Source organism: Triturus cristatus, chromosome 6 (genome assembly GCF_964204655.1).
Source record: "Triturus cristatus chromosome 6, aTriCri1.1, whole genome shotgun sequence".
Lineage (NCBI taxonomy): Eukaryota > Metazoa > Chordata > Amphibia > Caudata > Salamandridae > Triturus > Triturus cristatus.
In genome coordinates, this window is record NC_140589.1 from 597,359,567 (window position 1) to 597,431,655 (window position 72,089).

Below are 72,089 nucleotides of genomic sequence, written 5' to 3' on the forward strand. Positions count from 1 at the left end.
TGGGGGCATCCCAATTGCTACACCCAGGGCTAGCCTTGGAGATGGGTGAGCTGGGCCCAGGCCCAGGCCCAGGGCACCAAGGGGCAGATTTACAAGCCCTGTGCGTCATCTCTACGACACCTCTGCATCACTTCTGTGACGCAGCAGCGTCGCAAACAATGCGCCACTATGCGACAGATTTACAATGTGACGCATCTAGTGAGATGCGTCACGTTGTAAAGCCCTGCGCTAAATTATACCTGCGGCAGGTATAATGTATGCAGTGTGGGCGTTCCGTCGCAAGGAAGCCCCGTAAAAGTGACGCAGTGAAATCAACAAGATTTCACAGTCATTTTTACGTCCATGCTGCGTCAAAACCTTACGCCTGCTTGAAGCAGACGTAAGGAGTGACGCAGCATGTTAGGTATTGGGCACCCCTGAGCATTGCTGGAGTTGCGTCACGCTTGCAACAGGACTCCAGCAATGCGCAGCCCTTACGCCAGAAGATGCGACATGCATCTGACTATCCTTGCGCTACGGTGCATCGCATTGTAAATGAAACGCATCCGTGATGACGCAAGGGTATTCCTGCTTGTCACATCTTTACTGGTGCTTCCCTGATAAGATGCAGGGATGCGCCAGTCCTTGTAAATCTGCCCCCAAATATTGAGAGGGGCGCAGCAGGGAACTACCTGACTTAATGTCATACAAACAGCAGCTGATCCATCCGACTTGGGCTCAATCGGTCCATTAAACACTTTGTAATCAGCCCTTAATGTACCTCAGCTTAATTGTTAGCTTCCCATCAATTCCCTGCCCTTCTCCCATCTTCATCACACATCTTGCCATCACACCACAACGACCGCCCCCCTCCTCCTCACAACAAGCACTACATTTTCTTTCCGCCTAGGGAGCTGTTCTGGTCAATCCGATTTAGGGCCGGCCCTGGCTACACCCTGCTCTGTGTGTGACCCCCCCCCCCCCCTTCCCCTGGTAACAGGAAGTGGATTTGCCCACATAAAGGGGACACTATATGCAAATTTGGACCCAGGAATTCCAGGTCCACATATTATTTCCCGTTCTGGCGGGAAAAGCTCATGATAGCCGGATGTATTTGTGGTGATACTAACCACAATTTGTCCTGCCCCATGGCATCCTTGTACCTCAACCCCAGCTGTCTTTTAATCAAGGCCTTAATGCCTTGAATGCAAATGATGTCTTCATAATTTCGATTCTGATGCACTCTTTTTACCTCCTGCCAGGCAATGGAACATTGCCAGGTTCAGAAATAAACCAATTACTGTACTGCTGTTGTCTAAAACATATGATCTGTACTGGAAAAGGAACGGGAATTGCAGGAATTCATATTTTACAATGCCAGAGGTGGCCAAGCATTTACTGCTGAATACAGTATATTCTTTATGTTGAGTTGCTCTAAGCCTCATGCCTGGATTTCATTTTGGGAGCTTTCGCATCCAATAAACTGCCCTAGACATACTGTGAGAATTGAAAGGAGACAGGAAATCGCTCTATTGCATGGATATTACACCCCGTTGCTTGTGGGCTGCCTTGATTTGAGTTCCAACTATGTAAATATGGCGTACATGACATCAGAATTTAATCTAAAGCCGCGCAGCGGGAGAGTAAGTGTGACTTTATTGTTGAGGCTGAAACAACCAGGCGTTCACAGGCCTCCAAATTCAGCGAGCATTAGGTTTAAAAAGAAAGTGTCAGATTGATTAACTGTTCCTTGATTGACAATACCAGTCTTGACTGGACATATTGAGAACAGTCGAGTATCCTGGAAAATGTTTTCATTTTTATTTTATAAGTAGCTTCATTGGGAAATACGGAGGGATTTACTGGCTGAAAAACTTGAGAACTAACAGGTGAGAAATTCATAAAACCTGCTTGGCAAACAGCAGCATTTGCCAATGATTTCAGCCATCACGATTTAACTAAACTTGTGGAAAAAAATACAAGGCCGGTACCTCTTGCGACTTTCGATTTTCAACACTTCAGTTGCCACCAGTTGCTGGCCGAAACAATCGCGCTGAGACAAAAATGGGGGCGAGTGGGCAGATTCAAAGTAATGGGTAATCCATTTCGCAGTGGAAAATACCTGCCTGTGAGGAAATAAAACACGTCTTTTGATTTAATATGAAGTACCTCGTGGGCCCCGTAAAAAACTTTACGCAATGGCAACAAAAAATGTGGATTAAAGTAAGCGGATTGAGTTGGTGTTAAACAACAATACGAGGACAAGGGCAGAGATAAGATGACAAGTCTTATCAAGCAGGGTACCACAGATATTTTGAAATAATAGCGTGTAAGTGGTCATGGCATGTGCCACTTAAATATTTACAGCCAGAGCAGTGGAATAGCGCAAAATACTATCCTCCCACCCAGGGTAGGAGTGGGATTCAAAATCGGCCCGGGCACGCTAGAAAAAAAAAAAATGGCCCACATTTGCATATTGCCTTTCCGCAAAACACTGCTGCGGCGGAGTTTTATAAAAAAGAAGGGCGGGGAGGAGCTCTGACAAAGGCATGTTTTCTTAACTTTACTTAGATAAAAAAAAAATGCACGATTAGTTCACACTGGTGAAACGCACCTGAAAACAAATTAGGCCACTTCTGCTCAGGTCCCCTCTCAATATGCATACTTTAATGGGCCGGCCCAGCGAGAGAAAGGGAGTGAGACCTCTACCTGTTGATAAAAGGAGGGTAATGGATGCCCATCTGCCTCCAGATAAGCCACTCAGGCAGCCACTGGGCTGCTGGCAGCATCCGAGCAACACAGACACCACCCAAATCTGCCCCCGAGCTGCCCATAAAAGCAGCCCACAGCTGGAACTCGAATACCGGCCCCGCGGCCATTGCCCGAGTGCCCACCTTATCAATCCGACCCTGCCCCACCCCACACAGAATGTGATGAGGGGCCCTCACGTCTCCCATAGCTCACACATATTAATTGGACTTAGGCTGAATGGGGCCCGTTTTCAATGGTATGGGACCCGTGGAGGGTTGGGGTCCCCCTGTGCCGCAGAGGCCTGCATTACGCTCCTGAGCCACAGTGGACTGCCACCTAGATGTTCATCCTCCATCTTTCGCGCATCATTGCTCTCAGCTGGAAAATGTGTTCTAATGTGGCAAAGTGTTAAGGAAATGTAATGCTCAGGGCTTGAAGGAAAATACTCTTGCTCATCTCCTGGATGAGGAAGGCAATATATAATCGCCTCCTTCATTTCCTACGGTGGACATGAGGTGAAAGCACATTTGGACGTTTAAGCAGAGTTTCTGGCCTGCAGCAGTTTCGGCAGTTCAGCTCATGTGCCTGACGTCTGATGGAACCTTGCTTGGCTCTCTCCTGTGACTACATCGCTCAATAATAGGGGTGTCGGAGACAATACATTTGGGGGGTTGTCCAGACTGTCGAAAGATCCATCACTGTGAAGCTTTAGTATTGCACTTTTTGCTACATTCAAAGACCGCTAGTAGTCCTGGTATGTTTCCTGGTGTCCTTGCATGCAATTTTCAAACATTCTAGAAGCTGCAGTACTTGGAGGCAATCTGAAGATCTAGGAAGGTTGTTTCTTTCTAAACTTGTGCCAGCAAACTGTGAGCACAAGCAGACACATTACTACTTATTTTGGAAGTTGTATTTTTGTTCTAGAGTTTCGAGACTAGGGTCATATTTATCCATTACTTTTTGTACAGCTTTTACACAGACCGTCCAGCGTGCTGGACACAATGACTTAATTTTTAACACATTTGCAGGGCCCTCAATACAATAACTTTAAACGTTTGTTCTCTAATCTATGGGAAGTGTTATTGCAGATGGATGACATGAGTGTAGAGTGTACTCAAACCGCATATCTTGCACACAGACATGAGAAGCCCTATGAGACACATTTGCAATAAGAATAAGCCTCATGTGTGAGATGCTTGCAAAAATGAGATTCAGTGTGTGCGTGTAAGAGAGAGGATTAAAATGTGAAAAAGCCTGCTGTGAGAGACACATAGGCAAGAAGTGTGGTAAATAATATGCTCGCAAAAATGTAAAATCAGGTGTGCATACAAGATGCTTATAAACGCAAGAAAAATGCAGTGTGAGATGCTCACTGAAGATAGGTATAGTGAGATATGCAGACTGAGATGTGTGTGGGTGAAGCCCAGGAGTGAGGTTTTAGTGATGAACACAAATACGAGGGGCTCAGTATGATACTTCTAAACACTGGAAAATAAAGTTTGTGTGTGAAGCTTACAAATGAATACAGCGGGTGGAAGGTCACAAATGATTGTATGGGATGCACAGAAAGCTAAAATGAGGGAGGCTCACAAAATGAACATCATGTTATATAAAAGGATCATTACAATGCATGATGCTCACTAATATGAGTAGCATGGCACATGAGATGCAGGCAAACACGAGAAGCGTAAGCTGTGAAGATTGCAGCCATACAGGTAGTCTATCCATGTGATACAAGACACAGCTAAGCTGATCAGATCCCACTCTCATCCCTGTCTGCTATTTCATGAGATGTGTATACAACAGAGCAAAAGGCATGTGGTTGGTGACAGCTTTAGGATGGTGTGGCTGGTATTGCTGCAACAGACACTAACCTCAGGATTGGGAGGTGCTGCATTTTAAAATATTTTAAGGGGTAAAAGGCACCTGCAGCAGTGTTCTTTGTGTGGCGAGCAATTTTCACATGATAAGAAAATGGCAAGATAACTCTGGTGATTAATGTACTTGCTGGAGAAATCTCAGCTGTGGCTAGTGCCAGTTCTGACTTATCACAAAGTAGCACAGACGGTTAATGTTCCTGCTGCAAAGGAACCTGCGGGTTCCAGTGTCCCCCAGAAAACAAATACCAGAAGGGACATAAAAGGATCGAAGAAAAAACGCCAGGTGGCTGATCCGTTCTATTGTTGTTTGGAAGGATCAGAAGGCTATACAGCCCGGACGTCACTCCCTTAAACTGGTCCCTGGTATCAAGGCACATGAGCACTGGGGATGGGGGGACAGATCAGGTTGCGAGCATAGTCTGCTCGCTAGACAGTGGTGCAGCTGTATATAGCGCCAGTGCAAGGCTGCAAAGGACTTGAGTTCACCTGTGAGAAAAGGTGTGACGAGGTGTGCATGCCCGCCGCACACCAGGGCGTCTAATCATGCATGTCCCCGCTGTGAGAAAGTGCCCTCTTTCTGCATGGTTGCCCCCACTTTTTGCTGAATTGCTGATGTGCTTTGACTGAGTGTGCCCTGGGCCCCTGCTAACCAGGTCCCAACTATTTTTACCTACCTGTAATGCCCTGAACCTTGCTTCTTCAGACCAGAACCAACTAAATGAAAAGAGGAAGAAGGACCTAAGAGCTGTGCCGAAGCTAACAAGAGGAAGACGCCTACTGACTTGGCCCTAGCCCTACCGGTCTGTCTACACCTCAAACCTTTTCCTACGAAGTCCCGGTGTGTCCTGAAGCCAGTAACCTCGAAAACCCTGAAGGACCTGCCTGCCTTCAACTACAAAGACTGTGTCTCCTGTGAACACTGGATTTGTTCATCTCCAACGTCTGGCCCCGGCCGGAAACCGCAAATCCGCCCTACTCTGCACCCACCGTCCACGACCCGAGCTCGAGTGGGCAAACACCATGATGAGGTCTCCCCGGCCTGCCGTGGTCCATGTAGGTAACAACGGTGGGGTTAAAGGGCCATGTAAGGGGGGATTTCGAGGGACGAAGCAGAGGGAAAATTAAATAAATAATTAATTTTCCCTCTGCATCGTCCCTCAAAACCCCCCTTACATGGCCCCACCGCCCCACTGCTGTTATCCTGACCCAAGATCCAGAGATCTCTGACATGCCTCAGCCCTCCAGCCAACGCCTGCAGCCTAAATCCAGAAGTTCCCCTAACCACGACCAGGAGTTGGTAAGAAGATCCGACCCTAAAAGGCACTTCTGCACCAGACGCCCCACAGCCTTGGGTGGCCCAACCAATGGTGCCTAGCCAACCCCCGGCATCCCAGCTTACCTCTCAAAGTGGTGGTCGCACCCAGAAGACCTTCGTCCCCAAGCTTGCAGTGCTTTTGCAAACCGGAGACTCCCCTTTGAAAGCTACAGAGCTTCCGATGCCAAAACAGTACTCTGCGCCCGGCAGCCGCAGTGCCGCTGAGGGTGCATCTTTTTTGCTGGCCTAAAACCCCATTTGCCCTGTACTTAAGTCCAGGAGCTTGGCTCCCAAAACCCAGTGGCCTGCTCGTTAGCAGCCACCAACCGGCGGCCCCCTATCCCCCATTGGATAACATTGTGCCTCAGCACTCTGCATCCGGCCACCCTAGTGCCGCTGAGGGTGTAAAGAGAGTGCATCCTTGACCCTGGGGGACCCCTGAGTTTAGCCCCAGAACCTCAACCCCCACTACCGAATACATATCATAAAACTGATAACACTATTTTCCTCCAAAGGATAAAATTGACTGATATTCTTGGAAAAGTTTCTACTTGTGGAGTTTGAAAACCTAAAGAAATTCTATAAAATTGTACTAGCTAACAAAACCGATTTTACTTACATGTTTACAGGAAGTGTTCCAGTGTAGTATCCAGGTATACTACACTGTGTAAGAAACGTAATCTTAAAAGTAACATACCTGTAATTTTACTAAAAAGCCCATTCAAAGTATATGTACTGTATTCTACAAAGCATTGCATTTCTCAGTGACAATACTGTAAGTCAAAACAAAGTGCATATACAAATTCAATTCAAACTGTTTACAAACTGCATTACTACTGTAAGGTATTTATTGCTTACCTGTGCCAGGCTTGCTTGGTTCTAGAAAATAAAATAACTAAAAGAATATTTTTATACAAAAACAATTGGTCTGAAGTTCAGTCTTTGAGTGTGTGAATTAATTTGCTGACTGAGTGTGTACAACAAATGTTTAACACTGTCCTCTGATAAAGCCTCACTGCTCGACCACACTACCACAAATAGAGAGTAAGGTGCTATCTAACTTTACCTCTGCCTGCCTTTGGGGTTCCACTGGACTCTATGCACACTATACCTCACTTTGGTGTAGTATATACAGAGCCTGCTTCCTACATTGGTGAATCAGCGGTGGGATATACAACTTTGCATTTGTTGGACTACTTGGTTACCCCCTGATCACACGAGAGAACTCTTAAATTGTCTTTAGAATTCAGATTTTTTCAAATTGACATTTTTTCAAAATTACTAAAAGTGGAACACTGACAGAATATCGACAGTTAGAATATCGAGCTACAAAAATATAAATGCAAGAATATTGATGTCTAGAATATCGAAGTCCTATCTATATAATGGTAAGTACAAAAATGTCGATAAAAAAATATCGTTGTTAAAAAAATCATTTTTTAATGTATTAGAAGTAATGTAAAATAAAGTAAATAATACATATAATTAAAAAACATAGTTAAAATTATAAAAAAAATGTTTTTATAAGTAATAGATATAATGTAAAAATCAATTACACATTTATATACATAAAATATAATATACACTTACTTAATAATATTGTTAATAACATAAATTGTTAAAAAACATTACAAATTATAAATACATATATATACACATACACCAATAATATAAATAAAAAAATATATATAACAAATTAAAATATTACAATATTTTTAATCTTTTTAAAATACATTTTACAGTACATTAACTAAAAAAGTAGAGAAAATATTGGCTAGCGAAGGGGATAACATTACTATTCCCACTCCAGAGAGTGCAACAGTAGGGAGAGTGTTGGATAGCGTAAATTAAAATTAGTATTCCCACTCCAGAGAGTGCAACAGTAGGGAAAGTGTTGGATAGCGTAGGGGTAAAAATTATTATTCCCACTCCAGAGAGTGCAACAGTTAGGAAAGTGTTGGATAGCGAAGGGGTAGACATTACTATTCCCACTCCAGAGAGTGCAACAGTGGGGAAAGTGTTGGATAGTGTACGGGTAACAATTACTATTCCCTCTCCAGAGAGTGCAAGAGTAGGGAAAGTGTTGGATAGCATAGGGGTGAAAATTACTATTCCCACTCCACAGAGTGCAAGAGTAGGGAAAGAGTTGGATAGCGTAGGGGTAAAAATTACTATTCCTACTCCACAGAGTGCAACAGTAGGGAAAGTGTTGGATAGCGTAAGGGTAAAAATTACTATTTCCACTCCAGAGAGTGCAACAGAAGGGAAAATGTTGGATAGCGGAGGGGTAAAAACTTACTATTCCCACTCCAGTGAGTGCAACAGTAGGGAAAGTGTTGTATAGAGGAGGGGTAAACATTATTATTCCCACTCCAGTGAGTGCAACAGTAGGAAAAGTGTTGGATAGCGTAGGGGTAAAAACTTACTATTCCCACTCCAGTGAGTGCAACAGTAGGGAAAGTGTTGAACAGCGGAAGGGTAAAAATTTCTATTCCCACTCCAGCTCCAGAGTGTGCAACAGTAGCGAAAGTGTTGGATAGCGTAGGGGTAAAAATTACTATTCCTACTCCAGAGAGTGCAACAGTAGGGAAAGTGTTGTATAGAAGAGGGTTAAAATTAACATACTTATCAATTAAATAATTAATGAAAATAAATAACCAATTAATAATTCATTAATAACAAACTAATTATAAATACTAATAAATAAATATTAGTACTTACTTTATTATAATTAAATTACTTCCCACCCTAGTCCCCTATAAACCCACAACCCGCTCCTAAACAACACAATTAATATAATTATCAACTATTTAGTTAACATTTAATAACCAATTTATAATTAATTATTAATACATTTATTATCAATACTAATACATAAATATTAATAATTACTTTATTATAATTAAATTACTTCCCACCCTATTCCCCTATAAACCCACAACCTGTTCCTAAAAAAGAACACAATTAATACAATTATCTATTAATTAATAGTAATTAATAACCAAGTAATAATTAATTAATAATAGATTAATTATAAATACTACTAAATAAATATTAATAATTACTTTATTGTAATTAAATTACTTCCCACCCTATTCCCCTATAAACTCACAACCCGCTCCTAAAGAAATAACACAATTTATATAATTATCTATTAATTAATTAATATTAATTAATAAGCAATTAATAATGAATTAATAATTAACTAATTAAACATACTAATAAATAACTATTGATAATTACCTTTTTTATAATTAAATTACTTCCCACCCTATTCCCCTATAAACCCACAACCTGCTGCAGAACTAAAATACGCAAAAATTAATTTACATAAAATTATTTGCTGCTAAAAATTTAACACATACATTAAAAAACTACACTTATACCAAAAAAATACATTACATACTTTTAACACACATACTAAAATACAGAACATTAATATAAACATTGATATTATTAACAACGATTTTTTTACAAACGATATTACTGACTTCGATATTAAAAAAACCAATATTTCTTACCTTACTGTCGATATTCTGTACCACGATATTCTTGCAGTCGATATTCTTGACCTATGATTTTTAAAACTCAATATTATGGTAGGTCGAAATTTAAAACTCGATATTCTGTCTGTGCACCACTAAAAGTCTTGTTAGGGCCTTGGTTAAGTCCCTTTAGAATGTTAGAAAAATAAAAAGTCACTTTAGCTAGGGTTAGAGGGGTTAGAAATCTTTTTTTAACAATGTCTCAAAACAAGAACCCAGCTATTAGTGAAGGTAACCACAATGGCATAGAGGACATGGTTGAGGAGCTCGACCTCACCCCTTATCTTCACTTGTCTTTCAAGGAGATAAGGTCCCTATCCAAACTTAAAAATATAACCATGGGGTCCCATCCCACCAAACAAAAGCTCCAAGAGCTGTAGGCTGGGTATGCTAAGGACCACCCATCTGAAAATGGTGAAGACCAATCAGATGAGGACGAAGAGGAAGGGGATGACCAGTTTGATCAACGCCCCCCCCCCCCACTTCATAGGGAGAAAAGGGCCCAATTGCCCTTGACTCCAAGAGTAAACCTCTTAGTACCTGGAAGCCACACAGGTGGATCAGGTACTACTGAGGACATCGAGGAGAGCCTCAATGAGGAGGACAACCTTCTGGCAAGGTTTAACAAAAGACTGGATTCGAGACCGGGTTGGTGGCTCTATAAAGAGAGATAGCAGAGATGGGCCTAGCACCCATCAATGGTGGAAGCAATTTACTTAATAAGGATGAAGAGCACTCTTATGATCCTAAAATCCCCAAAGGGATTGTACCTAAATATGAAGAGAGTGATGATATCAGAAAATGTTTCACAGCCTTTGAGAGGGCTTGTGAAATTAGAAAAGTGAAGAAGTCACACTGGGGGGCACTACTGTGGGAACTGTTCTCTGGTAACTGCAGAGACAGACTCCTGACACTTTCTGGGGCAGATGCTGGGTCTTATGACCTCATGAAGAGAACTCTGATTGAGGGATTTGGACTCACAACTGAGGAATATAGAATTAGATTCAGGGGGGCTCACAAAACCCAAAACCAATCCTGGATTGACTTCATAGACTACTCAGTTAAGACACCAGATGGTTGTTAGCTGGACACAATGTGCATGATTTCAGTGGACTTTACAATTTGTTTATGAAGGAACATATTTTAAGTAATTGCACTAATGAAAAGTTACATCAGCATTTGCTGGACCTAGGTCTAATTTCTCCCCAAGAATTGGTAAAGAAGGCAGACCACTGGGTCAAGACAAGGGTGACAATAACAACCACTGGGGATGACCAAAAGAAAAGGGTTACAAAACCTCCCCAGGGGAAAGGTGGTGAAAATCCCCAAGATAAAAAGCCTAAGTCTTCTAAAGGGCCCCAAAAACCTGCATCGAGGGGTGGGTCCCAAAACTCTTCCCAGTCCAATAATTGCTACAGGGGAAAGAACTTTGATCCTTTAAAGGCCTGGTGTAACAACTGTAAGAAGTTGGAACACTTAACTGAAAATGCTGCTTGCCCTAACAAGAAGCCCCCTAGTCTTACTACAGCTACTCATGGTGAAGCAAGTCTCCAGATGGGATTAACGGAGTGGCAAAAGCAAATCGGGTTGCACACTGAAGCAGTTCTGGATTCAGAAGGGGAAGTAGGATAGAAGCTCTGAGGGATACAGGTGCCAGTGTCACTATGGTGAGAGATACACTGGTTTTCCCTGAGCAATACTTGATTGGGAGAACTTACCCATTCACCACTGCTGACAGTGTTACCATTAACCATCCAATGGCTATGGTTCATTAGACTGGGGGGTGAGGTTTACTGGCCTGAAGCAGGTAGTGGTCTCTCCACAACTTCCAGCTGCTTGTCTGCTTGGCAATGACCTGGAAACCTCAGCATGGGCTGAGGTTGAACTGAAAACCCATGCAGCAATGCTGGATATCCCTGAGATGGTGTGTGTAAAAAAGAGAGCACAGAGCAGAAAGCTGGGTGAAAAAGAAGTGTTGGAGCCTGAAAGTATGGCCCAACCTTCTAAGAGGAAAGGTAAGAAGACTGGGAAATCAGCTTCTGTATAGCAACAGGATCAGGCCCCCTCTCCTCAGGGTGAGGACTGGGATACCCCGGAGGGAACTGAGCCCATGGAGCTTGACTCTTACCCGGTTAAACTCTTGGGCCCAGGGGGACCCTCTAGGGAAGAGCTGTTCCTTGGATAGCAGGACTGTCCTATTCTTGAAAGCCTGATGCAGCAAGCTGCTCCATTGGAAAAGGGAGGTGTCAGTGGTACCCACAGAGTTTATTGGGAAGAGAGACTACTGTACACTGAGGCCAGAGACCCCAACCCCGGAGCCACTGTGAGAGTGGTAGTGCCTCAGAAGTACAGGGAGTTCCTCCTAACTTTAGCTCATGACATCCCCCTAGCTGGGCATCCAGGCCAAACCAAAACCTGGGAAAGGCTAGTTAGCCACTGTTACTGGTCCCAGATGTCTCAGAAGGTGAAGGTGTTTGTCTGCTCCTGTGTCACCTGTCAAGCCAGTGGCAAGACAGGTGGCCAACCAAAAACCTCCTTGATACTGCTACCAGTGGTTGGGGTTTCCTTTGAAAGGGTAGGGGTGGACATAATGGGTCCCCTTGAACCTCCCACAACATCAGGAAACAAATTAATGCTAGTGGTAGTGGATCATGAGACTGGGTATCCTGAGACAATTCCCCTTAAGACTACTACAGCTCCTGCAGGAGCCAAGCCCCTCATTGGTGTCTTCACCAGGGTAGGGTTTCCTAAGGAGGTGGTTTCAGACAGAGGTTCCAACTTCATGTCTGCTTACCTCAAACACATTGGAGAGAGTGTGGAGTGCAGTACAAGTTTACTATACCCTATCACCCACAAACCAATGGCCTTGTTGAAAGATTCAACAAGACATTGAAAGGCATGATTATGTGGCTCCCTGAAAAACTCAAAAGGAGATGGGTTGTCCTCTTACCATGCTTGCTTTTGGCTTACAGAGAGGTGCTTCAGAAGGGAGTAGGGTTTTCCCCTTTGAACTTCTGTTTGGCCATCCTGTGAGGGGACCACTCTGTCTTGTAAAAGAGGGTTGGGACAAGCCTCTCCAAGAACCCAAACAAGATATTGTGGACTATGTGCTTGGCCTAAGGTCCAGAATGGCTGAGTACAGGGAAAAGGCATCCAAGAATCTTGAGGCCAGTTAGGAGCTTCAGAAGCACTAGCATGACCAAAAAGCTGCACTGGTAGAATTTCAACCAGGGCAACAGGTGTGGGGTTTGGAGCCAGTGGACCAAGGGCTCTCCAGGACAGATGGAGTGGCCCTTACCCCATCCTAGAGAAGAAGAGTGAGGTCACCTACTTGGTTGACCTGGGCACACGCAGGACACCCATAAGGGTTATCCATGTGAACCGCATTAAGCTCTTCCGTTACAGGGCTGACATCACCATGCTGATGGTGACTGATGAGGATCAGGAGACAGAGAGTGAACCTCTCTCTGACCTCCTCTCATACAGCTCAAAAGAAGGGTCAGTGGATGGAGTTGTCTTTTCAGACACCTTCGCTGCCCAAAACAGCAGACTGATTGCAAGCAAGTCTTGCAGCAGTATGCAAAGCTCTTTTCCTTGACCGCTGGTCAGCCAAACTGGTATACCCATGATGTGGACCCTGGTGACAGTTCACTTGTCAAAAACAAAATCTATCACCAGTCTTACCAAGCTGGAGTTAGGGGCTATTGAACCCTCTGAGAGCCCTTGACCAGCCCAGTGGTTCTAATCTCCAAACCTCATCCACAGGGTGGAAAGAGAGAAATGAGGTTCTGTGTGGACTATAGAGGGCTCAACTCTGTCACCAAGGCAGATGCTCACCCTATCCCAAGAGCAGATGCACTGATAGATACATTGGGTGCAGCCACATTTCTAAGTACCTTTGACTTAACTGCAGGGTACTGGCAAATTGGCATGGCCCCAGGAGCAAAAGAAAAGACAGCATTCTCCACACCTGTTGGGCATTATCAGTTTACTGTTATGCCCTTTATTTTAACAAATGCCCCTACAACCTTCTAGAGGTTGGTGAACCAAGTCCTTGCTGGGATGGAGTCCTTTAGTGCAGCTTATCTAGATGATAGCTCCACTTGGCAGGATCACCTGATCCACCTTGGGAAGGTTTTAAAAGCCCTGCAAACTGCAGGCTTAACTATCAAGGCATCCAAGTACCAGATAGGGCAGGAAACTGTGGTGTACCTGGGCCACCTTGTTGGTGGAGGCCAAGTACAACCCTTACAGACCAAGATCCAGGCTATCCTGGACTGGGCAGCTCCAATAACCAAGACTCAAGTCAGGGCATTACTTGACTTGACTGGGTACTACAGGAGGTTTGTGAAGGGATATAGGTCCATTGTGGCTCCCCTTACAGAACTCACCTCCAAGAAGATGCCCAAAAAGGTAAACTGGGCAGTTAGATGTCAAAAGGCTTTTGACACCCTGAAAGAGGCAATGTGCTCGGCATCAATTTTCAAAGCTCCAGACTCTGCCAAGTAGTTCATTGTGCAGACTGATGCCTCTGAGCTAGGGAAGGGATTTTGGACATTGGACTTAAAACAATGTGGCATCTACAACTATGGTTTCATTCACCATTACTGACTTTTTTCACTTTTCTGTTCCCCTGTTTATTTTTGCACAATGTTTCTTTTCTCCTTGTTCACGGCAATAAATTCACATAGTCTGAAACTCTTTGCCTACTGTAGTATATCTCACATCTAGCAATGTATATATGTACTCCCATTTGAATTTTACAATGCCAAAATTATCAACTTGTGTAAGCATGTTGCATGTAGACAATGTTTAGCTCAGGATCACAATGATGTCTCACTAACACATCTTGTACCATCTTTAATCCAGTGTACCATCAATAGGCTGTAATTATGTCAGAAACATAGGAAATCATACAATACTCAAATATTCTGTGCCAGTGATTACATTTTCAGTTGCAGACCATAACAATATGGAAGGAGGGGATACATCTGACAATTTCCTATTGAATAGGCAAAATCAATTTGGTAAATGTCATTAGCTGGAGCCATATCGCCTAGCTCACAAAAGGAACCCCACATCAATAACACCAATAGACAGACACATGGCAGTACTACAATGTTCTGATCACATGATCATTCCAATGCATTGTTGCAGTATCTGATGGAATCTCACAACCGCATTTCAGTGATATGCCACAAGCCCTTTGACCTACAATGAGGAGACACATCAACAGCATACACTTTACACACAATGAGGATTTAGCCAATGTGAAGGACGAATAGCATGATTTGACCCCAGAACAAAATTTAGTTGGAGTACACGATGGCACACATATTGCATTAGGACCACCACACAACAAGGGACAAGTCTTATGGATTCCTTCTAACTTCCATCCTATCACTGTGCAAGCGGTCTTGGTATAGGATTTGAACACCCACAGTCTGTGACAGTCATTCCCAGGAACAACCCAGGTCCCCTTGGTACTTCCAAACAGCATCATATACCTGCAAATGTCACAACTCTGAATTGTCCAAATTAAGATGCCATGGTGAAGGTACCTAACACAGAGCAAAACACAGATATTAGCTTTCAAACCATACCAAGAAGACAATTCTCATAGTCAACTTCTGGAGAACACAGTCCATGATAAAAAAGAGGAACACATACACAAACAACATGACCATGTGTCAAAACCTTCCCTAACAAACACCTTTCACCTGGATTTTCCTGAGCTTGACATTCCTAACTTTTTACCTTATCATACTCCTCACATCATCACAACAAGAGCTGCTATAACAGTCAAAGTCAAAATGCTTTCACTCATGAGAAGAAGTTGTCTGTGAGATTTTGACCCAAGTCAGCTCTTTCCTCTTCACCACTATCATCATCATTTGGCATTTCAGAATCCTCACCCGGTGGCACTTCATGGTCTCTGTCCTCTGCGATGTAAGGGCGATGCTGTGGAGCATGCATCAGGCCACGGTGATTTTACACACCTTCTCGGGTGAGTAGAGGAGGACTCCCCAGTCCTGCCCAGACATATAAATCTGGCCTTCAGGAGCCCAAGAGCCCGCTCCACTGGCTGCCGTGTCCTTTCATGGGCCTCATTGAAGCGGACTTCCCCTGGCATTGTTTGATCCCACAGTGGTGTCAACAACCAAGGACAGATGAGTCACTTTGATGGAAGAAAGACATAACTTCAACAGTAAGTTACACACTTTCTGATTCTACTACCTGACATTACCCACACAAAGTTAGGACAGATCATACAGATCATACTTACTAACAAGCCAGGCCCTCTCCGGTTGAAGCTGTGACATCAGCTGGGGTATGGTGCTGTTCCACAGTAAAAAGGAATCATGGGCTGATCCTGAGAAATGAGCACTTTGATAGAATGGAAGTGCTTCCTGTTATGGTAAACTTGTTCCCTGGCTTGCAGTGATACTAAGTCAATATGGGTGCCATCAATGGCTCCAACTACATGTATGAGGTGACCAAATCCATAGAAGTCAACGTTCACAGTGGCTAAATCCTCACATCTGGGGAACTGGATGTAGCTATCAATGTCTCATTGCTGAAAGCACGTCTTGTAGTACACCACTGAACATTGGGTGTGACATAGCACCAGATACAGTCACAGTGTATTGAAAGGAACCTGTGGTCATAAAATGGAAAACTGCCATACGTTTCACAATTGGTGGGACACATGTAGGATTTGTGTTTTGAGGTAGGAGATCAGGCTCCAACTGATGACAAAAATCCAGTATGATTTGCCTATTCAAACGAAACTTCTTGATGATATCCCTTTCTTCCATGGTCTGAAGGTCTGGGTCTGGGCGGTACACTGGAGACTGTCTTCTCCTCCTTCTCCCAGGGTACCTATGTGTGGAGTGAAAACAATATTGAACATTGGTCAGAGTGTCCAGAGTAGCATATATGAAGATTAAGCCATAAGTCATGTGACAAACCATAACTGGTTCAGAAAGCATTACACATTATTTACATAATAGTGGTCTACTGTCCAACATCCAACTATAATCCCCATTGTGGTCTTCAAATGTGTCTGTAAAATAAATGTGCACATTATACAACCAAAAATGTAATATGAGCACCTTAATGTTGTAATTTTCTAAATTTTCTGTCAAAATACTGTCACCGGTGGTGTACAGTGCACTGCGTATATATATCGTTTATGCAGAGTAACACACTACAGAGATGTATGTGTAATGGAAGTTACATGACAGTGGAGCAGGGCATATGTAAACCTATGTAAACATGTAACACCTCATTTGGAGTGGTGGTGATGCACTTAACAGTCACCAATACTGTACTTCCATTGCCAAAATGGCAGATGTCTGATGTTGCATATTGGACATGCAGAAACTGCCACTGGAAGTTGACCATGCGGTGGTCGTATTCATCCACAACGAACACAGCCATAGGCTAATGTTGGTGATTGCGACAGTTGTGGGCCAATGGCTATGTCCGTCTATGCTGATGATCATGCATTTGGCGTACATACAAGTCGCGGTTTAAAAAATAACTCACTTGCCTCTGACACTGCAGCTATCAACACCTCCTCCACTAGAGCTGCTGTTTGCCACCTCTAGGAGCAATCATGCCAGGCCACGCAGGTGGGAGGGTCTGTGCCTTCTTGCCAGAGGAACAGGATAAGCTGGCAGATGAGGTCCCTTCCCTGTGTGGCCAGCTCTGTGGCTCACCAGAGGAACAGGTAACTTGTCTGACATATGTCGGGTTTAGGGTCTTTCTTACCAGCCTTGAGGTGTTGGGACGGTTCCCGGGTTTGGTTCTTGTAAGTCCTGGTTTGGCCGAGATAGGGGAGACCCCTTCCGGTAGCCATGGTGCTGCCGACAATTAAAGCCTAAGCAGCCAGGGCCCTCCAGAAGTAGTCCCAAGAGGAAAACCCCGGAGGGAAAAAACCTTTGATGTTGATGATGAGACTCCAGGAATGAAGGAGAAGACAGGGAGCCAGAAAACACTGGAAGACCAGGAGCCCAAAAAGAAATCAGGAGAAGACTGGAAGACAAGCTGGAGCAGAAGACGCAAGGGGAATATAAGCGCCAATGGAAGTAAGAATTACCAAAAGAGGATCCACGGAACCAACAGGAGTGAGGACACACCAGCAGGAACCAACAGGAGCGAGGACACACCAGCAGGAACAAGGAGTAACATACAGAAACAGGAAGTGACAAAACAGGAAGGAGAGGTGTTGCCATCTTGGATAGGGAAAAGAGTGAAGTGCATTACAGAAAGATCGCAATGTTAGGAAGGTAACGCCCCCCTATTGCCTTCTGGGAACAAGGTGAAGAGGAGAGCAACAATATGGCTCTCAAGGAAGGGGGATCACCAGACGCCCACACCAGGTGAGTTTAATGTCTCAAGGTGCATCGGGAAGCAGATGGGCCACTGTGCAAGTATGCAGCGGGCCCAAAAACCAACAGGCATCGCGGGTGCTTTCCGTGACGCAGTTGAGATGGCCACAGCAGGCTGCGATGCTGTACTGCGGCACCCCCGAAGAGAAGGGAGGGGCGCCGCGGGCAGCACCACAGCAGGCGAAGAGGAAACGGGTAGCGCCGCGGGTCGTGAGTCGGCCCGCGGTGTAACAACATATATATTTCTCTGTGTAACTCCCTCTGTGCCATTCCCACAGGCTACATGTGCCCCTGAGTTCCAGAGTCACATCCATTTATTGTTGTAACATTTGTTGGTCCCTACAAAGGACAATCATGTTAGGGATTGTTGAGCACTATACATTGTGACTTTTCCATCATCATTATGATGTGCAATGTGTCTAAATTCCTAGATTGTAGTTGGGAATTATATAAACATCTATGCATTCATGTATTTCATGGTACCTGTGATATTATAACTCTGATAATGCCAACAGTGAATACAATTTGTATTTGCTTAGCAGCATGAGGACTGTATTCACCCTGTGAAGAGCAGATGAGGATTATGTGAACTATGTGTATAGTCCCACATATCACTCAGCCAAGATCTGGCCTCTCTAAACCGTTGTCTAGGAGCTAGGAATAGCCCACAGGCCCTTTCGGAGTGCCACACAGCCTTGAGTCCACTTATTGGATGGGCACATGCTGACATTTGTAATTGGGATATGTAGGAAATGTGCTGGACATGTTACATCTGTATGCTCAGCCTGCAGGTAGCAAGGCCTGACAATGAGCTGTGCCCAGTCAGGACCATGTGCCAGGCTGGGGCAGAGTCTCAGAGGCAATACAACTGATGCATAGAGTAACATACATGTTGACCTGAAAATCCTTCCAGGATCAAAAATGTAGTTGTCAGAAACTGTACTACCCCATATTGGTTTGACATGGACTACATGTGGATTGTTGAGTGAGATAGCCCCTTGACCTGATACTTCCGTCCATTGGAATATATTTCCAAGGTGTCTGATTCCTAAAGACTTGCACGTTACACCTGCAGGTTTGTTTTCACTGTTCCATTAGTTGTGATAGCACTGAACAGGCCTATTTTACACGTGAGAAATTCACACTGCAGATATTTGGTAACTTCATAAGAGCTGTGGAATAACATAATTAACAGCTTTTTCATAATCAACCAGTACAACAGGGCATATATGGTATGTTGATGTCATTCCTGTAACACTGCCACATATGGCAAAAGGTGTGTCCTGTGATGCTGGTACATACCACACATACTCCATCAGCCGTAGTATGTTGTACTTTTTTTTAGTACAGATGTCCACACATCCCCAGAGAGGAAGCTCTGACTTACACACATGCCAGAACTTAGATAGTGACCTAAGTCATAAGATGTAGCCTATACTATGGTACCATTCTCCATGGAGCATAGGCATCTAGTCAATGGGCTCGGCTATAAAGGTGTATGTACACTAATGCTAAAGTGGTTTAGCCATCACTAGGTCACAATGTTTTCTCCTGTGTCATAGTATCTCACATCACAGTGCATGTAAGATGGCCCTGGCCAACATGATGTTAGTGTGCTGGCTTAGTCAGTTTAGGACATGTTCTGGTATGAGGATAGTCAGCAGATTGAAACACATGTGTGTATTGAGGTATCTGTAATGCTCAGCATGTGAATTATACACATGTTGTGTGTTGACTATGATTTCAGCTTGTGGTAGATGTAGTTAAATTGTCTGCCATCAAAACAGATATACAAAAACCTTCAGTTACAATTTGTTTTGTTCATCTCTGGTACCCATGCAGGTCAACGCCCATCAAAAGCATGACACATGAAAGGCCATCGCCAAGAAGGTGCGGACCCTGAGGGTCTACAGGCTGCACAGCGTCCATTTCCATAGGAAGTGGGACGACCTGAGATGCTGGCCCCGGAAGATTACTGAGGTTCAGCTGTGGAAGTCCTCCCAACGTGGGCAGGGCATGCATCGCACCATGACCCCCCCGCCCAATGGCCCGCATACTTGCGGGGGCCTATCCGGAGCTTGATGGCCAGTTGAGCCCCAAACAGCTGTGACAAGAGGGTAAGTCATGACCAGAGTTGTAAATGGTACATTACCATTATTTTTGGTTACAGACATCCATTTCCCCATCTACACTGAAGGTGACCGAAGCCTGACGCACAAGAAGAGTTCTCAAATATGTAGGTCTGGTGGTAGGTGCATGATGATATGCTTTGCCTATTGTCTGTATCAACTTGGAACACAGCAGTAACCAGTGAACTACCAATATCCTGTCTTGAGCTGTCACATAGCTGACCAAAGATAGGATTCACCTCATGTTTGATGTTCTGGGTGGCCGTTGCCCCACGCAGGCCACTTGTCTTCATTGTGTAATGAGCAATGCTCCCTGACTACTGTGTCTCATGTGATGGTAGCTGTATCACATGTGACATAGTACACAGTGTACCTTCGAAGCAGTGACCTGACAATACTTCCCATTGGAAAGTTGGGATTCTACAATGACATGAGTATGCTGACATCACTGGGTCCATCTGTATTAGAGCCTACATGTTGGCTTGTGAACCTGTCCCTGTTGTTGTTTCATCTGCAATACTGTTTCAAACATAAATAAACTGGCTTCTTATGTTGATGACTGACTCTATCAAAAATATGTGCCTAGGCCACTGTGATTTATTATGAGTTAATTGTGTTAGTTAGACAGTTAATATGTTACTACAGACAGGACTCTGTACACATTGGTGAGTGTGTGACACATACCCTGATCCATTACTCCATGTCCTAGGGCACGTCCAAATGATGAACCTATGAAGGACTTGAGAGGTAGACTTAGAGTACTGATATGGATTCCCATGACATCACTGTGGGAATCATCAGTAATGTGACCTGCACATGTTGATGTTTAAAGGTTCATTCACTGACTGGTGACATGCATCAGCAAGTGACATGCAGATTTGCAAGGATCATATGTAAGTATGTTCACTCAGTTTTCCGAGGTAATTGGTGTCTTCAATACAAATAGGTACTGTGATGTGCCTTCACATTGGTGCCAAAGTCAACCCTCCTCTTTATGTCACAGATAGTCAATGAGACACAAGAGCCTTCAATGGTCTATTGTGTTATGGAAATGGTATGTAAGAATGAGGTTGTCAGCCAGTGCCAATATGGAATGGGGATGTTCTTAGGGCTATGTGAAATCCTATGCTGTGGGCATTGGTTGACAAATCACACAAATCTGTGCCCATGAATGTCTCCACTCAACTTTTCTGTGTTACATGTGATACATTGCAAAGCTACTTCAGTTAGGCTTTCATTGGAAAATTTCTACAGTGGACAATGAATAAAATTTAAGTTGAATGTTCTAATAGTGTGAAATGATCATTTTCATGTGACGATGTTTCTGCTACTGCACATATTGCAGCAACATAGCTGTCTAACTTGACAAGCAATACATGTGGTTGTGTGATTAGATATGTGACCATTTGCTGATATCAGGGCCTTGTATGGAGACTGGGGAAAAGTATGTTTTCTCCCCAAATATTGGTGGAACTCAGTCAACGCATGTATCCTACAAGGGCCAAAGTATGCAAGGTGGTCAGCAATCCCAGTAGATACATTAGGATGGAGCGGAGTCAACCTCACACATGGTATTGTAGCTGTGTGGGGTTCTGACATCACTGTGAGCAACTGTGCACCTTTGAAATGTTTTGTGTTACCAGCTCATGGCCAGGTGTGTTAACGCAGATGCAGTAAATGGATTGTTGATGTTATTTCAGGTTCACCCAAGGCAAGCGAAGAAGAAGGGGCCAACGTATTTGGGGAAGCAGCTTGCCATTGTGGTTCTGGTCAAGAAAAACTGACAAAGAGGGACCCAGTGGCCTTGAGAGTACGGGGAGTGCCATAGAGGATGCCAGCTCTATGTCTTCTGAGTCATCCTCCAGTGGACACTTCGGAGGGGTGGCGGACCCCGCAGGAAATCTACCAACATTGTCCTGGTCCGCCACCGCACATACCATCTCCACCCTCTCTGTTGCTCCCCAACCAGTTGTCCAGGCCCGGTCCCCGAAGAGGGAACCCGCTGCCTTCGCTCAAGGCACATCAGCCTCTGCCCCTGTCCCCCACTGCGCACAGTGAGGAGGCTACTAACCTTCTGAGGTACAATTCTGTGGGTCAGACTGTCCTCGTGAATGCCATCCAGGGGCAAGGCAGCCATATACAGCAGATGGTGGCCTACCTGGAAGGCATTCACAGTACCATGTCTGGTCTACAGAGATCTTTTCAAGCTCTGGTCTCCTCACTCACTGCAGCCTCCCATCCACTTCAACCTTGTGTTCCTCCCCTGGCCGTTACCCATCCAAGTACCCTATTTCCATACCTGTCCAAAGCACACACACATGTTCCCACACACCCACCCATTCAGATCAAAGCAGCACATCCACACAAAAGCACACATCACAGAAAAAGAAATGACACGCATCCAAATGTACAGGCACCACACCCATCACTGACAACAACACAGCTACATACTCACACCACTCCCTTATCACATCTCCACACACCACAGGAGACACCACACATGCATGCACACCACACCCCCACCACCACATCCACACCCAGCACAGACACCTTCACATCCACATGCACACCCACAACCTCTACCACATCCATACAGACACCTGACATCCACACCCACAGTCACCACCACATCAGCAGTCACAACACACACACCCTGCACTTCCACTGCACCAACATCCACAGACACACCACTCACACTCTACACACCTAAGAAACTCAGACAAAAACAATCATACAGTCAACATACACCAGAGAAACAAGACACGCCCATACTTGCTGACATACACCTGATACACATGCGCCTGCACCAGCAACAGTCCCAACCACACCAGACACTGCCTCTACCTCCAGGACCACACTCCCTCTCAAAGACCCTCCCAAGTTCCCCACTGAGGATCCAACATTTCATCTGGCCCTCTGCCCACCCAACCATCCTACCACAGAGGTTCCAACCCCTGCCGCACCCAAGACCACTACGGCTTCCACCTTCAAATCCACCCCTAGTCTACACCCATCCACCCCTTCCACTTCCCGGGGTCCCCTGTCAAAATATCAGTCCACCCCTTCCGACTCCTAACCCCCCTCCTAAATATCAGTCCACACCTTCCTCTTCCAAACGCCCACTTCCCAAACCCAAGAACCCCACTCCCAAAGCAAAACTTCCCCCTCCCAAGTAAGTCCTCCCTCGAGTAGACTATTGAAATACGCTATATCTGGGCACTCAAAAACTTTTGTTTCTGAAGCTTCAATCATTTCAAAGCACAGCAGCGAATCATCTCTTGGGCATTCCAAAATCTGGCCCCATTTATACAGGGATCAGGGACCTTCACTGGTTGCCAGTTAGCGAACTAATTACATTTAAGGTACTGTGTATAGTCCATAAGGCCGTGCTCAGTGGTGCCCAGCCTATTTCCAGGAGACTTTTTTGCGTGGCACGTCCCTGGGCAGAATTTGAGGTCTGGCATGGCAAGATTGGTCTCAGTACAAAGAATTAGGAAAGCCAGATGGGGGGATAGAAGTTTCTCCTTCCCAGATGGCAAACATTGGAAATCTATGCTGATGGGACTGCAATCCCAATCTAATCTATTGTCTTTTACAAAGCTGCTAAAAACCTGATTGTTTTCTAACTACACTTAATAAATAGTCTGCTGTCCACTTTCAGAATCGCTAGCTCTAAGACACCTTGGCATTTGCATCCTCTAAAAATGATTACTTACTTACTTACATCTTTGAGGTGCCTGCCATGCCCAATGGATGTCCCTTTGTGAGTAGGTTCCCTGGCAGTGTCATGAAGGGCACGTTTAGTGGTACAGCAGTGAGCTGAACCACACACTGTGTACATGGACTGGCCATTGGCCTTTGTATTACTCCATCTGGTTGTTTTGGAGAAACAAAATTACCCTGGGCTTGAACACATTAGTCTTGTCATTACTTTTCTGACTATTTTATGTTATTGGATACTTTGGGATGTGTAATTACAGTTGTGTTTGTTTCACCCTGATTGCTGATACATTTGAAACTGTTAGAAAGATCTGACCTTGGAATCTGTGCTGGAGTTAGAGGGGACAAGGGGAAATGTTCAATGGGTGTATATGTGGGATGAATTCCAATTGGAGATGACATTGCATTTGGTGGTATTACATATGGTAAGTGTTTCAGCTTAGCTTGGCAATGTCAACATCATTTAGCAAGCACTTCTCCCTGTAATGTAGGTTGGATATGTGTTTGATGTGTGCAAGTTAGTTATTTGTTTATCCACACATGGAGGGTGGCAAATTGTCATACCATTTTAGAAATTTTTATGGACATGTGTCCATTTTCATGTGTGTACCTTACACCTACTTTATATATAAATGTAAGACAAATGCTGTTACTGCTGTGTTTGCTTTCATGACTAGCACATACACATTAACCTTTTATGCATGGAACTTGGTTATACTATTGGTTGTCCTTGATATACTTCAAGCCACTGGTCCTGTGCACTTAGAGGTTTTGAGGCATGTTCAAAGTGTACTGTGGCCTAGGGCCCCAGCCTTTCAAGGGTCCCCCTGGTAGAGGCAAACCTATTCTGCAGAGATTCTTTACAATGTGACCTTTGATTGCTTCTCATACTGATTAGTTGGAATCCTATTTACCTAACATCAACTTTTGACCTGGGTGATGTGTGAGAGTCCATTCGCAGAGAATTTGCAGAGAATGTGTGTTTCTGTTTCATGACATATCCATATATATGTATCTTTGATATCACAACAGGACCTAGAAAGTGAGCAATGTGAGCGTGTCACAGAGATTAACAGCTGTGATATTGATGAGGGGGTGCTGTTTGTTACACAATTTCATATACACATCACTATCCCTGATTATTAGATGTAAACATAGGCCTACTTTGGTAGAGTGAGTCTATGCAGTGTGAGTGACCTGGCCAAAGAGGGCACCATAGAGCTGTAATTGGATCATACATTCAGAAGTATTCTGAACAGGGCACCACAAAATATGTTTGGCCCAGGGACCCCAAACCCCTTGACATGTCCATGGCGGGGCATTTATTTGCTGAGGACTCAATTGAAACGGTTAAGTGTGTGGCTTACCATCAGTTGCATCCATAACGGTGTCAGTTTTAGATGTCACCAAGCAGCAGCAGAGACTGGATGTGTAGGATCAGCTCCATGTCAGTAGGGGACACGTAAAGGTTAGTACAGGTGAGTTTCAGACTTATATCAGTCCCTTTCTGCCAGCTCAGGTGTTGCGGTTTGACCGCCACACTCAAATCGACGGGAAGGCACATCGTGATTGGGCTAGCAGTAACACTAGTGGTCTGCCCTCTGACAAACACTTTGGCCTATCCCAGCTTAGTCGAGATTTACTGGCAGCACTGGCTTCAGTACCTCAGCGGTCTTTCGTATATGAAGTTACATGCATCATAATAGGGCGGGAGGACCACCAACTGGGCCGCAGTCAATCTGATGCTGTTTTGATTGCATACCATGACCACCAAACTCGTAATCAGGCCCTAAATGTTTTACATTTGGGATGGGAGGCATATCTCCAGCTACATGAAAACTCCTCCCTGCGAACTGCACCACAGAGGCCATTGGATGTGTTTGCCAGGTTTTTAATTTGTTGGCTATTCTCTAAGACCTCTATTTCCATTGCAGAGTGGTTATGCTTCGAGATACATTGAGTGTATGTCCCCAAAGTAACCACTCTGCCCCTGCAACATGTAGGAAAACAATTAACACATCTCCAATGAGCCCTGGGTTCAATAAACCTGTAAAAGTACCCCTCGTACTTTAATTGTAATATTTTTTATTTTACAGAGTTTTATATAGCGCAAACTTGACCCGAAGGTATCGGGTATCAGAGCGCTTTACACAAGCACCAGTTGCGTTACATGAGGACACATTCATTTTTTGTTCGGCACGGGGAGATTAAGTGATTTGCCCAGAATCACAGGATGTTGAGTGTCCTTGCCGAGAATTGAACCCGGTTTCCCAGATTTGAGGTCGACCGCCCTAGCCGTTAGGTCAACTCCTCTCCACAATAATAATGGGTTCCCCCTTTTCGATAGAACAAATGCTGCCTTGGGCATGTTTTCCATTCTGGTGAATATTTAAAAGTTATAGATAAAGCAAAATATTACTGTCATTATAATTCTATTTATATTTATATATATATATTCACTGAAAAAACCATAGGTTTCACACACGTTATAGTTAGGAATTAGCATTTAAAAAACCTTGCAAATTCACTGAAAAAACCATAGGTTTCACACACGTTATAGTTAGCTGGACATTTCACTCGTACAAAACCATTGAAATTCCCCCGTTATAGGTAGTTCAGCTAACTATAACTCGCGCGCCTGCAATCCACTGCTGATGACGTCACATATTACATCACTCATGACATGGTCAGTGACATCACTCATGACATCACTGATGACATCTCAAATGACATCACTGATGACATCACTGATGACATCATCCATTGAGTATGTGTTTCTGAACATTTTTTATTTTTTTTTTAAAAACTTTATTGTGCAGAGAGTCAAAATTACAGACATGGGCCTACAACCACCAGGGCCGGCCGCTAGTTTGTGCCAGTCAATTACAAAGCGTCGCAGAGCAGCAACTGATCTCCAAAGGCACAGCAGGAATATAGAATTATTCTCGGCAACTCAAAAGTTTAGACAGGATACAGAGATGTTTACATTTTGAAAAGAACTAAAAAAACAAACAAAAAACAAAACTCAAGGCGAGAAACAATCTAAATGGTGCCGAGCGCCGACGGGGGGACCCCACCATACCAGATAAAGAATCAGGAGGTCAATAAAGTCAACCTGGGGGGGAGGGGAGGCAGCGGGGAAGTCAGAACCATCCACATAACAAGTACAGTATTCCGGGAACCCCAGGATCAGGGGGACAGAGGAATGTCAGAAGGTTTCTGAACATGTTTAATATGTTTAATAAATATAGGGAGAGGCCTGTTGAAGAATGAGTGGGTGTACAAGTGTGTAAATGGATGATTTTCTGTGGTGCGTAACTGACTCTATAACTGAGTCATTAAATGTATCTTACTGCAGACTACTGACTTAACTGTGTAAATGTCTGTATGTGTCTGTGTGTTGGTGTCTAAGTGGCTCCATGGTTTTGTGAATAGCTATATGAGTGTCTATATGGGTTATTGATTGGTTGTCTGAGTATCTGTATGGGTGCCTGTGTGTTTGTGTGGGTAGGGTGTGTGTTACTCTGTGCACTGATGTGTGAGTAGGTGATTCTATGGGTGCATGGTTTTAAGAGTGCATCTGTGAGGGACTGTATGGTTGGATGAGTGTATGTATGGGTGTGTTAGGGATTGAATGTATATCTCAGTGGTACATGTGTGACTAACTACATATGTGAAATGCAGTATATATGTGTGTAAGAGTATATAAGTGGGTATATGTGAGAGTGTGTGATTGTGAGAGTGGCTGTATGGATGTGTGTGTGCTTGTATCAATTATTATATAAGAGCGTAAGAATGTGGTACTATTTTTATGAGTAAGTGAACTTGAGTGTGTTTAACTGTATAGGTGAGTAAATTGGACTGTGTTTAATTACTTGCATGACTGACTAGGTGTGTCAGTACCTCAATGGATGATTGGCGGTGTGTGAGTGTCGATATAGGTGTCTAAATGCATATGATAGTCTTGTATGGAGTGACTGTAAGTATGAGTGACTGTACAGGTGAATGAGTGGAGTTGTATGTAGACCTAAGAGTTAATAAGTGAGTATCTAGTTATTGGTATTGGAGTACGTATGGTTTTGAGAATGTAACTCTGAAATTTTCAGGCGGTGTTTGAAAGGTTATGTTAGGGTGTGAGAAGATGTGGTAATTTATCACATGGATGACGTCATCAGTGATGTCATCAGTGATGTCATTTGAGATTTCATCAGTGATGTCATGAGTGATGTCACTGACCATGTCATGAGTGATGTAATATGTGATGTCATCAGCAGTGGATTGCAGGCGCGCGAGTTATAGTTAGCTGAACTAACTATATCGAGGGAAATTCAATGGTTTTGTACGAGTGAAATGTCCAGCTAACTATAACGTGTGTGAAACCTATGGTTTTTTCAGTGAATTTGCAAGGTTTTTTAAATGCTAATTCCTAACTATAACGTGTGTGAAACCTATGGTTTTTTCAGTGAATTTGCAAGGTTTTTTAAATGCTAATTCCTTACTATAACGTGTGTAAAACCTATGGTTTTTTCTGTGAATTTCAAAGGTTTTTTAAATGCTAATTTATGAATGTATTTTTTTTTTTAAAAAATTTTAACAATATGCTACCTATGTATATAATTATAGATTTACTGTATCCTGCAATATGGAATGGCTCACCTTTTTTTAAAAATGTTTAGATATAGTTGAAGAGCATAGTTAATATCTTCTACAAACCTCTAAACATTGTTTATTTTTTTGTTATGGGATTTTTACCGTGCGCGCACTGTAAGCTTACGGTGCGCGCACGGTACGGTACAAGTACGGTGCGCGCACGTAGTTTGCATGCGTACGTGCTCCGTGTGCGCATTCGCATGTGATTTACGTACGCATGCGTACTTTGTCTGCGATGCGTACGCGTGTGCTCCGTACGCGCATGCGCGCGTGTTCTTTTTGCGCATGCGCGCGTGCTCCGAATGCGCATGCGCGCGTGCGTCGTACGCGCGTGCTCCGTACGCGCATGTGCGCGTCTTATGTACGCGCATGCGTGCTTGCACCGTGCGCGCACCATAAGCGTACGGTGCGCACACGGTTAGTCATGTGATCAAGAAACAACACTTTTCATTGGTTTAAAGTTCTTTCATTTCCAGAAACTTCCAACACCACACCCATTCCCCTCATTATTACTTCTGATTCCATGGGAGAAGGAGCTGAACTGTTTTTGTGATACAATGCTAGAGCAGCAGTCATCTTCTGGGAGTGAGCAGGAGAGCCTTGTCAGACAGAGACAGAGGAAATAGAAAGATTCTTTTGTCTGGCAATTTTTTACATTTCCACAGGGGCAGAAGAAAGTGAATGCTCCCAAAGTCACCTGCACTCTTTGTGGTCGTGTGTTATCTAGAGGAGATCCTAAAAAGAAGTACTCTTTTAGTATCTACACTATGATCAGGCACGTTAGGGATGTACATCCTGTGGCTTATGCTCGAGCTACTAGAGAAAACCCTCCTGCAGCTCAGCCGAGCACATCCGCAGCAGCTCAGCCGAGTACATCACCGGCAGCTCAGCCGAGCACTTCCTCTGCGGTGGCAGCTTAACCTTCTTCTGCTCCTCTGGACATTCACCCTCTGTTTGAGAGGGTGCATATACGGTGCATTACGTGTTATGCTCTTCATGCTTTGGGGGAGACCAGCATTCCCCTAATAGAGAACAAGATACGGCAGCACACGTGCGGCACCGTATAATTTTTGCCATTCTTTCCTTCCTCTGTCCCTCTATTAACACAACGGCTCTTTTTAGAGCCACCTTACATCTTAAAATTAATATTTTTTTTTTAATCATTTTTTTTAAAAAAAAATTCCCCGCCGTGCGCGCACCCCTTGTGTTTTTTAATAAAATAAAATGTTTTTTTCACCCTTCATGGTCCTTCAGGGACCTCCTTTCAAAAGGTAGGGGGTCAGGAACTCTGTACCCTGCCCCTTTTCACGTTCTGCACCTTTTTTTAAAATTGAAACACACTTTTTTTTTGTGTGCATATTTTAACCCTTTCTAAATGATTTCTACCCCCAACATGACTTCTGCCTGCTAGCATAGCATTAGATCATGTAACAGTTGTGTGTGCAGAGACGTCAGAAGTTCAGCACATAATGTTTCTAATCCAAAGAGCAACAGTACATTTCACAGATGAAGGGAACAGAGTCTTCCTCTTGATCTTTAGACACTGGATCGATATTTACTTATAGGTACCAAAAAACAATCAATTAACACAATGGCTCTTTTTAGAGCCAACCAACACCCAAACATTTAATCTTTTTTTCAATTCTATTTTTTATACGATTTTTTTGTCGCATCTCTATGCTTCCCCAGCGCAGGCCTACAAACTGCAGCCATGAGCCAGCACAGGCTCCCTTGCACCATGGTACAAGGATGCCTGCATGGTGGGGAGATTGTTCTTGTGCAGAAAGGGACACCTTCCTGCACAAAAACAATCACAAGAGGCTTTTTCCTCTTTCAATGCGTGCTGTAGAATGGAGGACGCACTAAAAGAGGAAAAAACTAGGAGAAATAAAAACATTTCTCCTCGTTGTGCCTCACAACACCACCTCTAGGGTTGCTTAGCATTCACACACATCTCTAGAGTTACGATTTCTCGTAAACCTGGAGATGTGTCTAGTTCTTTGTGTGTTGCGTGGGAACACCCAAAACAACACCCATGGAACACCCCTTCAACGCACACTGCTGCGTGTGAAGTGGCTGTATTTATGTGGAGAGGAAAAGTCACATAGGGTGGCTTTTCCTCTCCTTGTAAATATGAAGGACGTTATGAAAACTGACGTAGTGGTGGCGCAGAGGCCTTGTTAATCTGCCCCAGAGATGTAATGGAAATTAAGGGTAAGACAGACAAAGGGAGAGAGACAGAATCAGACACAGAGAGCAAGGAACTGAGAAGGAGTAAGGCAGTTAGAATGACTGAGACACATGGAGACAGGGAGAGATACATGTTTGAAAAAGTAGTGATGGAGGCAGTAAACCTAGGGGAGTAGAAGAGAAGGAGTGAGGGAGTTACGAAACAGCAGTAAAGGAAGAAGACAGAGAGAAGTGGAATGAGAAAAGCAGAGTGAGGAGAAATGAAAAAAAGGGAGCATGAAAGTAAAGGGGTGAGAAATACAGATATTTCAAACTTACCTGACCAACAAAATAACTTAATTATAAATAAATGGGTTTTTTTAATTGCTAGAAAAAGATTAATTTTCCTAAATTTTCTTTCTCGATCTGAAAAAAAAGAAAAAAAGTATTAATATTTAACCCCTTCCCCGCTCATGACGGAACCGCTCCGTCATGAGCCACGGTTGCCGTGTGCTCATGACGGAGCGGTTCCGTCATGCCACGACCGTTGGCGGCCGCGCCACCCACGCGGCGCTGTTTCCCCGCCTGTGCGGGAGGACAACGCAACTGGGCGGAGTCATGACGGAACCGCTCCGTCATGAGCACAGCTCAACCGTGGCTCATGACGGAGTGGCTCCGTCATGAGCACAGCGCCACCGTGCTGCCCCCCCGCACCCCACAGTGCTGCGGTGGAATTCCCGCCGCAGCGAAAGGGTTAACAATACATTTTAGAATACAGTACACATATTTTCATATTTAACAAAGTCATTTTTTGCCCTTTTTTTGCTGTTTTCAGAATAAATTGAATTTCACTGCAAATTGTGAAACCAATTGCATTCATCACTTAACAGTCTGAAAGATTGTTTAAAAAAAGCCCTGAATCTCTTCTCAGTAAAACATACCTTGATAGAAATGTAACATATATAATAAAAATATCTTCTAAGAACAATAACTATTTGCAATAAATAACGTCTGTAAATCTTGTTGCTTAAGCGCATACATCAAAATAATATCTGTCAAAGAAGTCCACAAGAGAAATTTTTACCTTTCCATGAGGCCAAATGGTAATTTTTAAATTCTTTTTTGGTGAAATAACCAATGGTAATCCAATAAAATCGAAATAATGGTTTGTTCAGATGCTGCAATTTGTATCTAAAATTTTGGTTTTAGAAAAATTAAGTAGGAATTTGGTAATTCTGCAGGCAAACGTTGCTTGAAAATCAATTGAGAATCATTACACAGTGTCCAGCCTTTTTCACATTTTAGATAAACTGTGTAATGACCAGAAGTTATAGAAGGTCCATCATGGAAAATTATTGCAACTGCAACAAAAGGTTTTCCAGATATTGATAATTGATGTCCTGTAAACTTCTTTATTAAAGTGTCCAATTTTGTACCATCAGCTCTACAACGTTGCATCATTAAAATTACATACTGTCCATATTTATTTAAAAATAACGTTGATAACATGTCTGATTTACATTGAGAACATTCCATGTTGTGATTGGCATCTTTAACTAATTTACTAAAAGTCACTGATTTACTCTCTGGTAAAGTTAAATATATGAACCTTTCAGAATCAACATTAGAGCTGCATGTGTTCAAACAGTTTTCACAACTATGTTCCCATTTATAAGAGAGACCAAACACATTTTCTATTTCTACCCCTTCATCTTCCAGTACCATAAGCATATACATCAAGAATTCCTGTGCATCTTGCTGGACATTTTGAGCAAACTGTGTACATCCTGAACATACATCTAAACGTTTTCTAACATCAGAAGCACTTTCTATTTTAGTTTTATCATTACTCAGCTTCTCAAAAAGAAAACTCAGCAGAGAACAGAATCTTTTTTCATGATTTAGTATTATCTGCTCTTGCAAACTTTCAAGATAAAATACAACATTCAGCACTACATTATCATAGCAGTTGACACCAGAGCTATTTTCAAAATGACAACCAACAACCTCTTCAACATTGTCCTTTTTCTTTTTGCTTGGAATCACATCACTCTCCTTTTGTTTTCTTTTCTGTACATCCTCATTACAGATATTCTCAATTCTCTTTTTCCGAAAAACAACACGTTTTTCAAACACAGGATACTGACCTAAATGAGGAGCATAGCTTCTTCTTAATCTATTATATTCCTTTACACAGTTTGCCTCAGCACTAACTTTTGACTCATCAAAGTCTATCATGAATAAACCAGATAATTTTTTCACTCGTGACAAAGCAACATATGCCATACCTTCTTTAAACACAGTAGAGTAAATGTTTACAAAAGCACTATCTACAGTTAATCCTTGAGATTTGTGAATAGTTACAGCATATGCTAGAGAAAATGGAAACTGCTTTCTACGTACATATAAGTCTTTCACAAGCAAGAAACGAACTGAACAACGACAAATGTCTTTAACCTCTTCAATCTGATCAAATTTTATTTAAAATAATTAAATTCCATCTTTTTTCTGGTAATTAACAAAACCCACAACTTTACCCATAGCTCCATTAACTAAACCTTTTTCAACATCCAAATTACGTCTTAAAATTACTCGACAGTTCATACATACATAAAGATTTTTTTCTAAACCAGCTGTTTTCGAAATGTTTTTCTCTAGAGAATCCAATTTAGTTGTGAATTTGCTTGTCAATATAATAGTTATTCCTTCATGTTGTATTTTATCCACAGCTTCCAGTTTGACAATCTCTTAATTTTCCAATTTCAAAAGTTCTTGAATATAGAGCATTCATGTAGTGTTAGCATTAAGCAGATTACAGTATTTTTTCCAGCAATTTTCTTGTATATTTTCTCTGGAACTATTTGTTCTGTTGGGAACAAATTACATAGCAATCGACTCTGTAAAGCTTTTCTGCCATGTTCTGTGAGTAGTCCAATTCTGATATCTTTGAGAATAGTTGCATAATCATCATCATTTGCCTGCCGCATATTGGTAATGAGTTATTTATACTCAAAGTATGTCCAAATATTCACATTACCTATACTTCCTAACAACTTTTTCATGTCTTCATGTGTAAGAGTTTGAAATACTGGTTGTCCTTTAACTGGAGTGAGCTGCAGAAGATCCCCAAAAACTATAACATGTTTTCCTCCAAATAGCACGTCATAGTTTGTCTTTAGACTTTGCTGCATTCTTAAATGCACAAAGGCCAGCATTAAGTTTGATACCATGCTTACCTCATCAATGATGAGAACTTTAATTTTTTTCAATGCTCTTGCAACTTCAAAACATGCTTCTCCTGTTAGCTTGTGGTATTGTATTTTGTTCTCATGCTCTACTGGTAACATTAGCAAACGATGGAGGGTAATTCCTTTTATGTTATATGCTGCTAACCCAGTTGGAGCAGTAACAACACAAGACAAAGTTGAATCTGTTTTTTTCTGTAGGTAGCTTCTAATTACTTTAATCAGGAAACTTTTTCCAGTTCCGGCTTGTCCACTCACATACATTCTGATTGGTTCAAATGATGTGCATGAGCACTCTTTATTTTCATGTAGTAATCCATGATCAATTTGTTTTGTGACTTCCTCATAAATTTGTTGTTGTTCATCATTCAGCTGCTGTTCCAAACTTGGTAAGTTTATTAAATCTTCCTGAGCTTGATTCATAGCTGTTTCCAATTCAGTCATGGCTATTGCAGCTTAATTTTCTACGATTGGTTGTCCTTGGGATCTTGACTGAGCGTCCAAGAACTTTGACTGTCTTGAGAACTGTCTCTAGCTACTTCAGCTGCAATTGTTGCTTCTTGTTCAATTTCTTCATTTAACATTTCTACATAAGTTGTGAAAGTACTGCATTCGATGGTATCTTTGCATGCATTAAAGGAATCTTCATAGCTTTGAAAATGTCCAAGTAATTCATCCTCTGAGCGCCATGGTTTAAACAACTGTAAAAGTGCTAAGTGGTAAAATTCCTTCTTGTCAGTAGTGTCGCAACTCAGCTTTCTGTGATTAATCAATTTCCTTTTGTTTGTTTTACCAAACATCCTTCCTCACTAATGACTTTATATTTTCCATTGTTGATGTATTCTGTTGCATTCCGTTTATAAATGTAGTTCTGCAGCACTTCATAGAGACACATGTTCTCAAGATGATGACTTCTATTTGGGTAATATGTGTCCAACATGTTTGTTCTTAAAATGTCTGTACTTTCAGGTTCGAACTCTGCTAAATATTCAATTTCTCGAATAGATTTCAGTACCCGATTTCTCATTCCTGCAAGGCCTAAACTTACCCAAATTATTCTTCTGGATTTGGAGTACAGACTTGCAGATGATAACCTATCTGAGCATTCGTAGGATCCAATTTCTCGATGCGATAACATCTTTAAACTGAAACTGTATAGCTTTTTACTGACAGTCTTCTCGTGAGAAATCTCTTCCCACATTTCTTTCAATTCTGTTTTCTCAGATTTAGTGATGTAAGATGTGACATACCGAGCAACAGCAATAGAATTGTCAGCTACATACTGTATATCCATGTTAGCATTCCACATGGATAAAATGACTGGGTTGTAGTCATTTACATATTTTGACTCTTCTTTTCTTCTTAGGTTATAGGTATTCTTAGGCGATTTTCTTGTAATAGTATGTCGCACAGCTGACATAAAACTGTTTACTCTTCCTTTTGAAAGAACAGGTCGTGGAAATCCAAATCGACATTTTGTGTAGAATTTATCTTTACTCTTGTACTTTCTTCGACAGTATTTTCCACACCGATGACTTTGGAAACGTAAAACTTGCTCTTTTAAGTTTTTTTCTTCTGTGCTTTTAGGTATAGCACATGTTGCATATCCCTCAATGAAAGATAAAACTGCATCATCAGAATCTGTTCCAAATGTTGGGGCATCCTTGATCCACAACAGCATATGAATATGAGGAGCACCTCTTGCTTGGTACTCTTTTCTCCAAAAGAAATCCACAACTTCTCCAAGAGGTGGATTTGTTTTTATTGCAGATGAAGGACATCATAGCCTATCTATGATTGAAATATCTGCAAACATTAACCGGATCCAATGAGCACAATTCTCCTGCTGTCTTGTATTGGATGTTTTCAATATTTGAATTTGCCTCTCGAAGAAAATCCAGTAAATCATTCCAAGCGTACTCTGCACAGCTTAGGGTAAGGAACCATGTAGGAGTTCCTAAATTCCGTAACATACATTTCAATTCTCCATGACGTCGGTACCAATATTCATTAGTCCCACGCTGACAAGCCATCAGATTAATTAATTGTGATTCCAAATGATCATCTCGCTGTTGCACTTTGTTCAGAAAATCCTTTGCAGACACATTATGTAGATGTACTCCAGTTTTCAAAATGTGATTTACTGCATAAGATAGTGCTGATAAGTCACTTTCAAATAAAAGATGGAACAAATAGGGAATACTTTGACGAAATCTTGGATCTTCTGCACATAACCTTGTAGTCCGATACTCAGAAGCAGGAATCTGATCTGGACGTTCATCATATTGTCCACCTTTTCCTGTAGGAAACAGCTGGGGAAAACAACGAGCTTCCAAACTCTCCTCCCATACACTCACGGGAGTTCCTTTTGCTTTTTTCATCTGAAAGAGATTGATAGTGCTTCCCATAACTTCTTTAGAATGAAGAGGATGTATGCTGAAATGTTCATAAATTTCTTCTTCTTTTGACTTATCCACTTTTTCAATTTGCCCAGTTGGTATTCCTGTGTCTGTTAGTAAATCTTCTTCATCTTCATCCATATAAATTGATTCATACCATTTATTATTTCTTTTCAAATATAAATTTGCTCTTTGTACTTTTCGTACATCCACCAGCTCCTGCCAAATGTTCTTATTCTTTGTAGGTACACCATTAACCAGAATAACTAATGGTTCAGTTTCCAAACTATCTGCATCAATTGTTTCAATATTTTTTTTCAAATCCAATGGCAAATAGACAACTCTTCCTTTTAAACCTCTTTGTAAATCTGAAGGAGGTAATTTGCCTGTTTTGGGCTCCATACGAACTATAGTCTGAAACGGATGGACACATTGAATGAGTATAGACTCATACGTATTTAAATCACTAAGTTCTGCAGGAATATCAACCAATTCTAAATTATTATATGTACGGCTCTAGCAGGCATTTTATTTTCTTCTAACTTGTTATAACAATATTTACAAATACGCTGATCTTCACCCAAATCAAAACAATTTTCCAGAAATAAATATGTAGCAAAATCCTTCCACTTAGAATTATTTTCTTTTTCACTTTTTTTATAAAGATCAACATTTCTTGTTTGATTTTTGTAATGGCTTCTCCGGCAACAAATACAAGTAATATTTGGTCTTTCATTAGAGATGATAGTAAATTTTGTCATTTGATCTTCAAATGTTTTACTAACAGTGAGTTCTACATTCTCTTCCACATTTTCTTCAATAACTGTGTCATTTCCTGCACTTTCTTGCTCTGGACCAAAGTAACAAAACTCAATATCCTCACAAACCTTCTTCACATCTGTTACAGATCCACGGAACAGAGCACTATTCAACTCATGTAACTTTAGTGCTGGACTTTTAGCAAAATACAATCTTCTTGCAAACTTTCTCATTTCAGTATGATGAACTGCCAGCATCCTAAAATGGTGAAAAACACTTTGACAAACTTTCCTAGAAAGACAAGCCAGAGAATGTCCTTGCAAACCAGTATTCTCTCTCACTCTGCATGGATCCAGTCTTTGAAGCACCTTAATCTTCTGTTTAACACTTTTTTTTTAACTATATTCTCTTAGAAAGTCACGAACTTTATCAATAGATTCCTGTCGTACAGTACAAATACTACTACAATTCCAAGTGTACACTGGGGCTTTAGGACGTCTCCCCATAACCTCATCAGCTAACACTTCTTCCTCATTTCTTGGAACCATTTTCTCCTTTTCCATTACACAACCATCCTTAACTTCATATGCTCGACCACTGGTGTCAACTGCATGCAGCAAACTATTAATTTGAAGATAACTCTCTTCATTAAAAAATGGTTCAGTACTTGAACTATGCTTCCATTCTCCTAAGAACACTTTACAAAAGTTTTTTTTTCACTTCTCTTTTTCTTTTGCTTTTTGACTTCATTACATTCACTAATTTATCTAATGTACGGATCCTGTTCAAAATTAAAATGAATAGTTTTCTTTTTAACTCCAAAGCCTTGGCAACAATTGTTACAATATGTTTTTTTTCTTATAACATTTTGCTTTCTTCCTATAGTTTTTTCACATCCTTCAGTAAATTGAACATCACTCTTCTCTCAAACATTTTTCTACGAATGTTTTTAAAATCTATTTTTCTTTTTAACTCATTCTTTCTTACTTCTGTTTGTACATTAGCATTTAGTATATTCTGTCGATTGTCTGGTTGTTTTCTACTTGAAACACTATTTCCAGTGGATATATTTCTTACATTTTTTCTTTGCTTGAAGATATTTTTTAAAAAATCCTTAGTCTGCTTACCAAAGGCTTTTTCTTTTTCTAACATGAGGTTCTTCAACAATTTTTTTTTGTCCAGTTGTCTTCAAATATAGATGTTGTTGCTGTTCTTTTCTCTTTCTTGATTTTATAGCCATCTTTAATTTATTTCAGTGTTGTTCAGCAACACCTGAAAGAAACTAAAAAAAAAAATACCTTTATGTAATTTATATATATTACTATATTGTTTATGAGCTTTTCAAAACATATCATATGAGCTATGCCTTTCCTACGACTGCAAGTCTTACACAATAAAAGCTACACAAATTAAATCTCTGACAACAATTCCTGTGTGCAGACAGACTCATGGTGTGATTCTAGGCAGAAAACTATTTTTCATTGGCAATTTTAAAGCACATTTACTGCTGTGGTTTTGCAAGTGATAATTACTGTAAGAGTCTGACACATTTTCCTTATAGTTTAGAGAGGCAGAAAAGAGCACATGTCCTAACAGCTACTTGAGAGCATGAGCATGTGGAACCTGGGTGAGTGATTAGACTAGAGCAAAGGAAATGAGCCTTGGTGACGTTGAATGTGTTAGCGTTACACACTACTATCTGAAATACCACACAGTGCTGAATACTTAGCATGGGAGTGCAGGAGAAGCAACTGCCTGTGTACTAAGAGCGTGCATCTGGAGACTGTGTATTGTCAGGTGCAAGAGAGATCTGCATTGACGCTTGCAGAACTGCATGAAGACTGCACAGATGTATGTAAGAGTACATGTGGGGTATGGGTTAATTGCAGTTTGGGACATGTAGGATCTACCTCACCCATGGCAGGTGTGGAAGGAAAATCTACCCTGTTGTTTTCAAATGTGTTAGCATTTGCCTCTCATTTGTGAGATAGTGATTTCTGCTGAATGCAAACCATCACAGTTCAAGAAAACAAGCTGACCCTTTCCTACGAATGCATGTCTTACAGTACAAGAGCAACACGAATTAAATCTCTGACAACAAATTCCTGTGTGCACACAGACTCATGGTGTGATTCTAGGCAGAAAACGATTTTTCATTGGCAATTTCAAAGCACATTTTCTGCTGTGGTTTTGCAAGTGATAATTACTGTAAGAGTCTGACACATTTTCCTTATAGTTTAGAGAGGCAGAAAAGAGCACATGTCCTAACAGCTACTTGAGAGCATGAACATGTGGAACCTGGGTGAGTGATTAGACTAGAGCAAAGGAAATGAGCCTTAGTGACATTGAATGTGTTAGTGTTACACACTGCTATCTGAAATACCACACAGTGCTTATTACTTAGCATGGGAGTGCAGGAGAAGCAACTGCTTGTGTGCTAAGAGCGTGCTTTTGGAGACTGTGTATTGTCAGCTGCAAGAGAGATCTGCATTGACGCTTGCAGAACTGCATGAAGACTGCACAGATGTATGTAAGAGTACATGTGGGGTAAGGGTTAATTGCAGTTTGGAACATGTAGGATCTACCTCACCCATGGCAGGTGTGGAAGGAAAATCTACCCTGTTGTTTTCAAATGTGTTAGCATTTGCCTCTCATTTGTGAGATAGTGATTTCTGCTGAATGCAAACCATCACAGTTCAAGAAAACAAGCTGCCCCTTACCTACGAATGCATGTCTTACCGTACAAGAGCAACACAAATTAAATCTGTGACAACAAATTCCTGTGTGCACACAGACTCATGGTGTGATTCTAGGCAGAAAACGATTTTTCATTGGCAATTTCAAAGCACATTTTCTGCTGTGGTTTTGCAAGTGATAATTACTGTAAGAGTCTGACACATTTTCCTTATAGTTTAGAGAGGCAGAAAAGAGCACATGTCCTAACAGCTACTTGAGAGCATGAGCATGTGGAACCTGGGTGAGTGATTAGACTACAGCAAAGGAAATGAGCCTTAGTGACATTAAATGTGTTAGCGTTACACACTGCTATCTGAAATACCACACAGTGCAAACCATCATAGTTCAAGAAAACAAGCTGCCCCTTTCCTACGAATGCAAGTCTTACAGAACCAGACCACCACAAATTAAATCTCTGACAACAAATTCCTGTGTGCAAACAGACTCATGGTGTGATTCTAGGCAGAAAACAATATTCCTGGTTGATACCAGTACACCTTTACTTATTTTGAAGACATACTCCATATTATTTGACAAGTTCAAGGCAGTTAAATATGTTCCAAAACATAAAATGTAAAACACAACTTTAAAACAAGAATCTCATTTACATTTTTTTATCAAAATGCACCACATACATCCCCTCTCAAATTCATAACTCACCTTTAAAAGTAGTTAGTTGAGAAAGAAATGTGGCACTCACACAGCAGATTATCAGAGCCAGAATCTCTGAACTGTACACCTCTCAGCAGAACCAGTAAATGGCAATGTTTCCCTCTCTTTTTTCACACATATACACGTTAACTTCAAATCACAGTGCTTCCCACATTTTTTCAAATGGAAACACACATTTCTATTGGTTGCAAATTCCAACCCTTTCCAAATGATCCCTACCCCCCACATGACTTCTGCCTCCTACCATAGCAACAGGTCATGGAACACTGGTGTGAGCAGAGAGGTCAGAAGTTCAGCGCACAATGTTTCTAATCCAAAGAGCAAGAGTGCTTGACTTTTCAAACCTAACAGCAAATCTAAAGTAATGTTCTGTGGGTACACATTTTTCTGAACCAATACAAAACATGCTTTTAAAATTTTTAACTTACAGCCTAGTTTTTTATGTAGAATGATCTGAAACAGCCAATGAGCTCTTTTTATGAAAAAAAAATTGTAAGCCTCCATTTTACAACTATCTTTCTTTTCATATTGCCATTCTACTGAAAGACACCTTCTGAGTGCATCCAGATCTCCTTGAAAGATGTTCACAGTGTGGATTGTAGGTCATAGCTATGTCTTCTGGAGTGAAAAGTATGCAGAAAAAAGAGGTATTTTCAAAGACCTTGCTTTGCCAAATGTAGACATTAAATGGATTGGTCAGAGAGGGTTAAAGTGGCACCAATTAATGCCCTTGGTGAAATCCTTTCTACATCTCCCACAACCTGACCTTATAATTGTGCACTGTGGTGGAAATGACCTAGGCACTTTAACTGGGGTAGGTCTGGAAATGCTTGTTAAGGACACCTTTGTGCAATTGATGTCACTTTTTCCACAAACTACCTTTGTATATTCTAATATATGCCAAAGGCAAAAGTGGAACTGGTCCAACCAATATTGTCCACAGATTGACAAAGCAAGAAAGCACGTCAATAAGTCTGTTTCTGCTTTCCTCAGAGACTATGGTATGGGTTCTATATATCACAACAACTTGCGTTACAACATGCAAGACATTTATAGAGGAGACGGTGTACATTTCAATGATGAAGGGAACAGAGTCTTCCTCTTGAACTTTAGACTCTGCATCGGTACTTACTTGTAGGTACCGAAAAACACTCAATAAACACAAGGGCTCTTTTTAGAGCCACCTAATATCTAAACACTTAAACTTGATTTTTATTTCTATTTTTTTAATGGTTTTTTTCGGGTGCGCGCAGAGTGCGCGCACCCCGCGATATATATATATATATTTTTTTTAAACCTAAGAGGTCTTTCATGGTCCCCCTGACAAGGCCTAGGGGGTCAGGGACTTTCTACCCTGCCCCCTTTTCACGTTCTCCACTTGTGTTTTTAGCTCTCTTCTGCCTCTAAAACTCAAAATGGCGGCTGGGGGTGTGCGCACCGTGCGTGCACCCCGCGATTTTTTGAAAAAAAATAAAATGTTTTTTTTCACCCTTAAGGGTCCTTCAGGGACCCCCTGACAAAGGCTAGGGGGTCAGGAACTCTCTACCCTGCCCCCTTTTCACGTTCTCCACCTTTGTTTTTCACTTTCACACATACAACACACAAAATGGCAGCCGACACTTCCTGATTTCGACCGATTCGAATGTTGACTGACATGAATCCACCAATCAGAACTACGCTCGCGTACGTTAGGGTGCGCGCACCGTGCGCGTACGGTGCACGTACGGTGCGCGGCTATAGATATGTATGTGCTTTTAACTGCAATTTTCTCAGGAACTACTGAACAGATTGACTCCATATATGCAAAAGGCACATCCCTGACCTGAGGACTACCTCTTTGCCAAATTTCAAGTAATTCTGTTCAGCCGTTCGGGCTGTACCTTCGACTAAAGGTCCTATGGGAAAATGCATGGGGAAAACGCGTTTTGGGACCCCCCTTTTTTCTCGGCCCCCGCTTGACGAATCCCCCCGAGACTTTCAGGGTAGAAGCTGAGCGGAGCGCCCCATTAGTTTTGAAAATTTCGTGAGGATTCGTCAACCGGCGCCAAAGTTGTTCAAAATAGAATTTTGAGATTTCCTATGGAAACACGGTCCTAACTGTAACTATCTACTGGCGACCGCCAGTAGATAATATATATATATCATATATCTCTATGTATATTAAAAAACGATTTTTTAAATGTTTTTAATGAAATTAGTGTGAAACAATATATTTTTTCATTAGATTTGTATTTACCTTTATAAGTATAGGAAAACTATATTATTTTACCTGAAATGTTTGACACCATATTTATGTCTCACGATGTTGTGGTCGATATTATGTCAGTGATCTGATGTACTTTCCAGCCACAACCATAGATATATGGTTAATGCTCAAAGCAATAGCCTAGAAAAACAACTTTTTGAATCAACTACAAAAAAACTGAATAATAAGTGAACGCATCATGCCCTAGTACCTTTTTTTCATAAAATTTGTGACAAAGATTCTTGCGTAAATGTTTTTCATACATTATGGCATGCTAATTATGTTATCATATTTATGAGGGACACAAAAGCCAGCTTTTTAGGTCAAGCCTAGTCAGCGTGCGAGCGCTGTCTGGAAAACCTGCTGTAATCACTATCCGGAGTGTAATCCCACCTGCTGCTTGCCATTGGTTTACTCCTCTGTCCTTCTTCTTTGCTGGCTCCTCATTGGTTGGTGCTCCCGATACATCACTTCCATTTTTCGCTTGGGAGCGCCAGCCAACTACAGTTTCCTTTTGATTTACATGTTGTTATGTGCCTTTGGGGACTACTTTTTTTTTACGGTGAAAGGCTATGGGAGCTGCTCACGCGCCAGCCTCGTGTTTCGTGGAAAGCTTAAGCAGGCTCACAGTTAGGCTGCAAGCTGCTATACTTCATACAGCTCATAATAGGCTGCGGGGCTGCTTTGCCACCAACAACCGGGTAACATGCCGCCCCCTTCAGGAGGTATGCAGCGTGTTTTCTTTAATCAACACAGCACCCACTGCACAGCTCTTAACAGCGTCCCTGTTGGGCCTCTCTTCCCTATCCATCTCATGTCTCCAGCCCACAGCTGGTCATCAGCACCGAGGACTCCAGTATGTAAAGCCCCTCCCTTTTGTGTGCAATTGTTCTGTTATCTGAAAGCCTATAGGAGCTGCTCGCCAGCCAGTAACTATATGTGTCCATATTAATTGCGCACATTCCACTGTCTCTGGCCGGGGTTCAATCTGTTCCCATTGGGACACCTTTGGGTGTATTTAATCAGTCATTAACTTCCCATAGGTGCTACCGCTAAACACATCCATAGGTCCCCCTCTGGCATTCTTGTTTCTCCCGCTCCCATTCACCCTCCTCCTGCAATTTATTGCCTCCACCCATTTTGCTCTTTCCCTTCCCCTCCTGCTGCCCGTCATGTTCCCAGATAGCCTCGCATCTTGTCTTACTGTCCTCTCCCCTCACTAGAAAATAACATTGGCTAAGCTTCTGTAATGCTTTTATAAAATGTATTTTGCATAAATTGTAGTGCCAATTTGATCCGAACTTATTGGACCGCTTTACGTGATCACCAGTTATTTGCACACGATCCCTCTCAGCCGCTGCTTGTGGTGAGTTTATACAAGACTGATTTCAAACCTCAACCTCCCGTCATAGTTTTTAATCAACTCCACCCTCCCTTCATTGTTTTCAATCACCCCCACCCTCCCTTTGTTGTTTTCAAACACCCCCATGCTCCCATTGTTGCTTGCTGACCTCCCACCTCCCCCTAGCACCTTGCCCGAAGAAAAAATGAAAATTGGCAAAGCTTGCCAATGCGTTTATTCATTTCTTTATTTATATACCTGTTTTGGTTTTAACATTGACATGTTTGGAAGTTATTCCACAAATATTTTCTTCACATAACTATTTTACTAGAACATATAGATAAATACGTAAGGGCCCAAGAAGATCATGTGTGCATCTGTGGCCACTGGGATGCACTTGGATGTCTTTAATCAGCCATTAACTTCCCTTAGGTGCTTCCGCTGAACACGTCCAGACGGTCCCCCACTGTATTCATTTTTGTTTCTCCAGCCCCCAATCACCCTCCTCCCGCAATCCCTTGCCTCCACCCAACTTGTTCATTCCCTCCCCCTCCTGCTGCCCATCATTCTCCCATATAGCTTCCCATCATTTCTTACTGTCCTCCCACCTCACTAGAAGAATAATATTAGCAATACTTTTAAAACATTTATTTTGCAGCTTAATATAGTGCCAATTCCATCCAAAAGTATTGGACAGCCTTTTATGATCACCAGTTGCTCGCACACAGTCCCTCTCAAGCCGCTGCTTGTGTTGAGTTTATACTAGACTGATTCCAATCCCCACCCTCCCATCATTGTTTTCAATCACCCCCACTATCCCGTTGTATTCAATTTCCCCTCACCCTCCCATCATTGCTTGCTGACCTCCCACCTCCCCCAACCACCCTGTCAGAAGAAAAAATAAACATTGGCAAACCTTAGCAATGCGTTTATTCATATCTTCATTCATATACCTGTTTTGGTTAATCAATAACATGTTCGGAAATTCTTCCACAAATATTTTCTTCGTATAACGATTTTACTAGAACATATAAATAAATATGTAAGTATCCAAGATGATCGAATGTGCAACGTTTACCTGCCCCACTTCAAAAGCACAACACAATCGCAGGATTGTTGCAGAGGTGAGAGCGCTAACTTGACCCCAATAGCTACAGCACGAGCCAAGCCTGGAAAGCATTGCTGTGTAATACGCTAGTTTGCAACTGCAGGCATTTATTCAAATTAATAGTTTATTAAAATGTATAATTCATTAACATAAGCTTACACTCATTAGACCGCACTTCCTGAACGCCTTGACGCACAAACAATTCAGGGGCATATTATCAAGCACGGCGTTAAAAATATCGCCGCTTTAGCAGCAGAAAACTGCCGCTAAAGCGGCGATAATGGGCTTGATAATATGCCGCAGAGAATTCCAATTTGAAGCCCATGTTGACACCAGAACATGGGCTTCTATGGGAATTCTCAATGGCATATTATCAAGCCCGTTATCGCCGCTTTAGCGGCAGTTTTCTGCCGCTAAAGCAGCAATAACTTTAACACCGTTTCTTGATAATATGCCCCTCAGTTTTTCCAGTGCCCTTAACTTTTATCAAATATTACTTTGGTAGGGCACCCTTTATAAAAGAAAGTGAAATCTGACCCAGTTAATTACAGTGATTTGCCTAACATCACACAATTCGGTCAACTCAGCGTGCCGGGATCTGAGCCCTGGTTTCCCAGGCCACCCCGTTTGCAATGAAGCCTTCGTAACAAATGTACTTCTTCCGTTGTCAGGTATCAACAAAGCATTATGTTTTTGTCTTCCAGCAGCAGGTACATTGCTACAGAAAGTTCAATTGAGCAGGCATCACATGTTAAACTATCTGGCACCTTTTTCCAGGCAAAAGTTAATTTGATGTATTCTAAAAAGGGCCAAGGCCACTAAAGAAAATGAAGCAAACCACATCAAAGAAAATACATCTGGGTTGTTCTTTGTAGTAAAGTTAAGTGAAAGAGAGTGGTCTATTTTGTTTTCTCTTTATATTGGGAATAGTGGCCTGCCTTGACTTGGAAAATCAAACTACTTTAGGATAATCCTACTACCCAAAGGAGTCAAGTGAGTACTTTAAAAAAAAAGAGAGGTGACCGAGATCCTGTTGAGGTCCACTCTGAAGGTTAAGGCTTTCAATTGAAAACGCCTGCAAAGTGCAACTTAACTGCACAATTTAGACTAGCCACCTTGTACATTTAACTGCTATTTCAATGGAAAAGGTTCACACAGAACATCATTCTTTCATATTTTTTCTATGGCTATGTATACCATACTAGCCATCTGTCCTTTTTAGGTTGCCACCTTGCTAAAGATATGTTGGGAACATTCAGAAAGTTGATGTAGGAATACGAATTAGGAACACAAATAAAGCTAATTTTTCGTTATTCCATAAGTGTATTGGAAGCAAATACTTTTATATGATCAAAATAAATCATTACACTCGGTGATGCCATTTCCACACATCGTTTCTGCGCTGTATAGTTTTATTAGTAAAACTGTATGTTTGTGCAAATGTAATGGTCATTTCAATTGAAAATATGTTGTCTGTAATGGCAATACACTACCACACCATGAATACTCCCACTCTATGCCCCTGCACACCACTGCACTTTATACCACTGCACTCTGCACCACTCCACTCTACGCATCTCTACTTTACACCACTCTGCCATACTGCTCTCTACGCCACTGCACTCTATGCCAATACACTCTACGCCAATGCACTTTACTCTATAACACTCAACTCTATGCCCCTGCACCCTATGTAAATCCAACTGTATGCCACTGTAATCTACTCTGCATCACTGCACTCTACACTACTTTATGCCATTACGCTCTATGCCACTCTATGCAACTGCACTCTATCCTGCACCACCCCACACTACGCCACTTCACTCTGAAACAATCTACTCTATGCCTGTCTGCACCACTCTACTCTTAGCTATTGCACTCTGTGCCAATGCACTCTACACAACTGCACTCAACTCTGCATCACTGTACTCTACACCACCGCTATATTTGCCACTCTACACAGCTACACTCTCACACTGAATGCTAAACCCTTACCCTCTATGCCTATTGGACCTGCCATTTTTACACGGTTATCCCCAAACTTTTTGCTTTCTTGCTTCTATTTTTTCTAACCTGTTTTGTTGGCAATAGGACTCTGGGCACTTTACCACGGCTAATCAGTGCTAAAATGCATATGCTATTTGCTTCTCTGGTACTGTCAGTAATTCCTTATTCTAAATCCTGTATAAAGTGCTGCTACCTGCTTCTCTAGTCTCATTGCTAATTCCTCATTCTAACTCCTCCAGGCAGTGCTGCAACGACATATTTGGTCCTGTCAGCAATTCCTCATTCTAAGTCCACTACACAGTGCTGCTAGCTGCTTCTCTTGTCCGGTCAGTAATTCCTACTTTAAGTCCTTTACACAGTGCTGTACCTGCTTCTCTGGTCTCATTGGTAATTCCTTATTCTAAGTCTTCTAAACAGTGCTGCAGCTGCTTCTCTGGTCCCAGTGGTAATTCCTCATTCTAACTCGTCTAGGCATTGCTGCAGCTCTGTTTCTGTTCATACATGCACTGCACTCCAAACCAAAACACATAGATAAAACATTAGTCATTTACACCAAGAGATCTGACTCTAACAAATGCGAGACCTACTGCATTGCAAATGCTTGTTTAACTTCATTTTGATTTAGATGCGAAAGATCGGTAGTTTACAGAACCTGTCTGCTAGCACTGTCTATGTGTAATATTGGGGACTTCAATAGCGCTACATGTTGCTGCATTGTTCCTTTAGTAATAATGTTTTGCTAAATAGTTTCCATAGTTTAATTTGTTCTAAAACATGCCCGACCATGTATGTGATATATTGCTGCTGGCACCGACCATGTTTTACTGAGTACACAGGAGGCCCGGGTCATTGCCTGCTAGCTGACTTCTGAGGACAGGCAAAGGAGAAAAAACCATATTTGGGTTATGTCTGTGTCGGGAGAGGTCATGCTAGAATGACACGGTGTCATGTTTGCGGTTATCTTGTCAGATTCCTCGCTGGTTGACACTGCCTGGATTCAAACAGCCGGATGAACGATGGTTTCAGCGTCACGACGCTCTGTGATGATAAGGAACGCCTAGGTGGGCTCATCAGATGGAAGGGCCGATGTCAATCAGAGGGCATTGCCGCAGTCCAGCGTCCGTGAAGGTGTTACCCTGTTGCCAAAACTCTATACTGGCAGCTTGCCATACGACGTGTGTTGCTTTGGCGTCCCAAGTACACATTGTATTTAAACTTGGCTCCTGAAGTTTGTGCGGGCTTGGGGTTCTTAGTGCCATGAGATCTGTGGGTCAACGCACACTTTACAAATCATAAATCAATAAGAGTAGTTGAACAAAACATATGTTGGAATCAACAGGTATCATTAAAACACCCCACAATGCAAAATAACTGCATATACGTGTGTATGTGTGTTACATACCTGACAATTATCATATTATATTTTTCACACTAATAGGCAGTCTGTTTAGATTGGTGGAGGGGTAGCGGCTGTTGCTTCGAGGAATATCAAATTGACCCAATTACAATGTAATCTAATTCCAGATACTGAACTTTCGGTTATAAAAATAGAGCAGCTAAATCAGGCTTTTATTTGCATATTTGTATACTGACCCCCTGACTCCATGTCTATATTTTACCCCAGCTGTTCTTTGAAGCAATTTCTCCACTTTTGGTTGATTACTAAAGACTTATTATTGTGGAAGATTTTAATTATTGGAATAATGATGACTATGTGTCAAAGGTCGCAGGACTTTTTGGTATATATTCAGTCTAAGCAGCGTATCTCTCTGCCCACGCATATTAAAGCCCATTCCTTTGAACAGGTATGGATGGTAAACCTTTTGCTAACATGGTTAGAACTACCTTGCATATGGTTCGGCCATTTTCTCATAAAATTTTATATCGTAGGACTCCAAAACCGCAAAAAGTAACTCTGATATGTACAATTATTTTTGCATATGGTCCCGGGTTATAACTTTTGTATCACAGCCTGTGACTCCATGCCCCCTTTAAGAAAAAACGCGTCCTCTTTGAATAAGGACATTAACATTGGCTACTGTGATAAACAAGCTCTTTTGCGTAAACCTGCGTTTGATTCCACCAAACGACAGGCATCTTCACAGTGGTTCTCTGAAGAACTACAACTGGCCATGTCCAAGGCTCACCCATTAGAAGGGAATAGCACAGCGGCTCCTCTCCTGATAAGAGGATCCGCTATAAGAAGGGTCTGAATAATTAAAAAGCCTTATTCCAATGCTTCGTACGAAAACATTTATTTGTAAACAGTGACTTTACTATCTGAACCTACAAGGCTATCTCTGAATATTACCTGTCTCAAGAATTTTAATAGCTTTTTATTGACAAAATAAGGACTATCAGAGATAGTATTGTTCCTGGTAATAGAGAATTGTCCTCCTCCCCCTTGGACAGGAACCCTTGTCTGCTTTACAGCTGTCCTGTTATTTCTGAAGAGCGCTTCTTGCAGCGTGTGTTCAGAGTGAAATCAGGCTCCCTACTGATCCCTTCCCGCCTAAATTTCTGAAACAGTTTATCTAGGACATCTCTAGCCCATCCCTGACCTCATTATACTGCTTTCTGCTACAGGGAAGCATACCACATTCCTTTAAGGAAGCTGTTGCAATCCATCTGCAGAACAAACAAGGGGAAGACTCCCTTTTAAAAAAAAATATTGTCCAATTTCTCTACTGCCTTCTCAGGCTAAACTATTAGAATCTCATGTGGTAAAAGTTGTTTGTGTTCATCTCGAAACTTCACCATTTGTTTAACACGCATCGAGCTGGATTTCATCCCACACACTGTGCTGAGTCTGTTGTGCTGGCAGGAGTAGATGATATACGTAAGGACTGTGATGGCGGTTTGACCTCCGCCTTGGTGTTGTTAGACCTGTCTGCAGCTTTTGACACGGTCTGGATGGAAGCTGCAGGCTTTTGGGGGTCTGCCCTCGATTTTAATGAAATCTTTCCTGAGTGATCGCATGCAATCTGTTAATTTGGGTCCTTTAAGACCCTTGGCTACTCAGTTGAAGAGTGGGGGCCCTCAGGGCTCTTCTCTTTCCCCTTACTTGTTTATTATCTACATTAAGCCATTTATTCAGCCTCTGGATTTTTTGAACTGTAGAATCTACAATTACACAGATGACTCTTAGCTTATTATTAGACTTGATGGCTCCCTTGCTTCTAGGGTGACCAACTGGCATTGGTGCAAATTCAGGACAGAGAGTGTAAAAATTCAGGACAAAGGGTCAAAATTCAGGACACAAATTCAGGACAGGAGGTTAAAATTCAGGACAAAACTTCAGGACAATAGATAAGTTTTACAGACACATCAGAGGAGGTCGCGCAATAGTATATAAGTAAGCCCACATATTTAACCATTTGCAAACCTATCCATCATGTATCCTTCCATCTATCATTTCACTCATCCATCCCTTCATCCATCCTTTCACTCATCCATCCACCCTTTCACCCTATCCATCTGTACACTCATCCATCCACTCTTCTACCCATCCATCCATTCACTCATCCATCCAGCCATTTACCCTTTTACCCATCCAGCCATCCTTTCACTTACTCATCCATCCACCCAGTCACTCATCCTTCCACCCACCCATCCACCCTTTCAGTCATCAATCCATTCTCCCTTTCTCTCTCCATCGACCCTTTCACTTAGCCATCCTTCCTTCCATCCATCCAACCATCCATCTACTCATCCACTCATGAATCCATCCATTAACCCTATCACTCATCCATCCTTTCTCTCATCCATCTATCCTTTAACTCCTTCACTCATCTATTCATCCTTTTGTCCATCTACCCTCCCTTTCACTAACTCATCCATCCTTACATCCAAACTTTCACTCATTCGTCCATCCATTCACCCTTGTACTTATCAATTCATCAAACCATCCATCATTTCACTCATCCATCCACCCACTCACTCACTCATCATCCATCCTTTCACTCATCCATCCTTTCACTCATCCATCCACCCTTTTACCCATCCAGCTACCCTTCCACCCATACATCCAGCTATTTACCTTTTCTCTCATCCATCCTTCCACTCACTCATCAATACATCCATCCTCTCTCATTCTCCATCTATTCAATCTTTCATTCACGCATTCACCCTTTCACTAATTCATCCAGCCATCCACCCATCCCTTCACTGACTCACTCGCCCACCTTTCCATATTAATTTTGAACTGAGCCTTTTTGAGAAGAGGCCCATCAAGAACTTCACCCTCGCTGCAGGAGCCATTCCAGGACTGGGGCAGAAGCCACCCAGGGCGGAGACAGGATCCGCCACAGGGGGGACAGGAGCCATCACAGACAGGGGGGGGCAGGAGCCACCACATGGGAGGACAGGAGCCATCACTGGGGGGGCAGGAGCCATCACAAGAGGGGGAACAGGATCCACCAGGGTGGGCACAGGGGTGGGCATGCAGTATTCAGGTATCATCTTGGCCCCTCCAGGGTGGGGTAGGGCACCTCAACCCCTCCTGGACAAGACAACGAGAGATGACAGGCTCTCTTTCCAAAATGTTAGTTTTGCCATCCCCCACACTGATGTACAGTACTTAAAGGAGATACTCCAAGAGAACTGATTTAACTGATTGTCCTCCATACTTTGTTAATCAGTGTGGGTGCGATTGTGCCATTTCTTTATTTTAGTACATTATAGACTGCATGTTTGCAGAACCAAGGTTTGCTTACAATTTAGTGACAGTAATTAGGCTCTGTGAAGAGAACCACGTGCTGCCTCGGTGTAATCAGGGCTGGTTCTATGATGTTTGGTGCCCTGGGCAGAAAGGGAATGTGTGAGGCCCCTCTAAATTGCAGGGACATGACGCATTCAGGGCTGTTTGCATCTGAATAGATGCCCCTGCGCCTGAAGCTGCAGCCCCTCCCTCTCAGTCACCTTCAAACACCTCTTAACAGCTCATCAAGGGCTGAAGGTGTGAGGGTTGCCATCCCACTGTGCCTCTCCAATGCTGCTGGGGACCTGAGCTTTGGTACAGCATCGGAGTCAAGAAGGGAGGGGGGTTGAAGCTGTGTCGGCTTTAGGGTGGTACGACCGGTGCCCGGTTAAAATTACGGACAAATGGCGTCCGTTAAAGAATCCTTCACGGACAATGGACAGACGGCCGTAATTACGGACTGTCCGTGAAATTTACGGACGGTTGGTCACCCTACTTGTTTCCCAAAATAATTTTCAATCTATAATGTGTTTTATCTGAGACTGGATGGGTAGTAACTTTTTAAAACTTAACGTGGAAAAATCAGAAATTATTTTAGTGAACAACAAAGTGGACCTATTAACTTCTCTCATATGGCCACCAGCAATGTGGATGCCCCTTCTCCTAAAATATCTGTAAGAAGCCTGGGGGTAAATATAGACAATGAGCTGGCTTTAAAATCCCAAATAGAATCGGTAATTTCTAATTGTGTTTTTATGCACTGGAACATTAAGGAGATAGCTAGGTTCCTGACCAAAGAGGCCCTATTCATGGTGGTGATGGTCATAATCAAGTCCTGCCTGAATTTATCACTCCCTCTACTTGGGTATTCCTAAAGCCCAAAGAGAAGACTGTAGATTACACAGAATCAGGCTGCTAGACCTATCTTTGACCATTCTAGATATTGTCATATCACTCCACTCTTACTAGACCTTCACTGGCTTCCGGTGGAACAGAGGTATTATTTAAGGTATGTTACATTACCTTTAAGGCCCTCCATCATCTGGGACCCCAATTTATTCAAACTAGAATCAGGAGTTGTACTCCTGATCGATTACTATGTTCCACTTCATCCAATTTGCTGACTATCTCGACTATTAAAAAGAAAAGAATGGTTGGTATTCATTTTTTGGTACCAGCTCCTACCCTTTGGAACGCTCTTCCTCCTGTCCTGTCCACCCTCTTACTAATGACTTTATGAGGTTTAGGAAAGATTTAGAAACGTGGTTATTTCCACAAGCCTTTGCTTTCATCTGTAAACTAGTACAGCAGCTCCCTTCTGGCTTTTATTATTGTTACCTATTAGCCCCAAGAAACCTTAGGTTGTATGTGCTCTATATAAATAATATTAACATAACATAATCCAGTGATAAAGCAATGCTTCAAAAACAGGAACTTTATTAAGCTAACTTATGGCATTATTATGAGTTTGGAGGTCCGTGGACGGCCATACCGGTGGTGGTGGCCCGACTGCCGTGAGCTCAGCGGTATGACTGCCGTATTATGAGTTGTGCGGATTGACTTTGCGAAGACCGCTACCGAGCTGCTAACACTGCCAGCCAACTCTGACCACGGAACGGGCCTATGAGGCTGTGGGAGGCTTAGACTGCCAGTGAAACTGCTGGCCCAATTACGAGGTGCTTTACAACAGACACAATCGTGGCGGTTCAACCACCACATCTGAGATGGCGGAATGGGAGGGATATAAGGCCGAAACTCTCCTCTACTTGTCTTCTACTGTCATGGAGCCAATCGGACACGTCCTGCCACTGCTCGACCTGCTCCACCACGTTCAAAATCCACTCCGTCACTGGTGAAATCGACGTTAAGTCATACAACTACCTGTTGCCATAGATTCCTCTGCAAAATGATGCAATACCATGGACCAGGCAAGGGTGTTGGGGTCCCTAAGTAATTTCACATATACAGGGACCCTTTCTGGGATTGTTTCAAAACAATAATCAAAAATACATCTGTAGGATGCCCTCCTAGGCCAAAACACTTGTACTGCACAGGCACACTCTACACAAATGGACATGTGTTTTCAAATTATATACAGTGATAGTGATGTGTGCATTATTTTGTGCTCCACACCACCTCCTCAGCAATATCATGCCTATTAATGTCTATCACACATCTTTCGCCCTTTCTCACTTGTCTGCCATGTTGCTACTGATCTTGACTAGTCATGCAGGTTACCATTTCTCAAGTGTTGGGAAAGTGACATTGAAAAGGTACCACTACTACCATGAAGCCCTGTCGCTGCAGCTCCAACGAAGATGCTATAGTGAATGTGCTACACTCACTTTGCACACATTACAGGTCCTGTTTTGATGTCAAAGAAACATCTGTCTAAATGTGTCATTATACTGAAATAATGAAAGTTGCACTAACCCATCCAGGGTGGTGTCCCTCTATGCGCACAGCATTGTGGTGTAACAAAGTTACCAATTTTCGTGCTGATTAGATCAAAGTTCATTTATTCATGATTAGAAATTCATTGTTCTGTCTAGCAAATTATCAAATGTTGTGTCACAACGGTACTGACGGATATCCTCTATGCATTTCGGGTAAAACCCTTCATCAGGAGGAATCCTATAAACAGAAACAAGAGATAAAGAAGCATGTCCCCTCATAGGATTCATTGTTCAACCAATTAACGTTAACTGACAAATTAATGCATTAACAAATGGATAACACAATGTTTGGCCACGTGTACCAACCAAAATATCAAACATAAAAAAGTGCGCAAAAGACATCTAAAGAAACGCTATTGAGAAGAATTACAAAAACGTGTGAGAGTTGTACCTACGTTATCCGGTGTTTGTGAATTTACCGCGTGTAAGTCGTGCTGCGAAGTAGATGCGGTGATAGCGGTGTTTTAAATAAAATACGTGAATAATAAATAAAATATGTGCCAAGATCAAGTGAGATAATCCATCATGTGTGCAAAGTATACTGGAAACAACATACACCGTGAGATAGAACCCCGGACCAGTGCCGAGTAAGGTCGTGAATGTTACCTCAGTTCACCCGTTCGAATGAGCGTATCCAAAATGCTCTAATCCGGAAGACCGTTAGTGAGCGTGTGGCCATGTTAAGTATATGAATAATAAACAGAGAAAGGAGACTCTAGTTGTGGCGGCCATCTTAGAGCAGGAAACCGTGCATGACGTAAATCGATAACAACAACTTAACTGAAAGAACATGTGAACGATTAAGTGTAATGTGACCAAAGGTTAAAATAAAGTTTGAAATGATAAGTTAGAATCAACAATGTAAAGTAAAGGTTAAAGGAAAGTGTATTGGGAAAAAACAATAAAGTTGTGAAGAATCAAAAAGAAACAAACAGTAAAGTTAAGGATCGGTGAGAAAGGGTAGATAGAAAACAAATAGAGGTGATAACATTTTAAACGTAACAAGTCAATTGACTGTAAAAACTTTTGAGCGTTCTTGCAGGCATCAATGCAAAGTCAAATAAAGCAACTCAGTTCGAGGCGATCATTCAGTCCAAGGGGTATCATGGAGTTCATTTTGTAAATCCAAAATGTTTCTCTTTGAATCAGAAATTTTCTGTTGTCACAACCTTCTCTTAGTGGAACTGTTTCACACACTAGAAAACGTAATTGGCTGACATTATGTTTGTGTTCATTGAAATGTACAGCTACTGTCGATTTAAGATTGTTGTTTCGGATATTGTTTTTGTGTTCATTTAATCGAGTTTTCATTTTTCTTTCGGTTTTGCCGATATAAGGCAAGCCGCATGGACACTTCAACATATAGATAACGTTTTTAGAATCACAGGTTGCAGAAACAAAAAGTTTTATGTTGTGACCCTTAGTCGGATGTTGTATGTTCGTGCCTGTAATGATGTTGTTACAGTTCCCACAATTGTGGCAAGGTATTGTGCCCTTGTATTCGGAAAAAGGCTGTGAGGGGCTCGTTGTTTTTAAAACCTCCATGAAGTTTCTACTCCTTTCATAGGCAAACAATGGTTGCTGCGAAAAGATTTGATTGAAGTCAGATTCCATTTGTAGTAGAGGCCAGTGTCTAAGAATGGATTTCCTGATGTTAAAACTTTCTGTGGAGAATTTTGAAACCATGACCATTCTTGTAGATGTGTCTGAGGATGTTGATTGTTTTTCCAACAATGTTTCCCTTTGTCTATTCAGCGACTTGTCCATGGCTGTTGTCAGTATTTGTGATGGATAACCTCGCTTTACAAAGCGTCGTTCCATTTCCAAGGTTTGTTGGGTTAGTTGTTGAGGGTCAGAGATGATTCTCTTTATCCTGAGAAATTGGGAAAATGGTAAGTGTCGTTTAAGTGATGGTTGGTGAAAACTCGAATAGTGTAGCAAGTTGTTTCTATCCGTATCTTTTCTGAAAAGTGTAGTTTGTACATGTTGATCCACAATGTAGATGTGAACGTCTAGGAAATTTATGTGCATATCACTGATGGTAGATGTGAACTTGAGTCTATCGTTGATAGTATTCAGATTCATAATTGCTTCACTCAATATGGTTTTCGAACCTCTCCAAATTAAAAAAATGTCGTCAATGTAGCGAACAAACAGTAACAGATGATTCTCCCAAGGTGTGGTGTGCAAAATGTGATCCAACTCAAATTTGTGCATGAACAGGTTAGCGTAGCAAGGTGCTGCACAATTTCCCATGGATGTTCCATTCAATTGAAGAAAAGATTGGTTGTTGTGAGAGAAATAGCTGTGATAAAGCGTGAAGTGTAGTAGCTCCATTAGAAAAACCTGTAAATCATGAGGAATCTGTGATTGTAGAAGGAAATGTTCCGTAGCTTCTAACCCCATGTCATGGGGAATTGAGGTGTAGAGGGAAGTAACGTCTATCGTGCAGAGGTACATATCAGTGTCCCATGGGATGTTAAACTTGAGAAGAATGTTCAAAAAATCTGTAGTGTCTTTAACATATGTAGACATGGACTGCACGAGAGGTTGAAGATGTCTGTCTAAATATTTACCAACAGGTTCGTGAAGCGAGCCTCTAGTTGAGACGATGGGCCGCATGGGGGGATCCTGTAGATTTTTGTGGATCTTTGGTAACATCCGTAGGGATGGACTTCTAGGAAATTTAGAGATTAGGAATTTCTTTTCTGTCTCACCAATGGTGCCCGATAGGACTGCTTTATCCACTAGATTCTGTAGAACTTGTAAGATGGTCGTTGTGGGATTGTAGTCAAGTTTTGAGTAAGTGTTAGAGTCTAACACATGTTCATCCAGTTTCCGAATGTAGTGTATGGTATCCATAGCAACCAGTGCTCCCCCTTTGTCAGCATCAAGAAAGATTATATTGGGGTTGTCAGCTAGCTGCTTAAGCAAGGATTTGTCCTTTGATGTGAAATTCGCATGTTTAGGTTTACGATGCTTGAAAACAGACTGAAGATCTTGCTTCACCAAGGTCTCAAAGGTATCAAGGATCTTGTGGCTCACTGGGGCTACGTAGGTGCTCTTAGATATAAGACCTTTCAGTGTATTTTCTGATTTGGTCAGAGGTTCAGTGAGAACGTTATCAAAAAAGTGTCTAAGTCTAAGTTTCCGCATAAACCTAAAAAGACTAACTTCAGCTTCCATGGGGTTACTGGAATAAGTTGGAACAAATGAAGACCCCTTCTGTAACAAGCGTAGTTGGGATTTGTTAAAGGTCGTTGAAGAAATGTTAATGACCAAGTTATCACTGTCAGTTACCGCTGGCTCCTTGTCGTTCTTTTGTCCAATGGTGGAATTACTTTTTTTACCCCTCCTGGATCTCCTAGGTCTTTTTGACCTGTCCCTAAAAAAGGGACCGCGGAAGGTAAGGAAGTAGAAGTTGAAGTCGTCGGAATCTCAGTGTCTGGAATAGTTTGAGGTTGAGGTTGATCCTTTTGTTGGAAATTCCTCGGTTTACGACGAGCGGTGTCAGAATCACTGGTAGCTGGAGATGTGTCAGTGTCAGATGTTTTGAAAGATGGTTTAAATTGTCTTCTCCTGGCATATACCTCCGCCCAATTATAAACTTCTCCCAGTTTATAATCGATCGTGTCCCGTCGAAACTTTCTAAGTTTTCTCTCATTAACTTCTTGCTTGTGCTTTTCTAATTGATCATTGATATCCTTGAGAGTCTGAGATAGATCTTCTGGAGACATTTTGGTGGCCAATTCATTCTTAAGTTGAGTGATCTCTGTATTTAAGTCTTCCAGAATGTTGGATAACTCTTCAATGATCAGCAATATGAGATCCAAGGAACACTTGTTCAGGATACCGTACCATCTATCTACAAATTTCGGGTCGTTTTTACACAGGGATGGTTTAAGAGAGATCCGTAGGCCTCTCGGAATGCGTTGCGCTCTGTGGTATTGAATCATTGTACTCGCATGTAGACGTTGGTTAATTTCACGTTTTGTCAGGTAAAGGAGTTGCTTGATGTTGCTTTGTATGGTGCCTGTGCCAGAGGAGGTAGCTTCAATGTCTCCTATTAATGAGTAAATCCTCTGTATTTCTTCATCGCCGAATGCGAATGTCTCGCAATTATACTACACTCAGAGATTAAATAAGGAGTGCGCGATATTTCAACATTTATCTTTCTGCATCGCTCAACCACTATCGCAGCACCCATGGCTTACCAAGATATCACCAACCTAACAGACAAACGCGCCGAGACATTCGCATTCGGCGATGAAGAAATACAGAGGATTTACTCATTAATAGGAGACATTGAAGCTACCCCCTCTGGCACAGGCACCATACAAAGCAACATCAAGCAACTCCTTTACCTGACAAAACGTGAAATTAACCAACGTCTACATGCGAGTACAATGATTCAATACCACAGAGCGCAACGCATTCCGAGAGGCCTACGGATCTCTCTTAAACCATCCCTGTGTAAAAACGACCCGAAATTTGTAGATAGATGGTACGGTATCCTGAACAAGTGTTCCTTGGATCTCATATTGCTGATCATTGAAGAGTTATCCAACATTCTGGAAGACTTAAATACAGAGATCACTCAACTTAAGAATGAATTGGCCACCAAAATGTCTCCAGAAGATCTATCTCAGACTCTCAAGGATATCAATGATCAATTAGAAAAGCACAAGCAAGAAGTTAATGAGAGAAAACTTAGAAAGTTTCGACGGGACACGATCGATTATAAACTGGGAGAAGTTTATAATTGGGCGGAGGTATATGCCAGGAGAAGACAATTTAAACCATCTTTCAAAACATCTGACACTGACACATCTCCAGCTACCAGTGATTCTGACACCGCTCGTCGTAAACCGAGGAATTTCCAACAAAAGGATCAGCCTCAACCTCAAACTATCCCAGACACTGAGATTCCGACGACTTCAACTTCTACTTCCTTACCTTCCGCGGTCCCTTTTTTAGGGACAGGTCAAAAAGACCTAGGAGATCCAGGAGGGGTAAAAAAAAGTAAGTCCACCATTGGACAAAAGAACGACAAGGAGCCAGCGGTAACTGACAGTGATAACTTGGTCATTAACATTTCTTCAACGACCTTTAACAAATCCCAACTACGCTTGTTACAGAAGGGGTCTTCATTTGTTCCAACTTATTCCAGTAACCCCATGGAAGCTGAAGTTAGTCTTTTTAGGTTTATGCGGAAACTTAGACTTAGACACTTTTTTGATAACGTTCTCACTGAACCTCTGACCAAATCAGAAAATACACTGAAAGGTCTTATATCTAAGAGCACCTACGTAGCCCCAGTGAGCCACAAGATCCTTGATACCTTTGAGACCTTGGTGAAGCAAGATCTTCAGTCTGTTTTCAAGCATCGTAAACCTAAACATGCGAATTTCACATCAAAGGACAAATCCTTGCTTAAGCAGCTAGCTGACAACCCCAATATAATCTTTCTTGATGCTGACAAAGGGGGAGCACTGGTTGCTATGGATACCATACACTACATTCGGAAACTGGATGAACATGTGTTAGACTCTAACACTTACTCAAAACTTGACTACAATCCCACAACGACCATCTTACAAGTTCTACAGAATCTAGTGGATAAAGCAGTCCTATCGGGCACCATTGGTGAGACAGAAAAGAAATTCCTAATCTCTAAATTTCCTAGAAGTCCATCCCTACGGATGTTACCAAAGATCCACAAAAATCTACAGGATCCCCCCATGCGGCCCATCGTCTCAACTAGAGGCTCGCTTCACGAACCTGTTGGTAAATATTTAGACAGACATCTTCAACCTCTCGTGCAGTCCATGTCTACATATGTTAAAGACACTACAGATTTTTTGAACATTCTTCTCAAGTTTAACATCCCATGGGACACTGATATGTACCTCTGCACGATAGACGTTACTTCCCTCTACACCTCAATTCCCCATGACATGGGGTTAGAAGCTACGGAACATTTCCTTCTACAATCACAGATTCCTCATGATTTACAGGTTTTTCTAATGGAGCTACTACACTTCACGCTTTATCACAGCTATTTCTCTCACAACAACCAATATTTTCTTCAATTGAATGGAACATCCATGGGAAATTGTGCAGCACCTTGCTACGCTAACCTGTTCATGCACAAATTTGAGTTGGATCACATTTTGCACACCACACCTTGGGAGAATCATCTGTTACTGTTTGTTCGCTACATTGACGACATTTTTTTAATTTGGAGAGGTTCGAAAACCATATTGAGTGAAGCAATTATGAATCTGAATACTATCAACGATAGACTCAAGTTCACATCTACCATCAGTGATATGCACATAAATTTCCTAGACGTTCACATCTACATTGTGGATCAACATGTACAAACTACACTTTTCAGAAAAGATACGGATAGAAACAACTTGCTACACTATTCGAGTTTTCACCAACCATCACTTAAACGACACTTACCATTTTCCCAATTTCTCAGGATAAAGAGAATCATCTCTGACCCTCAACAACTAACCCAACAAACCTTGGAAATGGAACGACGCTTTGTAAAGCGAGGTTATCCATCACAAATACTGACAACAGCCATGGACAAGTCGCTGAATAGACAAAGGGAAACATTGTTGGAAAAACAATCAACATCCTCAGACACATCTACAAGAACGGTCATGGTTTCAAAATTCTCCACAGAAAGTTTTAACATCAGGAAATCCATTCTTAGACACTGGCCTCTACTACAAATGGAATCTGACTTCAATCAAATCTTTTCGCAGCAACCATTGTTTGCCTATGAAAGGAGTAGAAACTTCATGGAGGTTTTAAAAACAACGAGCCCCTCACAGCCTTTTTCCGAATACAAGGGCACAATACCTTGCCACAATTGTGGGAACTGTAACAACATCATTACAGGCACGAACATACAACATCCGACTAAGGGTCACAACATAAAACTTTTTGTTTCTGCAACCTGTGATTCTAAAAACGTTATCTATATGTTGAAGTGTCCATGCGGCTTGCCTTATATCGGCAAAACCGAAAGAAAAATGAAAACTCGATTAAATGAACACAAAAGCAATATCCGAAACAACAATCTTAAATCGACAGTAGCTGTACATTTCAATGAACACAAACATAATGTCAGCCAATTACGTTTTCTAGTGTGTGAAACAGTTCCACTAAGAGAAGGTTGTGACAACAGAAAATTTCTGATTCAAAGAGAAACATTTTGGATTTACAAAATGAACTCCATGGTACCCCTTGGACTGAATGATCGCCTCGAACTGAGTTGCTTTATTTGACTTTGCATTGATGCCTGCAAGAACGCTCAAAAGTTTTTACAGTCAATTGACTTGTAACGTTTAAAATGTTATCACCTCTATTTGTTTTCTATCTACCCTTTCTCACCGATCCTTAACTTTACTGTTTGTTTCTTTTTGATTCTTCACAACTTTATTGTTTTTTCCCAATACACTTTCCTTTAACCTTTACTTTACATTGTTGATTCTAACTTATCATTTCAAACTTTATTTTAACCTTTGGTCACATTGCACTTAATCGTTCACATGTTCTTTCAGTTAAGTTGTTGTTATCGATTTACGTCATGCACGGTTTCCTGCTCTAAGATGGCCGCCACAACTAGAGTCTCCTTTCTCTGTTTATTATTCATATACTTAACATGGCCACACGCTCACTAACGGTCTTCCGGATTAGAGCATTTTGGATACGCTCATTCGAACGGGTGAACTGAGGTAACATTCACGACCTTACTCGGCACTGGTCCGGGGTTCTATCTCACGGTGTATGTTGTTTCCAGTATACTTTGCACACATGATGGATTATCTCACTTGATCTTGGCACATATTTTATTTATTATTCACGTATTTTATTTAAAACACCGCTATCACCGCATCTACTTCGCAGCACGACTTACACGCGGTAAATTCACAAACACCGGATAACGTAGGTACAACTCTCACACGTTTTTGTAATTCTTCTCAATAGCGTTTCTTTAGATGTCTTTTGCGCACTTTTTTATGTTTGATATTTTGGTTGGTACACGTGGCCAAACATTGTGTTATCCATTTGTTAATGCATTAATTTGTCAGTTAACGTTAATTGGTTGAACAATGAATCCTATGAGGGGACATGCTTCTTTATCTCTTGTTTCTGTTTATAGGATTCCTCCTGATGAAGGGTTTTACCCGAAATGCATAGAGGATATCCGTCAGTACCGTTGTGACACAACATGTGATAATTTGCTAGACAGAACAATGAATTTCTAATCATGAATAAATGAACTTTGATCTAATCAGCACGAAAATTGGTAACTTTGTTACACCACAATGCTGTGCGCATAGAGGGACACCACCCTGGATGGGTTAGTGCAACTTTCATTATTTCTTCGACCTTGGTTTAGGGGTCGCTCCTCTAGCAGCACGCCGCTACCTATCAAAATTATACTACACTCAGAGATTAAATAAGGAGTGCGCGATATTTCAACATTTATCATTATACTGAAAGACACCATCTCTGCTACAACTCTGTATTGGACTCACACATTATCCACATGAAAATGCAAGGTCAATTAAAGGCATTGCATAAAATCAGTGTGTGAACCATTCTAAGGCACAAACAAAACACTCTATACAGGACAGCCATGCCTCTATCAGGGGTAACCCTGAAAGGCTGGGCCTTGGGGCACAGTACATTTTGCATATGTCTGACAAACTCTATGAGCACTGGACCTGGGAACCAAAGTATATCAGGGACAACCAAGTGCCATGCATTTGTAGGCAATGGGTACGTGCAACTTATGAAAGCAAACAGAGCACTAACAGCATGTGGCACACATCTAGAAGAAGTAGGCATAATGTACATACTGCAAAATGGCCACATGTGCATGTAGAACTCCGCAAAGGTATGAAAAGTTGACACCCTCAATGTGTGGAAACGCAAATATCTAAATTCAACACATCAAATACATATCCAACCTACATTATAGGGAGAAGTGCAACCTAAATGCCGTTGACAGTAGCCAGGTCAAACTGAAATATTTACCACATAACATGTCACCCAATGCAATGTCTGCCCCATTTGCATGTCAACCAACATAGACATCCATCCAAATTTTCCCCTTGTACTATCTCCAGCACTGGTTCCAAGGTCACATCATACTAACCACTTCAACCAGATCAGCAATCAGGGTTCAAACAAACACAACTGTACTCACACATCACTAACTATACAATAACATCAAATAAATAGGAAAGAAATGACAGGACTAATGTCTTCCAAACTGTGAAAGCTTTAATTAATGGATTGAAAGCAATCCAAAATTAAAACAAAGGCCAATGGCCTATCCATTAATTGTCAATGTGCCACAGCACAATGCTGTGCCACCAAACTTGCCCTTACTAACATTGCTAGGGAACCTCCTCACAAAGGGGCATCCATTGGGCATAGCAGGCACTTCGAAGATGGTACTTGGGAAGGGGGGAATAGGTTTAGGGAGGGGCGGGTTTGTCCTTGGGAGGGGGCTTTTTGGGTTTGGGGGCTTTTGGGCTGAAATTAGCTTTAAGAGGGATTTGTTTCTTTTTGTCTTTTTTGGGCTGGGTTTAGGGGTATGGGGAGGCTGTTTTTCAGGGGTGGAGTGGGAAGTGGAATATATGGGTTTGGGTGTGGGAGGGGTTTTTAGGACTTTGGGAGGGGTGGGGTTGGGTTTCACAGGGCTTAGGTCAAGGGTAAACATGAGAGATTCACAGGTAAAATGGGTAGGGTGTTTTGCGATGCAATTCGGTTTGGGAGGAAGAGGGATTGGAAGTGTGAGATGGGTCTGCTGTCTCCACTGTGTGTTGTGTTGGTGTCTGTTGTGTGGGTGACTGAGCATTTGTGTTTTTTTGGTGGGAGTGAGGTAGATGTACTGGGTGTTTTGGCGGGGTCTGTGGCTGTTGATGCGGTTTCTGCATGAATGCGGAGTGTTGTGAAGGGGTCCGTGGGTCAGGGACATCTTAAGGATTTTGGGGGCTCTGGGCCAAACATACTTTTGAGGCCCCGATTCGGAACAGCTTTACATTTGTGAACACATTTCAGCTTTCTCACTCTCTTTGGCTAGGTGACCGACACTGCAAAGGCACATTGGTCCACCTTCTAAATGTTTTTCTTTCAGGGATAGTGATGTGTGTTTTCAGTATCCGAATATAACAGCAGCTCTCTATTATTATTGCAAATTATCTCTATGACCCAGGTCCTCTTTTCATGAAAAAGGAACATTTTTATGGATGTTGCATGGTGTTGAAAAACAAGCAACATTTCTGTGAGAAATGTCTGTAATAAACTCCCACACATCACTCGTATTAAAAACACATTAAAGGAAAATAGTATTTAAAACAATCTATTTTTAAGAATCATTCAAGGTTATTAGGACCGGGCTATGCAGAAAACAGAGCCAGATCCCTCAGAGGGCCCCCTGAAAGGCTGGGGCCCTGGGTCAGAGCCCATTGGGCCCATGCCTTAAAACGTCTCTGAGTGTGGTGTCTGCAGGTATGGGCGTGTCTATGGAGGGCTCTGTATGTGCTGCTGTGGTTCCTGTGGTATGCTGGGGGGGGAGGTGGGGGTGGTAAGGGAGGTGAGTGTCTGCTGTGTGCATGCATGTTTCAAATTTTTTGGATGTCTTGTGTTTCTGTGTGGTGCTTGTGTCTGATGAAGTGTGTTCATGCTTAGTTGTGCGTTTGCTTGGGATAGGAATGGGAAGAGGGAATTTGGATGGGGAAGGGGCAGGAGTGGGGTGGAAGGTCGGTATGGATGGAGGGCTGTCATGAGGGAGGAGGCCAGAGCCTGAAAAGATCTCTGCAGGGCAGACATGGCAGTGTGAATGCCTTCCAGGTGGGCAACCATCTGGGTCAGCTTGTTGCCTTGCTCCTGGATGGGATTCAGGACTGCAGTCTGACCCAAAGAGATGATCCTTAGGAGGTCAATAGCCTTCTCACTCAGGGCAGCGGGGCTAACAGGGGAAGGGACATCACACCACTCTTTGGTATTGCATACTCAGATTACTTTTTAAGGATCAGTGTAGACACTCACATAGGATACCCATAGTTCTAGATCTCACTCCTTCATACATGTCACCAGTCAGTGAATGAGTGTATTGAAACATTATTGCAGATGAACCATCAACTGGCAAATGCAGCCTGACCAACATGTAGACACTAATGCTGATGGCACCAGTGATGTTTGCACTCTCATTTCACTGTATGACCAGTACTTACCAATGGGAACTGTTGTACATTCACTTCATGTACTGTGAGCTCTAGGTCATGTCCCATGCCCTAGGGCTTCAATCACATGAGAGACGGTAGTGAGGGTACATCACTCCTCACACGAGCAAGACCAGCTGCCTGTGTGGTACAATTGTCACCCAGATTTACTGAGAACATGAGAGGATTACTCACTTCACTCAGCCAGGTGTTTGCTCAAAAGGAGCGAATTGGATGTGGACAGGACTCTGCTGTCTTCCGGATCAGAAAGACTTTAGGCTCAGCAGCATGCACCATTTCCCACACTTACACTAACAATGGCTCATCTTGTGTGTGACTCATGGGCCTTCACCAATATTGTTGGTGAAATGCCTGTCCGTAACACTCAAAGTTGACAATCTGATAAGTATGTCTCTGGCCAGGACTCTCCCCCTTGTCGCTGCTGTTGGGCTCTCAACCACCTATCAAGGACCGGGTAGGCCACCGCCAGTATGCAAGCCTTCAGGGGGATTCAGGTTCCAATGCATGCCCCTTTCACGTTGGTAGGACTTCCTCAGCTGGACCTCCATGATCTTCCGGGTCCAGCACCGCAGGACCTCCCATCACTTTCTGAAGTAAACACTACACTGGTTATAGACCCCCAGGGTACACACCTTCTGGGCGATGGCTCTCCAAATGGCCTTCTTGTGATGGGTGTTGACCTGTATGGATGCAATAGATTTAGAAAAAGATTGCAACTGGAAGTTTAAGGATATCTGTATGGTTGATACACCTTTTTTTCACCTAGTACAAACATTCATCAAAAGTCAAGACAATACATGTGTCCATGTCACATGCTAAGCACAACCAAAGCATGGATACACACATTTTTGGTAATCCGATGACTAACCTCAACCCTGGTCATGACCTACATTGACTGAGGCAGGCCACTAACATCATGTAGGCTAGGGCCATCCTACATGAATGTGATGTGAGGTACCATGACACACAGCACACCATTTGGACCTTCTGAAGGGTAAACTACGTGTGCATGACTGTCCAGACACCTTTACTGCCAGGCCAATTGCATTGATGCATATGGTTCATAGAGGCAAGTACCATAGTATGCACAACATCCAAAGACTAAGGTCACAAGGTAAGGGCTGGTATGTGTGACACTGAGAATTACCTCCCTGGGGACCCTGTGTGGACATATGGACTACTTATATGAATATCCTAGTAAGTAATGATGTGTTTGTGTTGTTTGTACTGCCATCACAGGACACCTCTTTTGCCATATGTGGCACTGTCACAGGGAGGTCAATCAATATACCACTGTATGTGTAGTGTGATTGGGAATACTGTAGCCAAGCAGATGATTCACATTTCTACATCTATTCAAAAGTAACTCTCTATCTATATTGTTCACGTCTCAGATGTGCAATAGGCCTGTATAGTGGATGTAACACAATTAGAAAAGTGTCAACAGACCTGTGTGAGTAAGGGGACAGTCGTTTGTGACAGACACGCATTAACACTGTGGGTCAATGGAAAGAAGTATCAGGTTAGGGGGTCACTCCAGTCATCATCTCTCAGATTATCCATGTAACAGCTATAAGGGCTACTAGTGGTGTAGATAACTCTTTCTGGGAACATCCTTGGGTCAGCAGGTCTCCAGGTACATTACTCTGTGCTTAACACACACAGTAGTTAAGGGGTAGGAGGAAAACTCCCTACTCCGACCTCCTATAGATACCTACACACACACATAGAAGTGGGGCTTTGCAAGTTAAGTTGCTGCGATATAGAGGTAAAAAAACACACACATTTCTAATACTGCCCTCACCCACAGAAATTTGTGGCATGCTTCATCATCGGGCTGCTAACACACCTCCGTGCAAACCAACGCTGGCGGTGGAGCAATAGGAAAGGGAAGACATAACAACAAATAAAGAAACAGTACGGGATCAAGTGAAAAGTGCAGAGAAGTAATTAAAACTGACCCTGGGATCTCCAAGCGAACCCTTTAATGATGGACGCCCTGGTCAGAATAAAAGGTGATATAAGGACCAGTGGATGGTGGTATGGTGGGCTTTAATAAACCATCTACCCATTCAATCTGCAAACTGTCCGGCCGGCTTATGCAGTATCCCCAGCTTTCATCAGGACTAAGAAAGATAGATCCCTTAGATACAATCCCTACCTCCTTGCTCATGGAGTAAATCGTAGACACAAATCTGAGTGAATGATCAGGTATAGTGGTAGAGTAACTTACTCCCAGAGGGAATCCGAGTTTCATTAACAACAATGCTTGAAGTGGCGGGGGAGTGAGGACAGCTCCCTATAGTCCCACGTTCGTCAAGGTGAGCTATCACTGACAAGTTGTCTCTCCCAGTGCCAGCGTGAGCATTCACTCAGATTTGGGTGGGTGAGGGCAGTATTAAAAGCTTGTGTGTTTTTTTCACCTCTATATCGCAGGGGCTTAGCTTGCGAAGCCCCACTTCTATGTGTGTGTGTACATTACACTGTGCATCAGTTCTCCTGGCACAGTAACTCTGGCCCAGGCTGGGCTATGGCCCAGACTTCCCACATATCAATGTCAGGCCTTGCTCTCTGCATTTATCCCACATGAACCTCACATTTCGACCAAGTCAATACAGAAACGTGAAACTTCTGTTAATTTCATATGTGAACATACAGTTGTGTGGCACTCTGAAGGGGTCTGTGAGGTATAGCTACCTGCCAGATATCTTTTTTACAAAGTCAAATGTGAGCTGAGTGATCAGTGGTATGGTACACTTGGCTAAAATCATCCTCAAATGCTTATAACAGTATACAGAAATGGCTCATGGTGTGAAGCCTATTCATAACAATGCACATATATCATGATGTGATTTGAGAACTCATTGTAGCTACTATGAACTGGAGCCCTTGCTAGAGATATGCCTGTTACACGAGTATAAATCACCATTATCACACATTCTAATGGTGGCCATCTCTCCACAAAGTTCAGGGCCCCATAATCCATTACATGTGTGCTTTATGCAGAGGCCAGACAATGTATGCAATCATGTAATCAACATAATGCTTACACTCTGACACTCAGAGGCACATTGTAGCCTATGAGAATAGAAAGGAAGCAGCGAAATGGAGTTCAATATGTATTTGAGAAACGTACCTGTTCCTCTGGTGAGCCATAGAGCTTGGCATACAGGGGAAGAACCTCATCCACCAGGGCATTCAGCTCCTCTGGAGTGAAAGGACTGGCCTTCTCATATGTAGTGCATGCCATGATTGCTCCCAGAGGTGGCAAACAGCAGCTAAAATGGAGGAGATTTTGATGGCAGCAGTGTCAGTGGGCAAATTAGATTTTTTTCCTTCCACCGTGTACATGTACGCCATGTACACGGTCATCAGCATCAGTGCACATAGCCATTGGGATGCGACCATCACTATCCCCAGTGTAAGCCTATGTCTTTGACTGCCGTGCATGTGGCCGCCCACCATGCGGTCGACTAACACTGGTGGCTTGTCCTATTAGCAAGGTCAGGCAACTGCCAAGTTAGAGGTTGGGAAAACTGTATTGTTGACAGTCTAGTGTTTCACCACAACTACAAATGAGGGTAAACATGTTTACATTTGAAATGCCCTGCTCCCATGTCATGTTTAGTACAGAACTTCATCTGTGTAGTGCATTACTGTGAACATAGGCAAAATGTGCACAACGCACTGTACATCGCAGTTGGCAGTATTTCACATAAAATGTTATGGTACCCTCACCATAGTGGCAACTTACAATTTCTGAATTGTTTATGTGCACCGCTCTGTTACAGACATATGAAGGCCACCATGGGGATGAATGTTTATGATTTGCCAATGATGTAAAATGTGTACTGCTTCAAGAAGCATTGATGTTCAGACAGATGACTTTTGCCTTACTCTTCACATATGTTACTGTGCACACTGTGACCAAAATATATTTTTGTGTTACCCTCGCATGGGTCCCCAAGAGGAGATGTTAGCCTCCAGTGTACTGCCCATTTCCAGACCTACACCCCATGGAAGAGGAACATATCATCCAGAAGTTCCGTTTGAATAGGCACACAATCCTGGATGTTTCAGTTGGAGACTGATGTCCAACCTCACATCAATAATCTTACATCAATACCACCAGTAGTTAAACTCATGTCTGTTTTGCATTTTTTAGCTAGAGGCTCATTTCAATTGAATGTTGCAATTTCTGGTGAAATGTCACAACCTATGTTCAGTCGGATACTCACAGAGGTTCTATTAGCACTTTTGAGACACATGGCCAGCTACATCCAGTATCCCTGATGCCAGGATTTAGCCACCGTGAAGGCGGGTTTCCATGGATTTGGTCATATACAACATGTAACTGGATCTTTTGATGTCACCCATATTGACTTAGTGCCACCACACAACAGGGAGCAAGTGTACCGGAACAGGCAGCTATTCCATTCTAATATAGTGCAAGTTGTCTGCTTACCAGATTTATACTTCTCAAACGTGAATATGGCTCATTACATCACAATGCATTACATTGCGTGCTTTTACAACGCGGTTGTTACAATAACCTCGTTGTTAGTACGTGATGCATTTACATCGCAAGTCATAACAACGACTTACACTAGGGGGCGCGCTGGACTTAAAATTAGTATTAATTACTATTCCACCTCCAGTTTGCGAAACAGTAGGGAAGGTGTTGGAATTCATTTCCAATACCTCAGCGCCCCCTAGTGCAATTCGTTGTAATGACTTGCGATGTAAATGCATCGCGTACTAACAACGCGGTCGTTGTAACAACTGCGTTGTAATAGTAGCGCAATGTAATGACAGCCTTGTAAATGCTGTTTCCCCTCAAACTTCTATGCCCAGTTCCCAAGATCTGCACATGATTCCTTCATACTGCGGAACAGAAACATGCCTCAGTTGATATCACAACTACTTCCGGTGATTGCCTGACTTGTAGGTAAGTGTGATCTGTCCTACATTTGTGAGTGAAATGTAGTGTAGTATGACCTGAAAGTGTGTAACTAAATGTTGCCTTTCTGTCTATCTTCCATTTAGGAGACTCAGCGTATACCAAACGGCCATGGTTGTTGGCACCGCTGAGGGATCCAACCACGCCTGGGGAAGTTCAGCGAGGCCCATTGAAGAACACGATGGCCAATAGAGCAGGCTTTTGGGCACCTGAAAGCCAGATTCAGATGTCTGGACAGGACTGGGGGAGCCCTTCTCTACTCACTTGGGAAGATGTGTGAGATCAGTGTGGTCTGCTGCATACTCCACAACATTGCCCTACAACAGCACGTCCCTTACATCACAGAGGATGCAGGCCATTAAGACCCACCAGGTTGGGGACTCTGAAATGCCAAATGAGAATGATGATAGCAGTGAAGCGGAAGAAGTTGACTTGCACCAAGATCTCATCCAAAACTACTTCTCCTTAGTGTAAGTATGGTGTAAGATGTGATGACTTTAATTATTCTTGCAACTCTTGTAGTGAATCGTAAGGAGGATTTTAATACTACATACTAGGAATATAGGGGTCTGGAAATATCTGGGGAAAGGTGTTTGTATTATAAGTGTAGCTGTGTTCAGCTGTAAATGTTTGATTGTGTTCTCTAGGAGTTGACAATGTTATATGTGTCATATGTATGTTTTCTTAGTTAATCTCTCTGTGTTGGTATGTTTTAGGTACCTTCACCATGTCATCTTCATTTGGACATTCCAGAGTTGTGACATTAGCAGGTATATGATGCTGTTTGGACGTACAATGGAAATGGATTGGTCCTGGGAATGTCTGTCACAGAGTTTGGGCTCACAAAGCCGGTACCAAGACAGCTTACACAGTAATAGGATGGAAGTTACTGTATGCCTATGATACTCAGATCTACATCACAATCTCATCTCTAGAGGATATCTACTCTTTGAATGAGGCCCTAAAGCTGACTGTTCAATGGTGCACTTGCAACCAGCTCAAACTAAATGCACAAACAAGTCAAGTTCCTTCTCATCTCCCCCCCTAAAAGTTACACTGACATCCGGGAATGGACCAAGTCAATCACAGCACTAAACTGTACACCAACCATGGTGAAATCTGCTAAATCTCTCGGTATAATCCTAGACAGCAACCTGAATTTGCAAGACCACATCAACTCGATGGCTAAAACGGGCTGGTTTCACCTAAGCTACCTGAGGAAGCTGAAACCTTTCCTTCATGCCTCAGACCTAAAAATACAGTTATGGAAGTGGGGCGTTCTCTACGCCCCTACCAGATGCACAGCTGTAAGCGCCATTGTGGCAGTTATATTTTTTAGTCCTTTTTCATCACTTAATCATCATAAACCATTTTCTCACAAACTTTTTAAGTTAAACTGTAATAGTTCCATTTGTATTTCGAACCACATGCGGAATTATTTGCCATTTTTCCAAACTTCTTATGCTCCAATCGTGACCATCCGGACCTCAAAAAGGAACACGACCAATGCAACAATTCATCCAAGGCAGTGCTTTTATTAAAAAACCCTTTCCTTGATGCCTCAGACCTAAAAATGGCAGTCCAGGCATTAGTTATCTCCAGAATCGAATACGGATGCTCAACCCTTTCTGGCCTGCCCAAGATC